The 71,862-nt window shown below is 43.3% G+C and overlaps 3 protein-coding genes across 4 annotated transcripts; 2 read left to right on the top strand and 1 right to left on the bottom strand.

Annotated features, from left to right (window-relative positions):
* Positions 1 to 22,265: 22,265 nt before the first annotated feature.
* LOC128115470 (melanoma antigen preferentially expressed in tumors-like) lies at positions 22,266 to 24,817 on the top strand. The gene is made up of 3 exons (XM_052746188.1): positions 22,266 to 22,558; positions 22,993 to 23,577; positions 24,304 to 24,817. Exons 1-3 carry the CDS (start codon positions 22,266 to 22,268, stop codon positions 24,815 to 24,817), a joined length of 1,392 nt encoding a protein of 463 aa, XP_052602148.1.
* Positions 24,818 to 40,733: 15,916 nt separating this feature from the next.
* On the top strand, positions 40,734 to 42,008 carry LOC128115463 (ADP-ribosylation factor-like protein 2-binding protein). The gene has a single exon (XM_052746174.1). It carries the CDS (start codon positions 40,813 to 40,815, stop codon positions 41,299 to 41,301), a length of 489 nt encoding a protein of 162 aa, XP_052602134.1. The 5' UTR covers positions 40,734 to 40,812; the 3' UTR covers positions 41,302 to 42,008.
* Positions 42,009 to 44,152: 2,144 nt separating this feature from the next.
* Positions 44,153 to 59,001, bottom strand: LOC128115455 (nuclear RNA export factor 2-like). 2 transcript variants are annotated; one of them, XM_052746154.1, is made up of 22 exons: positions 58,959 to 59,001; positions 54,074 to 54,092; positions 52,762 to 52,926; positions 52,406 to 52,556; positions 52,031 to 52,114; positions 51,811 to 51,915; positions 51,646 to 51,726; positions 51,441 to 51,510; positions 51,208 to 51,296; positions 50,998 to 51,105; positions 50,724 to 50,833; positions 49,211 to 49,247; positions 48,742 to 48,810; positions 48,599 to 48,654; positions 48,340 to 48,447; positions 48,144 to 48,202; positions 47,900 to 48,015; positions 47,770 to 47,812; positions 47,117 to 47,192; positions 46,420 to 46,602; positions 44,327 to 44,387; positions 44,153 to 44,197 (listed from the first exon to the last, which is right to left on the bottom strand). In XM_052746154.1, exons 1-22 carry the CDS (start codon positions 58,999 to 59,001, stop codon positions 44,153 to 44,155), a joined length of 1,878 nt encoding a protein of 625 aa, XP_052602114.1. The 2 variants fall into 2 exon arrangements, with proteins under 2 accessions (XP_052602114.1, XP_052602124.1); XM_052746164.1 differs by lacking the exon at positions 54,074 to 54,092 and having other exon boundaries at positions 52,762 to 52,915.
* Between the last annotated feature and the right edge of the window lie 12,861 nt (positions 59,002 to 71,862).

Raw genomic sequence — 71,862 nt, 5'->3', positions numbered from 1 at the left:
CCTGGCTCTGCCTCCCGAGTGCTGGGATTAAAGGCGTGCGCCACCACCGCCCAGCTATAAAAGTATATTTAAAATATAACTATCCTTACTTTAAGATGGCATTCTCGTATACTTAAAGTACTTCAGCAATATTATAAAAGTTTACTTCATAAGAATCACATAAAACTATTGGAATAAACAAAGCTACACAGAGAAACCCTGTCTCGAAAAACCAAAAAAAAAAAAAAAAAAAAAAAAAAAAAAAAAACTATTGGAATAAAAGATGAGGACATGGAAATAAGTTTCATTTGTGCATACTAGCAATGTAAATGGAAATTATAATGGAAAACAACATACAATTTCAAATTTTATAAAATTTTTATGTGTGATTATGAATCTGAGAAAATGTGCACAGTGTCTGTGATTTGGGCATTTCTTTTTTTTAATTAAGAAATTTTCTATTCATTTTACATACCAACCACAGATCTCCTCCTCTCCCTCCTCCAACCCCCCAGCCTTTCTCCCCATTCCAATCCCCATTCCCACCTCCTCCAAGTCAAGGCCTCCCATGGGGAGTCAGCAGAGCCTGATACACTCGATTGAGGCCCCTCCGCCTGCACCAAGTTGTCCCACCATAGGTAGTGGTCTCCAAAATGCCTGTTCATGTCCTAGGGATGGATCCTGATCTCACTGTCAGGGAGCCCCTTAAGCATATCAAGCTACATAACTGTCTTGCCTATGCAGAGGGCCTAGTCCAAACCAGATGCTAGGGAAGTTCCCAGAAATCCACAAGAATGACCCCACCTTAGACTACTAGCTATAGCAGAGAGGGTGCCTAAACTAGCCTACCCCAATAATCAGATTCATGAATACCCTAACTGTCATCATAGAGCCTTCATCCAGTAACTGATAGAAACAGATGCAGAGATCCATAGCCAAGCAGCAGTCCAAGCTCCTGGAGTCCAGTTGAAGAGAAAGAAGAGGGATTCTATGAGCAAGGGGCATCAAAATCATGATGGGGAAACGTACAGAGACAACCAAACCAAACTAGTGGGAACTCATGAACTATATTTCTAAACACAAAATGGAAGACATCACAGACCCAAATCAGAGACACAACATGATGTGTTCAAGGATGATTCAATGTAGGAAAGATGTCAATTGTATCAAAATAATTTTAATGCATTATCTATTAAAATGCTAGCAACTACTTTGTAGGTATAAACAATCTTAATTCTACATTTGTGTGGAAATAAACAAAAAACACTAGATAGCCAAAATATATTTGATTAAAAATAATAAAGTGTAAGAAGTCACTGTATATGGCATAACTTAAACATATACAAGAATCAAGACAATGGCATAGACATGGACATACACATCAATGAAACAACATGTGGAAATGTATCCATATATATCTGTCCAACTGAATTTTGAGAAAAGTGTATATCTATTTGCTAAAGAAAGGATACAAATTTCAACAAATAATAGTAAAACACTTAGATATCCATTGTGTGTGAGAAAAGAAACTCTTTGATCCAAACCTCACAAAGCATACAGAATTTGAATCAAACTAGGCTGGAAATTTAAATGTAAAGGATAAAAGTATAATGTTCTTAATATGTGTACACACACACACACACACACACACACACACACACACACACACATACACAGACCTCCTAGTAGAAAAACTCTGGAATCTAAGCTTAGGCAAAATTGTTCGTCTTGACCTAAGAAATCACTTTGTAAAGAGAGAGTACACCAAACTGGAGTACATGGAAAGTATAATCTTTTTCTTTGTGAACTACTCAGTAAAATAGATGAAAACACAAGCTACAGACTGGGATAATCATTGCAAACCACCCATCCAACAAAAAGTCTGGTATCTAGAATATTAAAACTCTCAAACCTCAACAATAAACAATCAACTCAAGAATAAAATGAACAAAAGATGTTAGTAAAGCTTCAACCAAAGAGGACATACAGATGTCAAACACCACAAAATTTCTCTGACATTATTGGCCATCAGAGTAATGCAAATTAACATATTGGAAGAGAGAGAGATCATCACACCCATATTAGATTAGCAAAAATTAAAATAATAACATCCATAGCAAACATAGAGAAACTAAATTATTCTTACATTAGTAATTGGAATGTAAAATGGTTCAACTACTTTGGAAATGTGGTTTGAAATTTTAAAATAAGAATTCACTAGATCTGCTGGTACATTCCTATCATTTAAGCACCCAGCAAGCTGAGTTTGAGACCAGCCTGGACTACATAGAAATTCTAGCCCCCAAATCCAAAAGTAAGTACAAAAATAAACATGAACTTAGTATATAGACCAAAATACTCAATAACAAACATTTAGATCATAGACTTGAAAGAATAACTTCACATAGTTACTTGTCAACTATTTTTCACAGTAGCTATTTATTGGGTGGATGGTTAAACAACCCATAGTAAGTCATGCTATGGAATGTTTCCAAAAATAAAAAAGTAACAGAGTCTTTCTAGGAAATCAGGTAAATGAAAAATTAATTTTAATGAGTATTTTGAAAGGAGGAAGCTTTAGAAATGAAGGTAGTTTAGTAGCCTCCAGTAGTTAGGAATGGGGAGTTGGGTGTGCTTCTAAAAGGGTGACATGTGAGTGATAATTTTGCTAATGGATTTGTTTAGTTTAGCATCCATTGTGGTTGATACAGGTACCTAAAAATAGGCTAAAACAGCATAGAACTTAACTGTATGAAGGCACATCCAGGTAAAACTGGAAATGTCTAAACTAAGATCAATATCTGTTATTGGTAACTATATTCTTGTTACTATATAATAATTTTGCAATATGTTATTTCTCAAATCATAACAAAATTGGGTGAAGTGCATATTAGATTTCTATGTAATGTTTCATATAGCTGCATGTGGATTTACAATTATTTCAAAATTAAAACAAACATTTTTAAAGACAAGAAAGACATAAGTCCCATTCATCCTGAATCTATGGTGCATTCCCCTTGGGAAGAAACTTCTATTTTATTGTTACAGTCCACGTGAGAAAGTTACATATCACCACAAGGCAAAATAAAAGTACTGTTTAAAGCTGGTAACCTAGAGCAGGCTCCTGCCAGAAGGAACTCTTGGTCCTAAGCAAGGCATGGTAGGGTTTATAAAACCCCAAGCCATAATTGCATCGTGGGAGTTTGGATCCCCATCATCCATGTAAACGCTGGCTGGGCATGACAGCCTGCATGTAGCTCCAGCCTTGAAAGGCAGAGACAGTGGAATCCCTGGAGCAACAAGCTCTGGCTTTCATTGATAGACTCAGCTTCCATGAATAAGTGGGGGGGGGGGATCCTGCTGGACAATGATTTCCCACCTAGACCTCTGGCCTGCACTTGCACACACACAAGTTCATATACATCCACACATATGTAAACCCATACATATTCTAAAACATACATACATGCATGGATACTGTTTACACTTATAAAAATGGAAAAACAACAAATGGGTAGTCTAACCATGTTCACCGTTATTTCATAGGGACTAGTTTTCTAAAAAGTAATCTGTTGACAATTTGCCATTGCTATATTTATTGCAGCAAGGTATAAAGAAAACCATAATGAGGTCACAATAAAATACACAGCACATGATATTGTCCTTGGCAAAAAAAGAAAAGAAGAGATGTCAGATGGCTATTTTCCAAAACTCTTTTGAGGGGCTTAAGAGATGGCTCAGCAGGTAAGAGCACCAGTTGCTCCTCCACAGGACCAGGGTTGGATTCTCACCACCCACTTGCTGACTTATAGGCATTTGTAGCTGCAATCCCAGAGGCTCTATCCCCCTCTTCTGGTCTCCTTGGGTGCTGCATGCATGTGGTACACAGACATACATGCAGGTAGAACACCCGTAAACATATAAGATGCTTAATAAAATTAAACAAGTTATTTTGAGAGCTATGAGAACAAGAAAAATACTATCAAAACCCCCTGTGTTTTATTTTTCAAGGGTGGCTTTGTTGCTCTTTTGAAATGTAATTTTTACTGGAATGCAGTAATTGTACTTAGCGATGGGTTGCACAGAGGCATTTTCATATAAGTATATCATGTAATTTAATCACATTAATTCTTCCAAATTTCCACCTTTCCTCTTGCCCCCTCCAACTTGTTTCCCTGAGACAGTCTCACTTGTACTTGTGCGTACATGCTTTTACATATCTCTATAAAACCAAGGATCCATAAATGACAGAAACACAAGATATTTATCTTATTGAGTTTGACTTATTTAAGATGACTATATCCAGATGTATTAATTTTTTCTACAAATGGGATGATTTTATTATTTTTTATAATTGAATAAATGTCCATTTCTAGGTCTGAACCTGAGGTACATTAAATTTATATCCTCCAGAAATAATTGTACATATAAGTTTCTTGTGAAATCATTCACAATAGTTTATTTATGCAATAAGCCTAGGTGTCCTTAGTTGTTGAATGAAGGAAATCCTAAGTTTTCAAAATTTCCTCTGTTGTTCAGTTTGCATCAAGCAATGGTCCACCTAAAATCACCATTAAACATAGTATCAACTCCCTGACTCTGACTGACCTCAGCAAAGTGAGTCTCTACTCGGACCTTTCTGTTTTCTTTTTTTCTGTTTGGAATTCATTAGGGAAACTAGTGACATTAGATTTGTCTAATGTCTTTTCCTTTGAAGGAGGGAAAGAAGACTAATGATAGTTTTTAAGAAATATTCACTCATTCATTTGTATGTGTGTTTGTGTGGGTAGGTCAGAGGCCAATGTGTGAGAGCAGGTTCTCATTATGTGACTCCTGGGGATGAAATTCAAATCATCAGGCTTAGACTCAAATACCTTTACCCACTAAAGCATCTTGCCAGTTCACCTTCTGGCTTTAAAAATATTTTAAAGGAACTCTTTCTTTCTGGACAATGTAAGCAGTTCAACTATCTTTCATCCAGCAAAAATATAATACCATTTCATATGATTTATATTTATATATTTTCTTCATAATTTTTCTTATAGTTAATATTGACAGGGTCATAGTTTGGTGTCTAGATTGAAGGTGACTATGTGGAAATAAAAAGAAATAATTCTTCAAGAAGTGGGAAACGTGAAGAACCCAGACTTTCTTACTTAGTATTTTAGTAACATGTACCCAATGATAATTATTATAATTAGTAATATTTCGACACTGTCAAATGGTTCTGAATTATCTGAATGCATCCTGTTCTCACAGCCTTATGCGATTTGAAGGTATTTGCATTTCCAATTTAAATATGTGTGATGCAAACTTCACTGCCTGTTGTTTAGGTAAAAGGAAAAACAATCTGTGAAAGAAAATAACAGCAAAACAAGGGCTCTTAGTCTTTCTTCCTTGGAAATACACAATTCGGCCTTTGGCCAAGTGTGCAAACATCGGCAAAGTATGAGAGTAAAGCAAAAATTGCTTGCAGGAAAGACGGGTTTAAAATGGCTCTGTTTGCCGGGCGGTGGTGGCGCACGCCTTTAGTCCCAGCACTCGGGAGGCAGAGCCAGGCAGATCTCTGTGAGTTCGAGGCCAGCCTGGTCTAGAGAGCGAGATCCAACAGGCACCAAAACTACACAGAGAAACGCTGTCTCAAACAAACAAACAAACAAAACAAAATAAGAAAGCGTTATGGTCACATGGGAAATGTCGGGAAGAAAAGTAAGTCATATTTGACAAGGTAGTTAGAGATGTCAATCAAGAACGGTGACCGTATGGAGATGCTTTTCAGGAAAACACAAATGCATGCGAGTCCACCTGGATAGTTAGCGATGGAAGAAGCAAAAGGAGGCATTGGGGCAAGAGAAAAATTCCAAATACCCACTCAATCAAGCACCGAAGTAGGCAATTGGGATGCATTAATGTGCGGTAGGCATAGATTGCTACCCATCTGAATCTTTAGTTTTTTTCCTTAATGAAAGTTGGGCAAAAAAAGATCCAGTAGGATGTGAGTAAACAGTATTGTATTTGATTGGATGGTAGTGTGAAAAAAAATATATACAGAATCAGTATTGTGGGATAAAAGTTGAACAACAAATGATTAGGGCTTTGTCCACTGAGTCCGACAATAAGTACTCTGAAGTAGAGACCTCAACTGGTAGAATCTGTAGCTAGGCAATGGTCATATCTCATTCATAGATTTACATATTCATTTGTTGGTAACTAACCCTATCCCTAACCCTAACCCTTACCCTAATCCCTAATCCCTAATCCCCAATCCCTAATCCCTATCCCTAAAGCAGGTGAAGGGCACATAATCTAAACCTGCTGGTACTGCGCTCAGGTCATTGGTCTCGAGGTACAGTAGGAGTTAGTGGCCTCGAGGTAGAGCATGTAGTGGAAGGGTTCGAGACAAGTCACCTGACCCTGCAAAGCCAATCAGAATACTCCAGTGGTTGCTTTAAATTGGAGAAAGAACCGTTGAGGGGCAGCCGCCACCAAAGACTATGGCGTGCCCACCACCGGGAACTCCTCTCCAGAAATGAGCGGCTGCCACTGCTGAGGGAGTGGAAAATTCAAGAAAACTTTCAGATCCACCCACTTAGGTAAATTCTAGTAGTCTCTTTGAATTAATTAAACTTGTTTGGGGCTAAATGGCCAGGGTAGAGTGATTAATCTGTGATCTGGATGGATCCCTCAGTGGTTCCAACTCGCCTGAGGCGTCAATTTCTTCCGAGGTGGAGGTAGCTTCAAGTATGTGACTAACCATTTCCTACTTTCTCTTTGAAGTTCTACATACATCCTTTCACCCCTCTTCCAAGACTTATATTCTTGAGCCAGGCGTGGTGACTTTTCCGGAGCCATAAGAGGATTTTGAGATCTGCGTCAACTGGGATAGCCAACGCGGTGAGACCTTAACTCAAAAGAACCGTATTCCGTATTTACATCTTAGTTTCATATGCCATTAGTTTTCATGTGCTAGACTTTTAAAACAGCAAGGACTGAATTGTATAGGTATTTGTTTCCATTTCTATTGTAGTCAATATTTTAAAAACCGTTTTTTACACCTGAAGAGCAAATATATGCCCACCTACCCATTGTAACTAAGTGTGATTTCATTTCCTATAATGGGCTCTTTAGGGCAGATGGTTATTTTCAGTGCCACTGTGTATCTGCTCACTAGCTTGAAATTTAGTTATCCCTTCTCTTTCTGCTTCTTGGTACTAGAATTATAGATTACCATTTTAATCTTGATTTTATGAAATGATTTTAGACTTGTAAGGGAGTGTTCACAAAGATTTCCATAGTGTAGACAATAAAAGTGTAAGGTTACCAAAACTAGGACATTAGCATTGCTGATGTGCTGATAAGTTAATTACAGATTTCATTTGTATTTGGTGAGTTATTTCAGTAATATTTTCTTTGTATTCCAGGATGTTATTCCAGATACTTCATTAAATTTGACCAGTATTTCTCCATAGACTCATTTAGATACACAGGTCTTCAATCTTCTCTGGATTCACAACTCTGACACATTTGAAGATTCCTGGTCAGTCATTTTTTTTTCTCAAAATTCTGACAATTTTATTTTGTCTCATTATTTATTTTATATAATGTACACAGTGCAGGGTTTTCATATGACAGTTACACAAAACACTACACACACACACATATATACATATATATAAGTATAAATAAATATATAGGTATATGTAAGTATATGTGTGTATGTACATATATATATCCTTATACACACACACACACACACACACATACACACACACACACACACACACACACACATATATATATATATATATATATGTACATACAGTGTAGGGGACTTATAGAAAAAGGCACTGTAATATTGTCTTCTTAAAATATCCAATAGCATGTGTGACTGTTCTTTTTTTCCCACATTCTACCCAGCATTAGTTATTTGTTTTCTTGATGGGAACCATTGTGACTGGGGGCAGGTAAAATTTCAGTATGCTTCATTCGCTATTTGTTGGTTCCTTTATTTGTTTAATATTTTTATTTCTTTATAGATTGTAGTTATTATTGTTGTCAGGCCCATAGCTGGAAATGATTGTTTCTGTTCTGATATTTGTCTTTTCACTGTTACTTGTTTCCTCTACAGAAGTTTTTTTCAAAGAGCTATTTATTTTTTAGGTAGATGAGTGTTTTGCCTTTATGTATGTAAGTGGACTGTGTGTGTTCTTGGTTCTGTAGAGGCCAGAAAAGGGTATTGGATGTCCTAGAATTGAAGATATTGACTGTTGTTAGTTGCCACATGGGTGCCAGGAGCCGAACCTGGGTCCTCTGCAACAGCAGCAAGTGCTGTTAACCACTGAGCCATCTCTCCAGCCCTCTCTATGGAATATTTTCAATTTATTGTAATCCCACTTGTCAATTCTGACTGTTGTTTCCTGAGATGTTTCCAGAGTCCCCTTTAGAAAGACTGCTACACCTATATCTTAAAATGTTTCCCTCGTGTTTTGTTACAGATTTCAGTGTGTCCCGTCATACATTAGGACCTTCGATCTATTTTGAATTAGTTTTGAGGAGTGAGGGACCGGATGAATGATGATTGATTTAGATTCAGTTAGCCAGTTTTACCCACTCCATTTGTGAAAGCAGTTTTCCTCAGTGTTTGTTTTTTGGCATCTTTAAAAATACATAAGTGGCTGTGGCTGTGGCTGTATGGTTTTATTTCTGAGTCTTCTATACTATTCCAGGGGTCTACATCTCTCTCTTTGCAGGAGCATTCATTTTTGTTGCTAGCTCCATAGTGTAATCTGAGAGCAGGTGTTGTCCCACCCCCAGCATTGCTGTGGCTACTTATGGTCTGCTGTTCTTGCCCCTGCATTTTAGGACTTTGGTTTCCTTTGAGCTAAATATAATTGGGATTTTGCAAGGCATTGCACTGCATCTGTGTGTAACTTTCAGTAACATGGTCATTTTGCTAATCTATGTGAGTAGGAAGCTTTTTGCTCTTCTAGTGTCTCTTTCCATTTCTTCAATGATTTAATGTTTGATTGTTGAAGTACTTCACTCCATCCATTAGGTTTGTGCCCAGGTATTGCAAATTTTTGAAAACATTGTGCATGGGATTGTGTTTCTGATTTATTCCTCAGTATCAGGGTTTGGGGTCACTATGGACTGCACAGTATTTATGCTGCTGTGCAGCCTCCTTCCTTGGTGGAAGTGTTAAGCACATATTAGTGTTTGTGTTTGAGTGTTTGTATTCTTGTAACCATATGAGCATATCACTTGCCCATAGAGATTATTTAAGTTCTTCTTTTTTGTTTGTTTTTAACTTTTATTAATTCTTTGTGGATTTCATATTATGCATTCTAATCATACTTATCTACTAGTCCCCTTGTATCTGCTCTCTGCAATCAAAATCAAATTTAGAAGAAAAACCAAAAACAAAACAGAGCAAAGAAACAAAACAAAACAAAATGTAAATAAATGAGAGAAAAATTTCATTGTGGAAGCTGTAGTGTGGCCTGTTGAGTCACACAGTTTATTTAGCCTTTAGTCCATTCATCTTTACTTTGAAGTGTTCATTGCTATGAGCCATTAGCCTGGTTCAAGACCTCTGGCCTCTGCTACACCACTGATACTGGGCCCTCACTGGGCTTCCTCTTGGATATCCATCCTGTTGTCCTGTGCCATGGAGATCCTACTGTTTTGGATCTGTAGGTTTGTCCCCCACACATGCTCCAGCAGTTCATAGATGAGGTGGATGTTGGCGTGGGCTAACTCATAGTCCTGGTTCTGGGCCTGGGGGTAGTAGCTGGGTTGGTCAGCCCGCCAGCTTTCCCTCATTGACACTACCAGCGAGTTCTCCAGCACTGCCTAGGTTAGCTCACCCAATGCAGCCTGAAGCAAGGAGAGGGGCCAGTTTTCCTGCTCTTATGTTCTCAAATCCAGGACACCCAAACTCATATCATCAGGGCCAGTTCTACTGTTTTGCCCAGGCAAGGTGCAGGGCCTGCTCTCCCGATTGCTGTAGAGGGCATAGGAGGGAGGGCAGGGTCAGTTCTCCTGCTCTCACACCTTCAGGGCTGGCTCACCTGTGTCCCAGACAACAGGGTCAGTTCTAGTGTGCTGCCCAGACAGGGAGCAGAGCCCACTCTCTCGTGCACTGCAGCTGGTGAGGGTCAGGGCTAGCTCTCCCAGTCTTGTGACCCCAGGGCCCATTCTCTCACCTGCCACAGGTGGTAATGGGTGAGAGGGGAGGGCATCTTTCCCTCATCAATGCCACCACATGGCAGACAAGGAGGGATGGGGTGAGCTCTCCTTCTCTCACTCCCCTCAGGGTCAGTTCATCTGCGTCCCTGACCACAGGGTCCACTCTAGTATACTATCCAGGTGAAGTGCACACCTGTGGTGAGGGATGGGGCCATTTTTCCTGAGTGCAGGGGGCCAACGCTTGCTAAGGTATCCAGTGAGGGCCAGGCCCAGCTATCTAAGGGCCGGTGGAGTGTAGGGCTGGCTCAGCATGTCATGGTTCCAATGATCCCTTCTGCTAACACAGGCCATGGACATCATCACAGACCCCAGCTGCAGCAGGACCAAGGACCCAGACATGGCCCTAGGCAGTGGCCCAGGCCTAGACATCTCCATGGCTTGAGGTGGCAGCACCAGCCACCCAGATCAGTAAGGCCCAGGAAGCAGCATGGTCCTCAGGGAACAACATGGTCTGAGGTGGTTGACCAGACCCCAGCCATCTACTTGGCCCTCAATGGTAACAGGAGCCGCAGGCATCAACCCAGACCATGGCTGTTGTAGGGACAAGGACCCAGACAATGCCTTTGGCAGCAACCCCAGCATGGGCGACACTATGGTCCTGGGTGCCAGCACAGGTCACTCAGATCAGGATGTCCCTGGTGGCAGCATGGCCCTCAGACACCCTTATGACCACAGGTTGTGGTCCAGACCCCAGGCCTCTAGGTGGTCTTTGGTGGTAACATGGGCCATGGACATCAGTACAGACCCAGACATGTTCCTTGGCAGGAGCCCGGGACACAGATGTCACCATGGTCCCAGGTGGCAATGCAGGTTACTTGAACCAGCATGGCCCCAGTGGCAGAGTGGCCCTTGGACATCAACATGGCCCCAGGTGGTGGCCCAGAACACAGGGCCCTGCACAGCCTCCAGAGGCAACAGGAGCCACAGACATCAACACAACCTCCCCCCCTCGACTGCTGCAGGGCCCCAGACCAAGACCTGGCCCTTGGTCATAGCCCAGGCCTGGACTCGGGTGGCCAATTTGCCATTCATATCAGCCCATTTTTCACCACTTTCACCTCTCCAGATCTACCTCCCTCTCCAGCCCACCAACCATTCTGTCTCTCCCTCTATTCCACCTCCCCACCCTGTACTCTTTCATCACAATGGTGCCCAATCACCCAGCGCCAGGGCTCTTGGTTGGGTCACAGGTGGCCCTTGGTTGAGTATTGTCCACCCCAGTCACAAGGCATGGAACGAAGCTGTTGCCTTTCCTCTTTCCTGTTCCCAGGCCTAGAAACCTCAGGAGTGTTTGGTAAGATGCCTCCTGATTGACTTGTTAGTTGGGCTGTTGGTTGATGCTGACTTCCTCAGACCAAAAACTCTGAGAGGGTGCCATCTGTTTCCTCTGCCTATTCAGGTCTGGAGTTAACTTCTTCTTTTACATTATCCCACTTATTTCCTTCTTTTGTATTGTTGCTGTGGGCAAATCCTTCAAGCAGCGTATTGAAAAGGGTTTTAGAGAGCAGATCCCATTGTCTTATTCCTTGACTTTAGATAAAATGGTTTCTGGTCCTCACAGTTTAGTATAATGTTAGCTACAGGTTTGTTATGGAGAACCATTTTATGTTGAGGTGTGCTCTTAGAATCTTCAGGGCTTTTGTCGTTAACCGGTCTTTAGCTTTTTCAAGGTCTTTTCTGTGTGTTTTTCCAGTTTTAGGATGTGCCCTGCTTAAGCAAGCACACTTTTCTGCATATTTTAGATCATCCTCTGATCTCTGCTCTGAATGTATTTATGTGCTGTATAGTCTTTATTGATTTGTGTAATGTGAACTACCCCATGTCCCTGATAGGAACCCAACTTGATCATGATGTTTTTAATGTGGACTGGTGAGCAGGCTGCATGACCTAAGTTAGGTCTTCTCTGAGTTTTGCCTTCACTATTTATTTTATGTTGCTTCAATCTTTCTTCCAGTTTTAATGTTCTTTAGGTTAACTGATATTGATACACTGGTGAACCTTTCTATACTGCTTTTTGTTTGTATTTTTTATTTTTAGTTCTAATAATTCTATTTTTTGTCTGTTTTCAAACTCATAGTTTCTTTCTGTGTTCTCATGTATGTTTTTGGTTTGCATCTCCATGTCCTTAGTTGGATTCCTTCACCTGCTACTTTGTATCTTTTTTGAAATTTCTGAATATCTTTTCATGTGGAGTTTGAATTCTTAGCCCAGCCTTTCAACCACTTCATCACCTTTAGTTTTATCATTTGAGGGGTTATGATCATTTTTCCTGCTTTTTATATTACTTGTGCTTCTGTGGTCTGATTTCTTCAACACTTACTATTGGTTTCTCTTCAAGTTTTATTTGGAGATGCTAGTGAGCAGCCTACTGTTCAGAGAGGACAAAAATAACTACTATAACAGCTGTAACACCAATATAGACCATGCCCATAAAAAGACATAAAATTATTAACTCCAACTGCCCAGCCCAAACGAGAAAAGAACAGGAATCAAAAACAGTGTGCAGTGAACTATGAGGTTAAAACTGAATGGGGGTCCATGTGGTTATAGTAAATGAACTAAATGAACTGAGTAGGGTGGGAGGAACCTAAGAAGAAGCAATGCTGAATGAAAGAAAGTGGAGGAGGAAAAAGGGGAAGCATGTGAGGAAGAGGAGGGGAAAGAGGAAGAGACAATGATAGGAGTGCATAATTACAAATGTGTGAACCCAGCTAGGTAAATGTAAGAAAAGGATAAAACCTAGAAGGTTTGAAAATGCTGTAAAGTAGCAATGATACAGAAGCATAGTGGAAAGAAAAGGAGGGAACACAATGGGCAAAACCAAAACTTTTTAAATGTCCAAGTCTTAGAGATGCTTATTTCTAGGTCCACTAATATTGGAGCTTGCCAGTTGGACTTGGTGGGGAACTAAAATTGGACTATCTTTCTTAAAATTGTTTATTTTTAATGTGTATGTGTGTGTGTGTGTGTGTGTGTGTGTGTGTGTGTGTGTGTGTGTGTGTGTGTCATTGCATGAGTTTATATGAAACACAAGTGTGCTGGAGCCCGTGGAAGTTGGAACTGAAGTTACAAATGGTTGTGAGCTGCCAAGTAGGTTCTGCGAGCCAAACCTGGTCAGGTTTTTCATGAGAGCAATAATTTTCTTAACTGCTGAGCCATCATCTCTCCAGCTCAGAATTTGGATTCTCTTACCCTTGATAAACTTTAGGCTTGTACTGAAGCCCCTACTAGTCAAACTTCAGTTGTCTAATGTAGCTGTCTTTCATTTAGGAACCTCCCTTCTTTGTGTCCCAGGATTCTCTGAGACACAAATTGTTTTGATATCTCTGCGAAGACTGGGTTCTTCCTCGCTCCAGAGACTCTCCAGTTTATGAATGCTGAGTGTGCTAATATCCATGTCAGGGTGTATGTTATGAGTGTCTTTTAAGACTAGGGGAAGGAAATAGAGCACTGAGATTTGTGCTGGAATTTGGGTCTTAGTGCATTCATTTCTCACTCAACAGTAGACCATCTGTGAGAGGGAGGAGGCTGCTGCACCCTGAGGCCTTCGTGGACCTGCAACTCAGGATTCTCCATTTCACCAGCGTTGAACCACACAGAAGGTAAGTGGCTGCAGATGTAGAACTGCTCCCCAACCTCAATCATGGGATCACCAATGTCCTCAGTCATCACCAGGTGGTGGTGATTGCTCATGAACACACAAGTGATAGGACCTCAGAGCAGTGGGCCCTTCATTTCCAGAGGATCTACTGTCTACATTTTTTTTGTTTGTTTTGTTTTTGGTTTTTTTTTTTTTTTGAGACAGGGTTTCTCTGTGTAGCTTTGCGCCTTTCCTGGGACTCACTTGGTAGCCCAGGCTGGCCTCGAACTCACAGAGATCCGCCTGGCTCTGCCTCCCGAGTGCTGGGATTAAAGGTGTGTGCCACCACCGCCCGGCTACTGTCTACATTTTATAGTGTGTCCTTGTCTGTCATTCACCCAGCCCATCACTGCCTTCGACAGGTGTCTCCCACAAAGCTGGTCTGGCAGACTCTCTCTAGTCCTTCTCATTTACCAGAGTAACTTCGTCTTAAATAGTTGGCCTCTCTCGAAATTACACCTGGATGGACAAACCTTTGGGATACTAGGGGGAAAAAATCAGATTTTTTCTTCATGATCATTTATCACACATGTGGATCAGTTGTTGTTGTTTTTGTTCTTTTTGGGGGGTCCCGCCACCTAGCTCCCAAATAAATCACACATATATAAATGCTCAGCCTTAGCTTGGCTTATTTCTAGCCAGCTTCCCTTAAATTAGCCCATCTACCTTTTGCCTCTGGGCTTTTCCTTTTCTATTCCTGTATACCTTTCTTTGTTTCTTACTCTGTAGCTTGCTATGTAGCTGGGTGGCTGTCCCCTGGGTATTCCTCCTTCTCTGGCAGCTACTTCTTTCCTCCCAGATTTCTCCTTGTATTTATACTCTCTACCTGCCAGCCCTGCCTATTTCTCTCTCCTCTCTCACTATTGGCTCTTAAGCTCTTTATTAGATCACCAAGTTTTAGGCAGGCACAGTAACACAGCTTCACAGAGCTAAACAAATGCAGCATAAACAAAAGTAGCACACCTTAAAGTAATATTCTGCAACAATCAGTGTCATCCCAGATTTACCAACTCAATTTAAGGATTGTGAAAATGGTAAGCATGTTCTTTCCACAAAAATCCCAGTCTCAGGGATGAACAGGCTCAATGGTTAAAATATGCTCTTTCATAGGACCTGAGTTCAATTCTAGTACCTACATGGTGGCTTACAACTGTCAGTAACTCTAGTTCCAGGGGATCCAACACCTTCTTCTGGTTTCCACAGGTATTCAGATACATGTGTGATGAGCAGTCATACATGCAGGCAAAACACCCACACAGAAAATAAAATTAGAATAAAATAAAATAGAAATATTAGTCTCTTTACTAGGGGTCTCCTCTTTTACATTTTGGATGAGCCTTTTCCCTTCACCAGTCCTGACAGGAAGCTGATGTTGTTTTGTGGTACTAGCTGCTTTGGGCTGCATGGCCTTTCTGTTTCTCCATACTGCATCTTTGGTGATTTCTGATGCTTCAGTGCTCCTTTCATCCTGTCTTTTAAATAGAGTCCATCCTTTCTTTTTTTTTTAATAATTTATTTATTTTTATTTACTTTTCTTTATTTATTTGTTTTGCCTGCATGTATGTCTGTGTGAGGGTGTCAGATCTTGGAGTTACAGACAGTTGTTAGCTGCCATGTGGGTGCTGGGAATTGAACCTGGGTCATCCGGAAGAGCAGTCAGTGCTCTTAACCACTGAGCCATCTCTCCAGCCCGAGTCCATCCTTTCTTATCATGACTCTTTCTTTTTATGTGTTGTCTGTTTGGGTATTTCCTTATATATTTAGATTCAGGGTCAGATATAGCCCAGGCTGGCCTCAAACTCCCTATGTGGTCAACAATGACCTTGAACTCCTGATCCTTTGTCACCACCTCCCAGATGTTGGGATCATATGCGGACATGGCCGCCCTGTCTAACTTTTATACTGGCTCTTCAGTTTAGGATTTGACATGGAGCCAGTTTATAGTCTGTCAGCTTCACTCTGACTTTCCTGTCTTCTAATGATTAGATTGAAATTATGCATTTTTGGCAAAAAATTACCTGTTTTTCTGTCCTCTCATTCATCCTACTTATGCAGGAGGGATGCCTTCCATAATATTTTGAGTGGGCAAGTGTATGATACCTGACACTGAACAGATAAAATATATAGAAGTTTACTAGTTACACATGCAGCCTAAGACTGGTGGATTTCACATGGTAAGAAAACCCACAAAGTGGAAGGAAATCAGCAAGCAATTGTTGTGTCGACAATCTTAATAATAACAAGGCAACAAAATAACCTGGCTAATACAAAGATGATTTGCCTGCTTGAACAATCTTGTGGGTTTGTGGGAAATTGAAATGTGATACTCAGGCATACAGAGTGTTGCAGTCCACATGCTAAGGAAAGAGGCTACTTTAGCTAGGGATCATCTTTCCGTGGGAAAACAGTAAGGAGGACAACTCGTTGTTCTGCAGAAGTCCACTTGGTTTTTCCTCCTGATGGCAAAGCATGCACACCTTTGGTATTTCATTTTAAATCTCATACCACATTACCACAAAAGCAATTTTTTTTCCTGTCTTGCTTCCTATCAGGGTAGTGACATTGCATACATATGTTGCATTACTGATAATGCTCACTTTAATCTCATCATTAAATGTAAACATTTATGTTGCTCCAGTGCAAGGCTACTGTTACCTCCTTTTGAAATAGCCTGGTGAAGGAAACAGTTTAGGATATAAAATAGCCTTTATCTTCTCAGACTCTGACTTACTATATTTAGAACTTTTCTAGGGACCTAGCCTGGAACAAATGTTACCTAATGCTGATCTTCATATTTCCTCATTCTTATGATATATATTGATTGGAATTCCTTTAAAGGAGGAGCTATCTTTTCTTCACCCCATTCATTTATTTGTTTAATTTATTTATATTATTATTTGGTTATGAGTAATGAATATATCTTACATTATAATCATATTAAAATATAGTTTTGTGCCTTAAACTGTTCTAGCCTTGCTCATTGGGTTTGCCTTTTAGTTAGTTTTATACTCACATTTCTTTCTTACATGCATTTTCTGTCTCTATAAAATTTTCAAGGGCATCTTATACATTTCATCACCACTATCTTAGATTAAGTGCACTTTCTCAAGGAGTCTTTTTTTCACTTTAAGAATGATATTTACAAACTAATGCCTTTGTGTATGTTCATTTTTAAGTGGGTTTCACTTCTGCTAGGTCCTGTGAGTAGACAGAGGTGGGATGTATATTGTGTTTACTTAACCATGTTTATATCAACATGTTTATGTATTTCTTCACTTAACTGTATGTGTTGATAGGACTCAAATCCATGAGATTCCAGTCTATTCTAGCCTTATCTGTAAGTTACTTTTTCTGATCTACTTTGTATCATCTTTGATATATTTACTTATTTTTTCATTCCTAGTCAGTATGTACAGGGTAGTTTCACAATTACTAACCAATATCTCTGTTAGAAATGACTTATTAGGCCGGGCAGCAGTGACACATGGGAGGCAGAGCCAGGCGGATCTCTGTGAGTTCGAGGCCAGCCTGGTCTACAGAGTGGGATCAAGGACAGGCACCAAAACTGCACAGAGAAACCCTGTCTCAAAAAAAAAACCACCCCAAAAATGACTTAACAGATGTCTTTGTACAGTTCTTTCAGTCTTCACCTTGAAGAAAAAAGTTAACTCAGTGCTTTGCAAAGTTTCCTCACAAACCGTTTTCTTAGTCATTCCTCTATTGTGGTTATGTTTATTTACTATACAGTCAGTTTAGGAACTGGGAAGATGCTCACTTGGTGAAGTACTTGCCACACAAGGATGAGGGGTTCTAAGCTTAGGTAATGTAACATTTAGGCATGGCTGTGAACATCTATACTCCCTGTGCTGTGGGAAGTGAGGGGAAGACAGAGACAAGTGGAATCCCTGTACTCATTGGTCAGTCATCCTGGCCAAATCAATGAGTTTCAGTCTCAGTGAGAAACCTTATAGCCAAATGCAGGGAGGAATGAGACGGGGAGACAACTGATGCCGATGGCTGTCTTTGCACCCATGTACCCATGCACACATGCACCCATGCACACATGCACCCATGCACCCATGCACACACATACACATGTAGGCATCCCCCAAAGTATAGTTAAGTTGTTAATGCTTCAGTCACCTCCATATTCTGTTTTTTTTAAATAGTTTTACTTGTTCCTTGCTGTCAACAGTGCACTGGTTCCAGAAATCTGTCAGTGCGTTTTCACTGAAATTCTGTGTAAGTTCATGATCTTTGTATCCTAAGGTATAGTATTGGCATATAAGGTACTGTGTTCCTCATTATACATTAATTCATCTATAAATTGCTTACTGTTTCCAATTCAATGTAAATGCTATGTGAATTATTGTGCTATATTACTTAGGGAATGGAGGCAAGAAGACATCTTGCACATATCCACTCCAGAGAGGTTTTTCAGAGTATTTTTTTTCTATCAGTGGTGGGTGGAATCTGTTAGTCCAGGACTAAAGATACAAAAGGGTAACTGTGTGTTTTGGCTACATGAAAATTGCTATTATTCCAAACACCCGAGTTATATAAAACTGTGTACTGGGGGAAGTGCCACTCCTCCCTCCTGCCTTCTACCCTGTCCTGATTTCCCATTTCGTCCCTGCTCTCCTCCTGTAGGGATAACTGCTGCATTCAGCTACGGACTCCTCTCTCCTGTACTTTGCAAAAGGAGAAATTACATGTTTTGTTATATAGTAAGGTAACAAGATAAACCATCCTTCTATTTTTTTCACATAACAGCATTTGTAGGAATGACACCGTGCCATTTCATAGAGATTTTCGTTACCCTTTTTCACATTTGTATCAGACACATTTGTATGAGCATACTGTCTTTTTATTTAGATAGTCACCTAGGTCTGTTTTAAATTGTGTTTAATATTTTGACATTTTTAATGCTCCTATGAATATCTCTGGGCAGATGGATTTTTGTATTTATGGAAATAGATCTTCATAGGCCCTGCAGTAGGATTATTGAGTCAAATTTAAGATCATACGTAGTTTTGTTAGACAGTTTAAAATTTTGTCCCAGAATCATTTTCCTAGTTTTCACTTCCACTAGCAATGCGTGAGAATGGCCGCTTCTCACAGTCCCATTAACACAATGTGCTGCTTTTACTTTAAACATTTTGCCTGTAGGTGACCTGACACTAAATGATAAGCACACAATTGTTTTTATATACACATGCCTAATGGCCATTAAAATGGAGCTTTTTAGCATTTGTGTACTATACTTTTACGTTATTTTGCATGAATTACTAATTCACATCTTTTCCTAATTTTTATACCAAATTTCTGGTCCATTGTCTTTCAGTTTTAGATATCTGTAGATAATTAGCACATTCCAGTTGTCTCTGAAATTTTTCCAGCTGCCTTTTGATTTAATTGTGACTTTCATACTTTGAAATACTTTCATTTTTATGTGACCAAATTACTTCTTTCTTTCTTTGCCTCTAGAATTTGAGTGATATTTAGAACATCCTTTCCTCTGGTGAAGTTAAAGAAGAGCTGCCATATTTTCTTCAAGAAGCTGTGTGGTTTAAGTTCTTTTAAAATTACTTTTATGTTTATGAGTGTTTTACCTGAATGTATGTATGTGCATCACGTGTTTGACTGGTGCCCTTGCAAGCCAGAAGAGGATGTTGGAGTCTTTGGAACTGGAGTTATACAGGCAGTTGTAAACATCCATGTAGGTGCCAGGAACTGAACTCATTCCTCCAGATGAGCAGCACATACTCTTAACTGTTGCTAAGACGGTTCTCTAGTCCTTGGTTTAACTTTTTGCTTAGACCGTTAACCTATGTTATTATGTATGTAAATGGCACATTTTATAGATCTATTTTAGAGTTTATTCTAATTGTCTCATACTCCCCTTTGCTCCAGCGATGTTGCAGGCCACCTTTATTAAGCACTAATTTCCACTGGTGTTGACTTGTATTTCTAGGTTGTTTAGGCTAATCCATTGGGATGTCTATTCTTGTAGTTTTTTTTTTTATTTCACTTTATGTGTTTGGGTATTTTGCCTGCATGCACATCTGTGCACCTGTGCATATCTGGTTCCCATGGATGTCATAAAGGGTCTTGTATCCCCTGAAACTAAAGTCACAGATGGTTGTGAGCTACCATGTGGATGCTGGGAATCAAACCTGGGTCTGAAAGAGCAGTCAATTCTTACTTGACTGCTGAACCATATCTCCAGCTCTTATTTCTTTTTTTTAAAGATTTATTTATTTACTTAATGTACACTGGTGTTTTGCTGGTATATATTTTGTGTGAGGGTGTTGGATCCCCTAGAACTGGAGTTACAGACAGTTGTGAGCTGCCTTGTGGGTGCTGGGAATTGAACCCGGGTCCTCTGGAAGAGCAGCCAGTGCTCCAAGTTTTTTAATTCAATTAAATGTTTGCAGATATTTTTGCAATTGAATTAAATGTCTATATCAGGGAAAACAGACATAATTTTGATACGAGGCTTGTCAGGGAAAATAAAATCACAGCAGCAGCATTGCTTTGGCACTCTTAAAATGGGACCTAGAACCGTTGTTAAACCAGACTTCAGGCACTATTAATACTTTGAACTATACTGTCTGAATATTTACATATTCACTCAAGAACAGGCTGACCTTAGCTACTAGCATGAACTTCAACTTTTAAAACAAATTTCACTAGTGTTTGTAACAGTTTGTGATATCATCACCCTTGCTTCCTGAGTCTGCCCAGTCCCTTTCCTACAAGCAAGTTTGACTTTTACTTCAGACAAGTGAATCACAGTTCTTGACAAAAGGGGTGCAGTTAAATTCTCTTGCCCCTTACACTGTAAAAGGAGCCCAATGTTTAGAACCTTGGAACATAGTTTTCAGGATTACTTGAATGTTGTCTCCTGGGATTGCAATCCTAAGAAGTCTCAAGTTGATGTAATTCTTCTTTGCCTTTGACCAGGGTGAATTTTACCTCAGTTGGCAAGTTATTCTATCCAAGGACAGTGACTGAGTGGCAAGTTATTCTATCCAAGGACAGTGACTGAGTGGCAAGTTATTCTATCCAAGGACAGTGACTGAGTGGCAAGTTATTCTGTCCAAGGACAGTGTCTGAATGTGTACAGGTTCATAGTAAAGTGCCCTAGACTAGGTATGTGATAAGAAACAGAATTTTTGTTTTTTGATGGTCTTAATGGTTTGGCTTGTAATTTTACTCATTTGTATGATATTGCATTGTTTTATATAATATCTATTTTTATCATTCTATGTTCTGGCACTTAGTGCCATCTAGTTCATTTTGCCATTTTTTTATGGTAGAGAGAAAGGTTATGAACACTCTGATTTTGTTTCTTATATATTACAAGAGTCTTATTTCCTGCTTTTGTTTCTTTTATCACCATTACCAAAGTTCCCGGCAATGCTTCTCCCATCTCTCAGCTTTTATTCTTCCCCATAAGCTCTATGGTTCAAACACTGACGTTTCAGATCATTCACATCTGTTACTTAATGCCATTCATTTAGTTGGTAACATATATTGATCACACATCTGAATGGGAGTCATTGTGGTATTTCCACAACTGTTTCTAGCTTACTTTTATCAGATACAACTATGTTTTTTCACCCTCAATCCTCAACTATGGCACTCTTTCCAGACCCAAGGAATCACTGTTCTGTTTTCAGTTTGACTGCTTTTTGATTTTGAAATATGGGGGAAAACATTAAGGATTTAAATTGGACTTTTTAATGGAGTGTCCCTTCTCTAAATGGTAGCTGCTTCCTTTAACATTGGGACATATATATATTTTTTTTATTTTAGGCTTATTTCAGACCTAATTTTTCTGTCTGAGGTTTTATGTCAAGTTCAAGACCCTAATTATATTTCTTCATTTCTATCTCTTGCAAGTTTTTGTCCGTCTGCTTCACTACACAAAATGTGTGGTAATGAAGTTGGACTGGCTGCAATTTCAATCTTTTTCTCTTTAATAATTGTCATTTTGATGTTTTGTTATTTTCTGTTTCCAAGATAATGATGATTATATCAATATTATGTATATTTAAAATTTCATTCATAATGCTTTGTATCTTTTGAGGGGAAATACGGGGTATCAGGTAGATAGATAACTAACTTTATCTTCTATTAACCATTTATTTCTAATGCTAGTCTTTCATGTACACACATACACGTTTGTATACACACATATTTGTACACTCATAACAATCAGTTTCTAATCTATGCCTACAGTAGAGGTCTCTAGATATGGTTATCAGTCTCATAAAAATTATTCTGTGACTAATATATTTTCTACATTGCTCACATTCATTTTAAAAAAGAGTCTGAGGGTGTCTTCTCAGGACTTCTAAGTATCTCTCATCCTGATGCAGGTTTATTTATGATGATGGATGAAAGGGACCCATCTACGCTGTTGGACCTTGCTATACAGAGTCTACTGAGCAATGAACCTGTTGCAATTCATTCCCTCGGGGAGATCCCCAAAGAGCTTTTTGTTCCATTGTTCTCTGCTGCCTTCATGGGAGGATATAGGAAGACACTGACAGAAATGGTGAAGGTTTGGCCCTTTGCCTGTCTCCACATTGGAACATTGAGTGTACAGGAACCTCAACGGGAACTCCTAAAAGCCATGGTTGAGAGTCTTCAGTTCCTACCTGTCCAGAACTCGGCTGCTAGGTAAGACCTTGTATAGTAAAGACATGGTAAGACAGAGTAGATTATTTCACAGCCTGCTACTCTTCCAAAGGTAGTAACTAGTGAATGTTGAAGATTTATGTGTGAAGCAGTTGGTCCAAAACTTGGTAACACACTAAAGGCCGATATATTCAATGTTCATTATGAAATTTATGTTATTGAGGGTATCATTGATGGATTTACATAACAGGTATTATTACACAGAAGAAAGACACCAACTTTAAGATTGGAGAGGATTTAAGGAGAATAAAAGATGGGGAAACTAATTAAAGGATGTTGAATTTTCATGATATAGAACTTGTTAGTGTTTGGCATAAAGAATACAGACCAAGTCCCTACATGCCATTGTTGACCCTGTGGGTTTACATTAAAATTTGCATATCTCTTAGATGTTTTATCTCCTCTTCCCCCTACAGGAGCCCTAAACTGAGGATCCTGGATGTAAGGCAGGGTGTTGACTGCAGGACAACATGCCCTGAATTTGGAATCAGATCGCCTACTTGTTTTCATGGCTGTACTCACTCTGTACGCTCTATTCTGAAGTTAGAAAGCCAGTGCAGTGTTGTCAATTCAAAGCCTAAGAGTCAATCCTCAAGGCAGTCTATGGAAATACTAGTGGACCTATCCCTCGATGGCACCTTGAGAGAAAGGGAATTTTTTGCTTTGCTTCTGAATAAAGTTGAACAGAGTTCAGGGTCATTACACCTCTGCTGTCGAGATTTGCAAATTGATAAATTTTCTTATGCCAGAAACACTCTGAAGTTTTTAGATCTGACATGCATTCATAACCTGGCAGTTGATCAGGCTTCACTGAGTGAAGTTACCACCATTTTGGCTCACATGATCTATCTGGACAGCCTTAGTCTGTCTAAAATCACTTTTAGGTCTTTGCATGGGAAAGTCTTCCAAATGTTTCTCAACTGTCTTAGGCAGATGAACTGCCTGAAAGAGTTCAACTTGTCTTCCGTCAGCCTCACAGATCATCTGGCCAGCCTACTCAGGTGAGGGCTTGGGATTTGTACCTGGGTTCCTGAACTGCCAGCCTGTTAAGATAGGGGAGAAATCATCCCTGGGAATTCCTGAGATCCTTAAAACCCTTTATGCCTTTTATCTCTGCCCTCCAGAGAATTTAAAAGTAGCCATACAAAAAAAGTCTCTCTCATAGTCTGAGGAGAAAAACAGGATAAAAAAAACCTTAGTCAGCTGAGCAAGTGCAGCCACTGTGCTCATTCCGGAAGTATAAAATTGAAAAGAACAATGCAGTCCTCCTCTGGTCATCGAGAGATGAAGAGGAGGAATTGAGAGAAAGACTTCAGGTTGGGCACAGGTGCACATAGCCATCTACCCATAGACAGTAATGTCAGAGCATTAGGAAAATCTCCAAGGTTCAGGCCGTGACTGTAGAGGCTGTCACTTGTGGACTGGCCACAGGGAGCTTCCAATTGGTTGCTCCTCTGCCTTTGATTATATTGTAATTACTAAGTAGAAAATATTTTCCACTAAATCTTTGGCACAAATCTCTATATTAATATACTGTGAAAATTCTCAAGGATATAAATTCTATCTGAAAATATAAAAGTAACTTTTCTGGGTCACAAATCTATTGAGTGAATTCAAGCCCATATTGTTAGCTGCTGCAATGTATGTGTGCAAAACAGCTTATTCTAGATTCTTCGGACTATTTTCCCTCATCTGAGAGTCATTCTATCTTTGTTTTCTCTCCACAGAGCCTTACCACCTGATTTGGACTTCTTGTATCTGCCATTCTGTGAAATTTCTTACAGAGATCTCAAATTTCTGTCCCAGAGCTCTCAGGCCACCCACCTCAAGCTGTTGAATCTTAGTAACAATGCAATGTTTTGGGATGATAGTGGGCCTTTTCAGATTCTTTTGCAGAAACTCTCAGACACCTTGCAGCATTTGGCTATAAATCATTGCCATTTAACAGATGCTACACTCTCTGCTATCCTTCCAGCCCTAAGTAAGTGTTCCCATCTCCGTGTGATTAGCTTTGTCTCTAACCCCATTTCGATGCCTATGCTTATGAGAATCCTTCATTACTTAACACCTTTGATGGAGTTGAAATACGTGATTTACCCTATCCCTGTACATTGTTATGAACAATGGCGTTTTCATGGTAGCTTAGACCGACAGAAGCTTGCTGATGTCCAAGCACAACTGAAGGCAATGCTACAGGCAGCAAAGCGGAGTGACATGAACTGGATCACTTATTCTCAGTAAAGTCAACTAAGTTTCTACCATAATATGTGACCTGTTAAACATTCAATGTTCACTTCTGGAGCTCCTGGAATCATGTGTAAGATCCTTATGTTACAGAAAACTATAGTTAGGAAATACGGACATGTAACTAATAGCTGTGAAGCAGTAACTCCAAGACAAAAATAGACAACTTTGAGAGTGCCTGTGTCTCTTTTTGTTGTTCTTGATCTTACTTCATCTTCCTGACTTAAGTGCTGGGTATATGATATGCCATGACTACATCATGGTACACTGTATGTTTCATTCACTTGTGGATAGCTAACACAAACACCATTGCAACTTTTCCTGGATTTGTTTGGAGAGGGAGAGGTGTCCTTGAAGACAAAGCTTTTGCCCTCCCACCAAGTTACTTTAGATTTCTCATATTTAAGACTTCCTTGGGCAATTTATGAGAAGCCATCTGGAATTAACAGTGAGGAAAATACTTTATACCCATAACACATTGATACATTCAGCTACATTGTTACCTCCTTTCCTAGGTTTCAGACTACTGAGGCAGTTTTTCTTTGTTTCATATATCAAATATCTATTTGGGGTATTATTCTACATACTAAAAATTTAAATGCAGATAAGATAAATTTCCTATATGAAACCATTCAGAATCCAAATGTGTATATATTTTATTTGTCCTTACAAATCACTACTTAGTTACCCTTTTGGACCCCCAATTTTGCTTTTCTTGTTCTTGTTATACACTTTGTTCAATACAAAGTAAACATCACATTGTTAGATATCTATTCAACAGTCCATGGCTTAACTATTACCTCCTTAAAGAGTTTGTTGTCTCATGTCCATTAGTCTGCTTGTTAACATGCAATATACTGTGGTGGTATAAATAAAGTTGCCTGGGGTCAGAGCTATTAGAGCCATAGCAAGTGCATGGCAGTGGTGGTGTACGCCTTTAAGGATCTGGAGGGCAGTACATACAGGCAGTGACGAGGCAGTCACATGATTGGGTTTACAACCAATCAGAAGCCAGAACAAGGAGACTAGAGAGACAGACACACAGGAAGTAGGGCTCTCTTTCGGAGAGCTCTCTTGGCTGAGGAGGATCCCTGAATCAGGAAGGGTGAGGCTCTTGGCTCTGACCTCTTGACTTTCTTCTCTGAATCAGCTCTGTGTTCTTGTCCGATAAAACCGTTGGTTACATCTACACTGAATTACATCTACATTTGGCGCCCAACGTGACAAGAATCCGTTAAAAACCGTTTAACTGCTGAGCTGGATTCACACCTCAGACACTAGGTGGCTGTTTTGAAATTCCCTCGGATTTGTACTGTTCAACGAGGACTTGGTTATCCAATATTTTAAAGGAAACTATTTAAAAGAGAAATTTTTTTCCACATTTAAAAAAAAAAAAGAATGGGTTTTCTGTGTTCATTGGAAGAAAATTGGGCTTTGTTTGCAATTTTAGACAGTCTAACAATGGAACAGCTATATGAGAAGATTAATGTTGATAGAATTATGCATTTTATTACTATATTTATTCTTATTTTACTATTTAAGAAGATAGTCAATTTAAGTGCCAGGGTGACAGCTTTAGAAAAACTTGATACACCTGTAAAAACTCAGACAGAAGAAACTAACAGTGAAGTTGCTTCAAGATTGGATCATAGGGTTACAGAAAGAAAGCCTGTTTTCACACAGTCACCCTTAGTTTGTCCAGTAACCGTACAGCAGTTGCCTGATCAAATGACTACACAAAATATTTGGGCTCCAATCGAAATGTTGGATTTACGAAGGTTTAAGGAGGCAATAGTATCTTATGGCATGCATTCCCCATATGTAAAGCAAATGTTAAACTCTTGGTCAACATATAATAGGATTGTACCACAGGATTGGCGGGAGCTGGCACAAGCTGTTCTGGAACCCAGTCAAAGGCTTCAGTGGCTAACTTGGTTCAAGGATGAAGCTAAAAACATAGAAAAACAGTGGAGGGATAAAGGAATACAAGTCTGCCAGGATCAGCTTATTGGAGAAGGTCAATATGCTTCAGCACCAGCACAATGTTTATATGATGTCCAAATCCTAATTTTATGTCGAACAGCAGCCTTGAATGCATGGGACAGAGTTGAGGAACCAGGAAAAAAAACTGAGTCATTTACAAAGGTTGTACAAGGCCCAAAAGAATCTTTCACAGATTTTTTACAAAGACTGGCTTCAGCAGTAAAGAGAATGGTCCCAGATTCAGAAGCTGGTAAGATAATAATTGAAACTTTGGCCTGTGAGAATGCGAATGCAGCATGCAAAACAATAATCAGGCCGTTAAAGGCAAGATCTGCACCTTTGGAAGATTGGATTAGAGACACAGTTAATGTTGAAGCTCATGAGCATGATGATACATGGGTAGGAGAAGCAATTTCAAAAGGTTTGAGGAATGTTAGATGTTTTGGATGTGGAAAGCAAGGACATTTGAGAAGGGACTGTAAACAGGTCATTCCTAGAAACAATGTTTCCTCAAGGAACAATGGCAACAGAAGGCCCCTTCCTTCTGGAGTATGCAGAAGGTGTGGTAAGGGAAAACACTGGACCAACGAATGTAGATCAACAAGGGACAGACAGGGTAATCCTTTGCCTCAGTCTTCGGGAAACTCCCAGAGGGGCCTCAGGCCCCAATAGCAAATCCAGTTCAAACCTTTCCTGCAGTCGTAGAGGAAACCCCTACTCAGAGCAATTAAATAGCCAAATGCCTATTGGAATAAGTCATGCTGGTCAGGATGATGAAACAGAGAGAATAGAAAATTCAGGAGAAAACATAAAGAAAATTTTTTGGCAAACTTCTATTAATGAACAAAGACCAAAATTATCGATAAAAATAAATGGTGTTTTGTTGTCTGGTCTGGTAGACACAGGTGCGGACGTTACCATAATTGCACCAGAATTTTGGCATCCAACTTGGCCTCTTCAGGAGGTAAACGTTCAACTGTTAGGTATTGGGACATTATCTCAGGTGAAACAGAGTGCAAGATGGCTCAAATGTATAGGTCCAGAAGGAACAGAGAGGAAAATTGAAACCATATGTAGCTAACATAGCTATGAACCTGTGGGGTCGAGATTTGTTGCAACAATGGAATACTCAGATTAACATCCCTCCAATCTCAGAAACAAATCATAAACTAGCACATGTTTCTGAGAGAAATATTAGAAGGCTATATTCTGAATGGTCACCAACCACCCATGTTATACAAGAACAGGGCACAACAACCGATGATCTTCCAAAAACATCAACAGCTCTACCTTTAAAATGGTTGACAGACAAGCCTGTATGGGTCCAGCAATGGCCTTTAACAACAGAGAAACTTCAGGCTTTAGAAGAGCTGGTAGAAGAACAGTTAAATGCTCAGCATATTGAGGAATCAACCAGCCCTTGGAATTCTCCTGTATTTGTTATTAAAAAGAAATCTGGTAAATGGAGAATGGTAACAGACCTTAGAGCAATTAACAAAGTAATTCAGCCAATGGGCTCTCTACAATCTGGAATTCCTTTGCCTACTCTGTTACCAAAAGGATGGCCTCTCATAGTTATTGATTTAAAAGACTGTTTCTTTTCAATACCCTTACAAGAAAAAGACAGAGAAAGATTTGCTTTCACAGTGCCTACTTATAATAATTCTCAACCGGTTAAAAGATTTCAATGGAGGGTCCTCCCACAGGGAATGTTGAATAGCCCAACTCTGTGCCAATATTTTGTACAACAGCCATTGGCAGTGATACATAAAAAATTTCCTAAATCTATAATTTATCATTATATGGATGATATTTTACTAGCTTACTCAAATGCAGATACTTTAGAAAGAATGTTTGAAGAAGTAAAGAAAATTTTGCCTTGCTGGGGATTACAAATTGCTCCTGAAAAGATACAAAGAGGAGATTCTATTAATTATTTAGGATATAAAATAGAGCTACAAAAAATTAGACCCCAAAAGGTGCAAATTAGGAGAGATAGACTACAGACTCTTAATGACTTTCAAAGATTATTTGGAGATATTTCTCATCTAAGAACTATTGTTGGGGTAAAAAATGATGAACTGCATAATTTGTTCAAAACCTTAGAAGGTGACAAGGACTTAAATAGTTCAAGAGAATTATCACCTGAAGCTGAGAAAGAATTGGCCTTGGTAGAAAAGAAAGTACATGAAGGGCACGTGGATCGTATTGATCCAAAGCTGGATTGCATTTTGGTTATTTTACCTTCTAGGCATTCTCCTACAGGAATATTAATGCAGAGGGAAGATATTATATTAGAATGGATATTTTTACCAAATAAACCAAATAAAAAATTAAAAACTTATGTGGAAAAAATCTCTGACTTGATTTGGAAAGGAAAATTGAGACTTCGTCAATTAGCAGGAATAGACCCAGCAGAAATTGTCGTACCTTTAACTAAGGAGGATATTGAAAAATTATGGACAGAAAGTGAACCTTGGCAAAGGGCTTGCAGTAATTTTTTGGGAGAAATTAACAGCAAATATCCCAAAAGCGATAGAATTGATCTTATAAAGAGAGCTGATTGAATCTTGCCTCGAATTGTACGGGAAAAACCCATATCTGGAGTTCGTACATTTTATACAGATGCCAACAAACAAGGAAAGGCAGGTTACAAATCAGAAAATTTAAGTAAAGTGGTTCAAAGTCCTTATAATTCAGTTCAAAAATCAGAATTGTATGCTATTCTGTTGGTATTAATGGATTTTTCAGAACCTCTCAACATAGTAACTGACTCTCAGTATGCTGAAAGAGTAGTATTACATATCGAGACTGCAGAAATTATCCCTGATGCTTCAGAATTAACTTCACTATTTATTCAATTACAAGATACAATCAGGAAAAGGAGTCATCCTTTATATATAACTCACATTCGATCCCATACTGGTCTGCCAGGCCCTCTAGCACAAGGCAATGATGAGATTGATAAATTATTGATAGGAAATGTGCTGGAGGCCTCAGAATTTCATAAAAAACATCATGTCAATAGTAAAGGTTTAAAAAAGGATTTTTCCATAACCTGGCAGCAAGCCAAAGAAATAGTAAAGAAATGTCCTACTTGTTCCTTCTACAATCAAACGCCATTACCAGCAGGATGTAACCCAAAAGGTACTCAAAGGAATGAAATCTGGCAGATGGACGTGTTTCACTTTGCAGAATTTGGAAAACTGAAATATGTACACCACACTATCGATACTTATTCAGGATTTCAGTGGGCAACTGCTTTGAGTTCTGAAAAAGCTGATTCTGTAATTACTCATTTGCTAGAAGTTATGGCCATCATGTGTATACCTGCACAAATCAAAACTGATAATGCTCCATCATATGTCTCCGTTAAAATGATACAGTTTTTTGCTTATTACAATATAAAGCATATTACAGGCATACCACATAATCCTACAGGTCAAGCAGTTATAGAAAGATCAAACAGAACTGTAAAGGATATGCTAAATAAACAGAAAGGGGTAACAAAAAACCCCCAGAAACAGACTGCATAATGCTCTATTAACTTTGAATTTTCTTAATGCCAATGAGAAAGGAACAACAGCTGCAGAGAGACATTGGATAATAGAAAAAACTACAGAATTAAATCAGCCTATATACTTTAAGGATGTGCTGACCTCAGAATGGAAACCAGGGTATGTGTTACGTTGGGGACGAGGTTTTGCTTTTGTTTCTACAGGAGAAGATAAGTCGTGGGTACCATCAAAATTGATAAAGGTTCAATTTGAACAAGAGAAACCTCTTAATTAGAGGAGGTGATAGTTCATCAACCAACATGAACATCCAATTTAAACTAACTTATACCAGTAACACATGTCTTTTCATTTAATCAGATAATAACTTGCCAAAAAGGAACATCCCCAAAATTAGTCTTGGGGAAAGGTTTTTGTTTTTGTCTTTTAGGAGAATGAAGGTTAAGGAATCTGAAGAACACTGGACAGATGAGACAACTGATCAGCTTTGAACTACAAGGTGCTCAGAGTAATTTTGAGATGACTAGCTGAGATGATCCAGTCTCAAAGACTACTTGAATAAGGACTTGAGATAAACCCTGAACTTTGGCATTATATACAGACTGGATAATGAAGGATATGGTTACCTTTCCTAGAATTTGACAATTAACCTAAAATTTTTCTTTCAGGATAAAGATAACTTCGCCCATACCCAGCAGGAAGCAATTTTAAGAATACGACGCCCACATTCCCAAAGAGGTGGTGTGGGACAGGTGGTTTTTTGGTCTTTTTAATGGGTTTTGGGTCTGGGATAATTTTCATTGTTTAGGGGGTTGGTTACAAGTTGTTGTCAAGGGTTAGGAAAAAGGCTAAGCAAAGGAGATTAGATTTAAGGTTCTTATTTAAAAAAAAGAAAGAAGAAGAAAAAGACAATTACTAGTTTTAAGTATTTTACATTGGATTGGATTGTTTTATATTGTATACAAGTTATATATATTGGAATTGATATTGTTAGAAAATGCTATATGTATATTTCTAATTGTACTTATACCGTTCATTTAACAATGCAATTTTCTGATCCTTGAATGTTATTATTACCAACTATTAGGATATAAAGAAATGAAAGTTAGTAGTTAGACATTACAATAAAACTTGTAGTCATATTAGATATGTTTTAAAAATTGAGCAGATATATTTTAGACAGGTCATCTTCAAACCCTTCAGAGATCTACAGAATATGGCATTTGACAGAGGGATGTGGAGGAGAACGGGATGCTGAGATGAAGCCATATATACACAGCCAAGAAGAATGGACTAGAAATTATTTGGACATTTGTTGCTTGTATACATTGTGTATAGTTATTGTACTTTTGTATGTAGTTTTTCTTTTGTTAGTTATAACCTTTTTCTTTTTTTTCCTTTTTATTAACTTAGAAAAGGGGAAATGTGGTGGTATAAATAAAGTTGCCTGGGGTCAGAGCTATTAGAGCCATAGCAAGTGCGTGGCAGTGGTGGTGTACGCCTTTAAGGACCTGGAGGGCGGTACATACAGGCAGTGACGAGGCAGTCACATGATTGGGTTTACAATCAATCAGAAGCCAGAGCAAGGAGACTAGAGAGACAGACACACAGGAAGTAGGGCTCTCTTTCGGAGAGCTCTCTTGGCTGAGGAGGATCCCTGAATCAGGAAGGGTGAGGCTCTTGGCTCTGACCTCTTAGCTTTCTTCTCTGAATCGGCTCTGTGTTTCTTGTCTGATAAAACCGTTGGTTACATCTACACTGAATTACATCTACAATATACCTCTTGCAGGCTGCAAGAATATATCATAGAGATTCAGCTGTGTATTAAAGCTATACTTTGACTGGCCAAGGGTCTATCAAGAGGCAAGCCGTTTATTATAAATATTTGGTGCTATCCAGCCTTTAATATTCCATCTGTCTTCTACTATGAAATTCTTGCATGCCCAAAAATTTTCATACCCACCGAACTTCTAGGTTACTAATGCCCCAGCTGAGCCTAGGAGACAAGCTGGCTGGAGACTCATAGCTTTTCTTCTTGTGCAAATGAAGCTCAGGCCATGCCCCTGACCTGAGGCCTAGTGGTTCTCCAGAGCAACTGACAGAGAACAAAAGAGGTTTTTACATATCAAGGTGAGAGGAAGAATAATATTCCTGAGGAGGCAGAGAACCACATGCCCAGGGAAAGAAAGGGCAGGCATTTTCTGTAGAAATGCACAGAATGACATGGCGAAAGAGAAGAGAGCAAGACAGAGGTTCCATAGAGGGTAAGCAGATCTCAGGTAGAGTTTTCTGAGTGCTAGGAGTAGTGAGTAGCAGAGATGTTGAAAGAGGATACAGAGGACGAAGATGAGGCTGGGAGCATAGGAGTTTAGTTGTTAGCAGGACTATGAGCTAGGGAGCTGGATGGCTGGATGAACTGAAGCTATGGAGACATGATTTCTTCCCAGAGGAATAAAGTAGACTAGTAAAGAGCTTGGTGCATCTAGAGATATTCCTGCCTTAAATGACTGTCACAGCTAGAGCTGTATTGATAGAATTTTGTCTCAGAGGAATAAAGTTAACAGACATAAAAAGATAGTGTACATAGATTTTTTTTCCCTCAGATACCCCACGCCGGATGTAGCTAAACTTCTGGGCCCCTGGGTCCTCCATATATACCTAAGACAATTGACTTGTAAGGAGGAAAAGTTTGTTTCTTACTTGCGCTGCTTTCATTTTGTGGTTGGTTAGTCCCATCACTTTGGGACTTGGGCAAGGTAGGTAAGCATAGTAGAGAGTCTGTGGTACAGAGATATGGTTTCACCACATGAGGGCCAAAAAGCAGAGAAAAAAATGTGATACCAGTATACCAGTCAAGAGCACAAGTACAATGAGTTATTTCCCTGAATAGGCCCACTACAAAGCTTCTACTACATCCCAAAGTGCCATTAGTGGGGACCGAAATTTATCACCTGAACTTTTAAAGGAACATTTAGGAGCCCATCCATAATACTTTCTATGCTTCCTCTAATTGATTTCTTTTCTACCCATTGCTGTCAATGCATCAGATACATTTTCTATGCAGGATAGTCCATCCCCTATGTATTCACTGTTACTGCTTTCCCATAATTGCTGCCTTATCAGCTGTGCTACATTCTTACCATATGTGGTAAGGATTTCTAGACATCCAAGACTTAGTAAGAAACAAATAACATAAAATCAGTATTTAGTAGTTTAATGATGTTATCATTATGTTGAAATCATAACACAATGCATTCCAAAGACGTAGTAAAAAGTGCATAAGCTTAATATTTGTTCCCATCACATGTTGAAGTGCCAACACCACTGCATTTCAATGACATAGTAAGAAAAACAGTTGAAAATTAGTAATAGTTGCTGCATAGTGCTTTCTTGTTGAAATACTTTAGACCGCATCTTAAAGACAGAGAAAAAGCCGGGCAGTGGTGGCGCACGACTTTAATCCCAGCACTCAGGAGGCAGAGCCAGGCAGAACTCTGTGCGTTTGAGGCCAGCCTGGGCTACCAAGTGAGTTCCAGGAAAGGCGTAAAGCTACACAGAGAAACCCTGTCTTGAAAAACCAAAAAAAAAAAAAAAAAAAAAAAAACCAGAGGAAAAAAGTTAAAACAATAAATACCAGCTTCATATTATCTTTGTATTGTAGACTGACTTGGTAAAACAGTTAAATTAATTTTAACTATTTTTTGTTGTTAGTTAAATTAATGGAATTTTGTTGTTAATACTTACATTATACTTTTAATGTAGAAGAATATAAGAGATCTAGTAAGTCATTTAAATTTGCTTTTACTGGTTTGAGTTTTGTTGATTACAGATTACATTTCCAAATTAGGAAGAATGACATGTTCAAATGACATATAATTCACATGTTATATTTCCTTTGTGATATAATACTTCAAATACTTAAAAGACAAGTGAAAAGTTAGTGACTTATTCATACTTTTCATATTGATTGTATTATGATACTATGACGCACAAAAGAGCTACAAAAATGTCCATATAATGAGCAATTGCTTTCTATTGCTTCTGTGTTAATATTTCTTTATTTTGGTATTTGCTCCTCTGTTCCTTAACACTTCTTTTGGTTTATACTTTTCTTGATATTACTCTTACTATACTGTCTGCAGACACTGTGCTCCCATTCTGATCAATGTAACAGCAGGATGATATTAGGGAGTGAGCAATTAGAGCAAGATTCAAATATTTCCTTTTACGCTATAGTTCTGTCTCTGTCACCAAATCCTGGGATGAAAATGAGAACACACAATAAACAGATAATTAGGAATACCATTCTTGTACTGACAATGTGAATTATCAATTCCTTTTGCAAGAAGGTGGCTTTCAATTCTTTGCTTCTAGAAAATTTGAAAAATTACCTAAGTGACTTTTAAAATAAGGAACAATTAAAAGAAATTGTTAAAGATACCATATCCCAAGAATTGACTGCTAATTTACAACCAAATCCCTCTATTATCATTTGTTGGGGCAATAAACACAAATTACCAGAGTATTTCTCCCCATACAAAAGGACTTATTTTTTAAGCATGTGTTATTAACCTGAAACAGATGTAATTCCTCTATTAGAGTAATAGTCTTAAGGATAAAGAAACTTCAGAGTAAAAAGTTTGACTGTCACTTACCTAAGCTGTACTGATTGGAAAGAATTGTATTTTCTATCATGTTAAGGAGAACACACACACACACACACACATACACACACACACACACACACACACACACACACACACATGGCTTGTTTAAGATGGAAACTTAGAATGGAGAAATGTCCTGCTCACCAATAACAGGCCAATACAAATGCTATAAAAGTTAGAAGTTTGCTAACAGGAGAGGTGTGGATATGCAATAACAGACACTGTCTGTTGTAAAGACATGCAGGGTGGACTCAAATGGGAGGATGTAGCAGGACCACTCAATGGAGAAAGCTTTTAGGCTGGGTATGATGTCACACACCTGTAATTCTGACAAGAGGATTTGGAGTCTGAAGTCATTTCATCATGGTCCTAATATTGCAAATTTTTGCTACATGAAACCTCACAGGGAGGATAAGAACTCAAAACTATTCTACCAAATAAACAATGCTGAATGATGCATTTTTTAATCTAATGAACTTTTATTATATTTTGTTTTTTTATCTTATGGCTTATTTTTGTTACTTTAAATTTTTTAACATTTTAATTTTTATTTATTCTTTCAAAATAAATTTCACACGTGTATAATGTATCTTGAACATAGTCATGCCTCACTTTCCCCTTGAACTCCCCCCAGGACTCCATCAAATCTCCCTTCCAACTTCTGGTCCTCCTATAATTATTTATTTTGATCCATTGAGTTCAGTTAATTCTGCATATACACACATGGCTGTGGGGTCATCCACTAGGGCATGAGGAACCTCCTAGTTTCGAAGAAAATTGACTTGGCTTTCCTTAACAGCCATTGACTTTAAGTAACTCAAGAACACCTCCCCTCTCTATGCTTGAACATTTAACTGGCTTGGTCTTGTGGAGGTCTTGTAGAGGTAGGGTGCAAGGGTTCATGCAACAGGGGTTCATGTGTGCAGCAGCCACGTCATGAGCGGAGGACAACATTTCACCACTCTCCCCCGTCCTTCAGCTCTTACATTTTTTTTCTAGCTCTAGTCCATGATGTTCCCTGAGCCGCTGGGGTGCAGTTTGATGTGGATAGCTCATCTATGGCTGAACACTTACAGTCAATTATTATCATCAGTGAGATTTTTAAGACATGGGTTACCATGTCTTCTGGGAAGAGCACTATTTACCAATGTGGGGTACTTCTATTCAAACGCCATAAAACCCATAATCTTAAACTAGCTTACAAGTTAGTTTCTTTATATATCCTTTGTGTTGGTTAACTCACCCTTTACTAACCCTCATTTTCCTCCCTCCCTGTCTCCATCTCCCTCTTGAGTTTTTAGCTCCCTGTATGCTCCTTCTGTTCTATCGTATCATACATTATTTACTTTTTAACTTATTATATTTGTTTTGTTTTACCTGGTGTATCAGTTTGTTTTCTATTGCTGTGATTAAAACATCATGACCAAAAAGCAACTTGGGGAGGAAAGGGTTATTTGGCTTACAAGTTCTAATCACAGTCCATCACTGAGGGAAGTCAGGGCAGGAACTCAAGGCAGGAAACTGGATGCCTACCAGTTTGCTCTTTATGGCTTGCTCAGCTTTCTTATGCAACTCAGGACCACATACCCAGGGGTGGACTGATTCCTTCCACATTAATCATTAATCAAAGAAGTGTCCCACAGGCTTGCCTACTGGCCAATCTGATGGAGGCATTTTCTCAATCAAGCTTTCCTATTTCCAGATGACACTAGATATGTCAAGTTGACAAAACCTAACCAGCACAATTGACCCTTTGTTAACTTAGCACACAAATACAGCACTATTAAACCATAACTCCCCTCTTTTTTATACTCAAGATATTATGTTAATATCACAATTTATAGCAGTGTAATTTTAAAAGTCCTGTAGTCTTAAAAAAAACTCAAACACAGCTAGGTAGCAGTGGTGTTTGCCTTTAATTCCAGCACTTGGGAGGCAGAGGCAGAGGCAGATGGATCTCTGTAAGTTCAAGGCCAGCCTGGTTTACAGAGTGAGTCCCAGGTTTCTGTTGCTGTGATGAAACACCATGACCAAAAAGTAAGTTGGAAAGAAAAGAGGTTAATTTATGCTTCAGCATTGTTGTTCATTAGTGAAGGAAGTCAGGACAGGAACTCACACAGGGCAGGATCCTGGAGGCAGGAACTGATGCAGAGGCCATGGAGGGGTGCTGCTTACTGGCTTGTTTCCTATGGCTTGCTCATTCTGTTTTCTTATAGAACCTAGGAGCAGCAGCCCGGTGATGGCACTACCCACCATGGGATGGGTGTCCCCCACTGATCACCGAGAAAATGCTTTATAGCTGGATTTCATGGAGGCATTTCCTCGACTGTGGCTCCTTCCTTTCTGATGACTCTAGCTTGTGTCAAGTTGACACACAAAACCAGCCAGTACAACCTGTCTTGAAAAACCAAAAATAAAAAAATTCAAACACATTAAAAGTTCATTCTCTTTCAAATAGCTAACCACATGTTTTCAAAAGTCTGGTCTCTCTACTGTAAAACTTTATAAAACAAAAAATAAGTTGCATGCATATTCTAAAAGAGAAGGATATAGGCACAGTTACAATCAAATTAAAGCAAATTTAAATTCCAACAGTGTAAACAATTCAGTGTCCAGTGTCTGGAATTAACTCGCAATCTTTGGGTTCTAAAAGTCCTAGGAAGTTCCATTTCTCTCACCCACAGCACATACAGCATATCTCATGGGTTCAGGCTGGCTCCACTCCACAGCTGCTCCTGTCCTTGGTGGACATGCCACAGCCCTGGCATCTCCAATGTCCCAGGGTCTCCATTACAACTGAGGCTATACTTTCACCTATAATAGCCTCTCCTGACCTCTCTTCAGTGACTCAAATCTGGCCACATGGTGCTAAGTCTTAGCTTCTCAAACATAACCCCTTCACTATTGGGGTATCCATTGCAACTGAGGCTGCACCATTGTAGGATTTTAGCAGAGTCGCTGTATCTGGGGCAGACATTAGAATGAATTGTTTTTTAGAAGTACTTTGACCTTGAAGAATCATTGTGGAAAACAGTAAAAGATCTTTGTGGAAAACAATGGTTGTTTTCCATGATTTATAGAATTGTTTTACTGAAGGGGTATTACACTCTTCTCATGTTTTGGTCACAAGACACCTCTGGCACACCTGAGGCTCTTTGATTATTGTGTATTGCAAACAATACACAGTAAAGGACTAAGGTCGAGGTTGGGGATTGAGCTCAGTGGTGGAGTGCTTACCTAGCAAGCACAAGGCCCTGGGTTCCATCCTCAGCTCCGGGTGGGGGATAAAAAAGACAAAATAACAAAAAGGACTAAAGTCATGAGGGTATGTGATGCTTTCCTTTAGAGAGGCATATAGATTGAATTAGAGACCATGGTATGAGGAAATACTTTACCCCAAAAAACAATCAATAAATCTGCCTTTGTGCGGCTGTTCGGGGTTCAGTGCACTGGAGAGGCTGGACCTTCCTGCTGCCACATAGGCCTTAACATTTCATCTTGGAGTGCCTTCTGTCTTCCACTGGCCCACACTACACAGAACACCCCGACAGAGCACCTTCACCAATGGCCTCTACTGACCTCTTAAAATGCCATGCTCTTCATGACCCCTTCAATCTTGTAACTTTCATGTCACCAAAACTAATACTACGTGGGAGACTCTAATACATTACCAAGTTTGACTTCCAGCTTGAGATGCAGCTTTGGACCCCCACTGGCTCACAGCTTCTATGGGCTGACACTGAGAAAATACTCTCAGAATAGTTCGCCCCAATAATGCTCGTCTCTTCTTATTCACAGCTGATTTTTCATCTCCAGATAACCAGTATATATTGTCCCAGTAAAGAAAAATATTCACTTCAATGATACTTGTCTCTTGTTAATGACAGCTGAGTCTGTGTCCCAAGCTGACTGGAAACTACAGAATGTTAATACAAAGTATCACAGGATTAAAGTCTTTGAGAGACTATCAAGTTTCCCTCTGAAATGTCACAAACCAGGACTCCATTGACTGAATTGCTCTCAGGAGTCTTATCTTTCAAGCTTCCAAACATTCCCATTAATCTCTGAGCACTAATGGATCTTCCAGCCCAAGTTCTAAACACTTCCACAATCCTGCCCAAAATACCATGGGCAGGTTTGTCCCAGCAATAGCACAATCTCTGGCACAAATTTATGTATTTGTTTGTTTTTTATCTGTGTGGGTATAACATCATGACCAAAGAAACTTGAGGAGGAAAGGGTTATTTGTCTTACAAATTCCAATGACAGTCCATCAATGGAAATTCAGGACAGGAACTCAAAGTAGGAACCTAGAGGTAGGAGCCTGGAGACAGGAACTGAAGCAGGGGTTACAGATGAATGCTGCTTAGTGGTTTGCTCTCCATTGCTTGTTCAGTCTGCTCTCTTATATAATCCAGGGCTACTTTGCTAGCAGTGACACTGTCCCCAGTGGGGTTGTCCCTTTTATTTCAATCTTTAATCAAGAAAATGTCCCACAGGCTTACCTACGGTCTAATCTGATGGTAGTTCCTCTTCCAACTTGACTCTAGCTGTCTCAAGTCGATAAAAACACAGCCAGCATACTTGGTTGCATCTTCCCTTGGTCCCATTTTACCTATTACCGTCATTCTACTATCCACTCAAAGCCTTCTGCTCCCAGTATTCGCCCTCTCCACTTTTATTTCATCTATATTCTATTGTCTGTGTCATTAACTGCACCACCCTTGCCAAGGACCAATCTCTATTTTGTTGGTTTCCACATGTAATCTCTGTATACACAAATAATTTCAAGATAAGTCCCATAAATGAGAAAGAATATGAGTTCTTTGCCATTTGGGGCTTGAGTAACCACACTTAGTATAGTTTTTTCCAGTTACATCCATTTACGTACAAATTTCAGTTCACTTACCTTTAGGGCTTAGGAAATTTCATTATCTGTCCATCAGTTAATAGACACCCAGGTTTATTCATTTTCCTAGCTATTGCAAATAGAGTAGCAATGAACATGGATGTGCAAGTACCTCCATAGTAAGATATAAAGGTCTTTGAGTGCATACCTAAGAGTGGGCATACCTAGTTCATATGGTAGATGTATTTCCAGGTTTTTGAAAGACCTCCAAACTGATTTCCATAGCGGCTTCATTAGTACACACTCCCAGAAACAGTGTGAGGTGGTTTGAATAAAAAGTCCCCCATAGGCCCATATATTTGAATGCATAGTTATCAGAGAGAAGCACTATTTGAGAAGGATTAAAAGGTGTGACTTTGTTGGAGGAAGTGTGGCACTGGGGGTGAACTTTGAGGTTCTAAAATCTCCCACGAGGCCCAGTGTTATTCTCTGTGCATTGACCAATATGTAGCTCTCAGCTACTGCTCCGGTGTCTGCCTGTATGTCACCATGCTTCCTCTTTGCCATGGTGATAAAGGATGAAACTTCTACAGCTGTAAGCAAGCCTCAATTAAATGCTTTATTTTATAAGATTTGCCTTGCTCATGGTGTTCCTCATCACAATAGAACAGTGACAAGACAGAAGTGGTACCAGGGACTAAGGTATTGTTGTGGTCTGCCTGACCATGATGTTTGTTGGAGGAATATGAAAGACTTTGGGACTTTTGATTAGAAAGATAGTTGGGGGGCTGGCGCAGGGCCCAGCCGGGAGCCTCAGCCCCGGCCTCGCGCGATCGTCGGGCGGGGCACAGGCGCGGCCTCCTGTGGGCCCTTGATGCGGTTGAGGCGGTGCGGACCACGGCGGAGCCCGCCCGGCGGCGGGTGCGGTAGGAGGCGGCGGGGCCGCGGGCCCGGGCTGGTGACTGTGGCGCCCTTAGGATGGACGCCCTAGAAGAAGAGAGCTTCGCGCTGTCCTTCTCCTCCACCTCTGATGCAGAATTTGATGCTGTGGTTGGGTGTTTAGAGGACATTATTATGGATGACGAGTTCCAGTTACTGCAGAGGAACTTCCTGGACAAGTACTACCAGGAGTTTGAAGACACAGAAGAGAATAAACTCACCTACACCCCCATTTTTAATGAATATATTTCCCTGGTAGAGAAGTACATTGAAGAGCAGCTGCTGGAACGTATCCCAGGCTTCAACATGGCGGCTTTCACAACGACACTGCAGCACCATAAGGATGAAGTGGCTGGTGACATCTTTGACATGCTGCTCACATTCACGGATTTTCTGGCTTTCAAGGAGATGTTCCTGTACTACAGAGCAGAAAAGGAAGGCCGAGGACTGGATTTAAGCAGCGGCTTGGTAACTTCTCTGTGCAAGTCCTCTTCTACACCAGCTTCCCAGAACAACCTGCGGCACTAGGTCCCACCTTCAGACATGAGTGTGATCACTATGAGGTCACCTGCCCAGCCGGCTCAGAGAAACATGGGCTGCTGATGACAGATGCATCTTCATTCATGTGAAGTTTTGATGAGTCCTGGAAAACATGACCGACGCTCCTGGCCCTTGTCCAGAAACACCATGTAGTCAGTAACCTCCATGTTCATCCCTCCCGTCCCAATACAGGCACCTCCCCCAGGTGCTTCAGAGTGACTCCTGGAGCAGGCCCCCTGTGGCCACCTGACCTGGGGGCCTCCCCAAGCAGTGTGCTAGTGTAGTGTGTCATCAGTGTGGACAACACACCCTCATGAGCCCTTCATCCCGGCAGACTTTACATGAGTCCTTGTGCACCTGTTTTTACGTGGGTCAGTATCAGTTCTCAGCCTCAATGGGGTTTTTGTTTGGGAGTGTTTATCTAGGGAGTTCCTGGGGCCAGCTGTCCTGATTTCTGAGTCTTCTGTGACTACAGCTTGCCTGGCTGTAGGAATCAATGAGAGATGTCCTCTACCCCAGTGAAAAGGAACTCCCGTCTTACATCAGCATCCTTTCCACACAGTTCTGCTGCTCTTGCTGCAGGCCCATCGTTCCTCTAAGTCTCTAAGCATTCTTTTCAAGAAACATTTTTATAGATGAAAACTCAGGCTAACCTAGTGAGTATGATCTTGGAAAGCCCACAATCAACCACTTCAAAGATCAAAGTATTATATGCTGTGTGCTTCTTAGTTGTGAGTGCTGTGCGTGCAAATCTGCTTTCCGATTAGTGCACCAGTACAAACAGGATGTATGCTAGAAACAGGCTGCAACCCTGTCACAAGTGTGCTAGGTGTGCTTGTGCATGCTTGTCTGCAGCCCTGTCACAAGTATGCTAGGTGTGCTTGTGCGTGCTTGTCTGCAGTCCATTGTGCAGGCCAGTGAGCTGGGTTTGCTGTTGGGAGAGTAGGTTGTCTGCAATTTGTTCCCGTAACAGTCTCTCCTGCCAGGGTGATGCTCCCCTGATCCAGCTCCGCCTCGGGGAGGGGCAATACAGTTTTTCAGTCACCTGTTATCTTTGGTGGACTGTCACCAACCAGAAAGCATGTGTGTCACATCTCTAGAAAGAAGAAAACGGTTCAATTCCTAATGTATACTTTTTACTTTAACTTTTATAGTAAAAATAAGAATCCACGCTGACTTCCCATGTGACCATTCTGATTTTACAGGATACAAGCTAAGCACTGTGTTTTTTCTGTAGCAATGTGTCATTTAGTGCTTTTGTAAAATGAGTAAAATTTGAGGTGTTTGGCAAGAATCAAAAAAAAAAAAAAGAAAGATAGTTGGATACTTAAAGCAAGGTTTACTGGGCCATCTTAGTAGGAGCATGGAAAACAGTACTGAGAGTGATTTGAACTGTGGGGGCCCAGCTCAAGATATTAGTAAGCAGCATAGGGACCATTCTTGTGACATTTTGGCAAAGAATGTGGCTGTCTTTTGACCTTGTCCTAAAACTCTGTCTATGGGTTTTCTTGTGATGTCCTTGATCCCCCTGGCTGGCACAATTCTTCCTCCCTCTCTTCAGCAGGATTCCCCAAGTTCAGCCTAATGCTTGGCTGTGGGTCTCTGCATCTGTTTCCATCAGTTACTGGATGAAGGCTCTCTGATGACAATTGGGGTAGTCACCAATCCATAGGTATAGTAGAATATCATTAGGCATTATTACATTGACCTTTTTTCTCTAGTCATGTTTGATTCTATCCTAGGTTTCTGGGACATCAAGCCTGTGGGTCCTGGTGCTCCAGGCAGTGTGAGGGGTGGGCTCGCTCTAGAGGCATGGGTCTCAGGCTGGACCAGTCATTGGCTGGCCACTCTCACAATCTCTATGACATCCTAACCCCAGCACATCCCACAGGTAGGACAGACTGTAGGTCAAAGGTTATGCAGCTGGGTTGAAGTCCCAATCCCTCCACTGGAAGTCTTGACTGGTCACAGGAGATGGCCAGTTCAGGCTACATAGTATCCACTATTGCTGGGAATCTTAGCGGGGGTCGTCCTTGCAGATTCCTGAGAGTTTCCCTTGCATCAGGTTTCTCTCTGACCCTGAAATGACTCCCCCCCTTTTCCAGTCATCTCTGTCAATATTTGCCCCACTTCTTGCACAGCAACTTCCAGAATGGGAGGAGGCAGGAAGACAGATGGAAGCATGGGGAGAACTGTGAAAAAAAGGCCCACTTATCACATGTACAAATCATGAAACAGATCATGGCTCAAACCGTGAAAGCATTCCAAATGGCCAGAAAGGAGAAGTAAAATGTGTGACTTCTCACCACTTCACTTCTTTCACAGGCCCACCAGCCAGGAGGCACCCCTTGGGAAGTCATGATTGTACCAGGGCACATAGACGCTTCTGCAGGCCTCCAGGTAGAGTTCTCTGGCAGAGTCCATGATCCCCAAAGGCTAATCACTTGAAGTAGCATGTGCCTTTTGCCATGAGGATTTATTCACTAAGTGCCCAAGGAAGTGAGCCTCGTGGATCTGCTTGTGGACATCCAGGGATGAATGTGGTGAAAGTGAGGGTATGGGGGCTCTTCAGTCCTGGCCTCTCTGGCTCATGGCTGCCACAGGCAAAGAATCCAGGAGACAATGTGCAAAGTAACTCTTTATTATGGAAAGGAACAGGCATCACTGGGGGAAATACACAGAGCAATTGACCCCTGGGGTGGCTGTGTTACCCGGCCTACATGTTTAACTTTGGCTGTGTGGTCAGCCAGGCTTACAGCTGGAGTCACGGGCAAGGCTTCAGAAACAAGGAAAGAAAGGAGAGTGTATACAAGAGGAAGGTGACATCCAGGGGCTCCTTTTAAGTCATCTGTCCGAAGAATTCCCTTGGGATCTTGCTCTGGGTCTGGAGCAATTGAGATGAGATGTCAGAAGAGCCCAGTGCACTGAGTTCAGTCCCCTGGTCACCTAGACTCCATCTTGCTTAAGGCTCCAGAGACATCCACCTGCTACCCAGTTGATTCCCAGACCTCACCTGCAGCATAGTGAAGACCTCAGCAGCTCTGGCATAGTCCCACTTGTTGTCCTCAAGGCACCTGAGGTGGGAGAAGGACAGGCGACCTCTGTTACCACCACAGGACATGTGCACTGGCCACAAATGCCATCACTTAACCTATGGTACTCATTTGCTGGGACATGTGCGCCAGATGTAGCACCCTAGTAATAGTGGAGAAAGACCTGGTAGAACCCACAACATCTGTCACCATTCGTGCTCAGAAGAATTCAAAGCAGAAACACAAGGGTATGCCTAAGAATAGTGAAGCTTCATACCAACACCCCATACCCCAACTAATGGAGAAGCTCAAGAAAAATAAGAAGTGGAAATTCAAAAGCAAATTCTCCCCCCATAATATGGTGCATCTTGGGGTATTTACCATTTCAAGTGCACATCTCTCAGTCATTTTCTAGTACATTCACAAGACCCTGCAACAATGCCAACTAATTCCCAAACAGCTCTGTTGCTGCGAAAGAAAACTCAACTACTGGGACTCAGTCACTACTCTCCCATGTGTTCCAGAACCTGCAAGTTCTATTGTGCTTTCAATCTCTGCCAATTTCCCCCACCTACATAGTTTTAATAAATGCCCTTTAAAGATAAAACGCAGGGCTTTAGGTGATTGGCTTCATTCACTTAGCCCAGTATTTCCAAGTTTCAACCATGTCAGAACATACATCAGGGCCATATTCACTTTCATGATTGAACGATATCCCACTGTGATATGTACCATATTTCTTTATCCATCCATCTTCAAGGAGACAGTGGGGTTGTTTTGCCCACTCTAAATAACACTGCTCTAAGCATACAAGTTTTGGATGAAGTATGTTTTTGCTGCTTGTAGTCTGTACTCGGGCCATGTGGCAACTCCATGTGTAACATTTTGAGTATGTAGTATGACAGATCCTATACCCCCTGGTACCTATCTCCCTCTCTCTGTCTCTCTGTTTATCTCTCCCTCCTCCCTAGTGTGAGTTAGTAATCTCCTAAGCATCTCTCCATCCAATAAGGTGACACTCAAGATGACCTATGACAGCTTGATTTACATGTCTCACATGACTAATAGTGATGAGAAAAAACTGTATGTGCTTGCTGGCCATGTGCACATCTTCTTTGGAGAAACAGATATCTCTTCAAATCCTTCCCCAAATCTCAGTTGTGTTGTTCACCTTTTCTGTTATTGTTTAGTGAGGGTTCTTCCTATATTCTTATCAGCTGTGTGACATGCATGACTTTCTCTCATTCTGTCAGGCCTTTGCACTTCCCTGGCAGTAACTGGTGATGCACTGATTTGGGATGGAGTCCAATTCGCCAGCTTTTCCTTGACTGACTGGGCTTTTGGTGTCACAGACAATACTTGGCAACCTAATTCAATGCCATGGAGATTTATACCTATGCTTTGTTCCTTGGGAACTATAGTTGGAAAAACACTTAATTTTGGATCCCCTCTCCACACATGGCCAGTGTTGTGCACAGGGTGTGCAGGTGTGTGTTGGGGGTCAAAATTTACTGTTTTTGGAAGTGAACATTCAATTCTCTCAGTGCTGTGTGGAAGTCATAGGACCGTGTGGGGTGTGGTCCTGACACTTGAATAGCAATCGACTTATCCACCAACTCTTTTCCCATGCCCTCTTTTTTTTTTTTTTTTTTTTTTTTTACGTTTGTGCCAAAGTGCTTTATTCTTTTGGAAGCTGTTCTAAATGGGCTTACTTTTCTAAATTCACCCTTTGGGTATTTGTTACAAGTACACAGGAATACAATTGATTTCTGAATATCAATCTTACATCTTGCAGCCATGCTCAACAGTTCTAGGGGTTTAATATAATGGATTTCCCAAGTAGAGTGGGATGCCATTTGAGAAATGGACTATCTTTAAAAATTCTTTACATACCCTATTACAAAATGATGGTACTTTTTCAGTGTGCTCCTATCTTATTTTTTGTTTCAGGGACATTAATAAAATATAGACACTTCATTTTTTCATATGTTGTCTAAGATTCTATTGTTCACTCTTAAGTGCTTCCAACCCCAGCCCTTAGCCCATCCTGTCCACATTTATAGCAGGCACTCACTTCTGAGACCACTCGAGTTTCATCCCCGACTGGGTGGAGAAAGCCTGCACCATTCTTTGCTGCTCTTGAGAGAGGACGAACTTGAAGCCAGAGCATGATGTGGACGAGGGTATGGCAAAGGAATCCGGGATCTCATCAGGGCTTGGATGCCTCACAAAAAGTTGGTCATTCACAATGCACAGGCTGGAGGAAAATCAGTCCCTGAGACAACTGGACAGGTGGACAAAATCCTTCCACTGCTCCAGACAGGATCCTCTTTAACCACTGAGACCCAGCAACTGGAATCTTCCCATGTGCCTGTGTGATCTGCCTAGTCAAATCCCTGGCTACTGCCCGGAGACCACTCCCACCTCCTCTGAAAGATTGTCTACCAGCTTCATTGGATTTGGAGATTTAATCCCCATGCAGTGAGTCTACACAATAGAAAAAGAACCTGGTTCCCCTCATTTCATTTTCAGCAGGAGAATCAGGGTCTCCTGAGAGATCAGTTACTTAGGTCAAGGTGACAGTGGCTCTTAGGGTCAGAAAGAAAACTGGTATTCCAACCCTGCTCTTAACTGCTAGGCTTCACTGATCCTTTGATCTACCTCTAGGCCTTCCAATATCGTGAGACTACCCTCAGAGATTGGTACCACTGCACTTTCTCCCTTCTGGCCCCAACCTGGGGTGGGAGTTCCACCTACAAAGCAGCACTTACTTTGAACTCCTCCTGTCAAGGATAGCAATGAAGGTACGCATGAAGGCACGGATGCATCCCTGCGAGCTGCCTTCCACTTCTAGGACAAGACACAACAAAGCAGCCTTGGAGTTCTACATGTTTTGCACCCTCAAAGGACATTACCCAGTCAGGATCTTATGGTGAAAGTGCCCAGGACCAGTCAACTATTGGCTTGGAGTCAGGGCTCTGTGCTGGGAATGGGGGAGGGGGTGGGCAACAAGGGGAAATGATCCGCTCCCATTGATGGGGCCCCTACCACATGCTGAACCAAGGGAAACATCCCTTCCAATGTTCACTTGGTCTGTTTCATATTAAGGGGGGAGAGGGAGTTTAATTAGCTCTACCTGCAAATGTAGACATACAGAGGTTAAGCAACTGGGTAAAAAAGATCTGGAATGAGAGCCACAAATCCCACAGCTCCCATGACCTCTCTCACCCAGGAGCTGTGGGAGAGACAGGCACAGCCTTCTGTCGGACATGATGGTCTGTGGGCAGGGTGTTATGGGTAGACGAGCATAAGGAGGATAGGAAGGAAAGGAACCCAGTTGGGAGAGTTGGGGGAGTTCTCAGGGGTACATATCCAGGGCAGGAAGTAGGAAAGGGTCTGGAGAGGGCATTCTACAGACACTCACCTTCCTTGAACACCCCTTTGACAGAAAAACAGAGCATAGTTTCCTGAAAAGGAAGAAGGCACAGGCTCAGGGTACTGCCAAATTTTCTAACCACATAGGGACCTGCACCAAGGCAGAAGCTGGTGCTCACCGTCTGGAAACACATGTCCACCTGGAAAGAGCTGGAGGCATGCAAGGTTTTGGGTAATGCCCTGATAAAGTCCACAATGTCTTCTTTTGTGTACTTCAGCAACTGCCTCTGAACATCTATGGGGGGGATTGAAGAAGTCAAATCAGAGATTTGCTTATTACACCCTGGTCCATGGTCTCGATGATTACCTCCTTCACACACTCAGTTCCTGTACTCTACCAGGTCTTCCTCATCACACACTTACGGAACTCCTTGGGATTCTTCATGTTCACTTCATCCTTGAAGTACCCACACGTGCCATTCCTAGGAGAAAAGAGGAACAAGAGGTGGGGGTCCAGACAGTGCAGATGCTTCCTGGGGGTCAGTCCTGTCTACCTGGTGGTGGGAGTGAGAGACGGAATCACCCTTCTCCAGAACAGAGAATAAGCTGCGATACTCACAGATTTGGATCACTGGGGTCAAAGGGAACGGTCAGTGAGAAGCAGGCCTGGTCATGGTAAACACTGAGGAGTCCCTGGCGTTCTCCATAGTCGTAGATCCAGTAATACCTATGGGGTGTGGAGGTGGGTGGAACGGGCTATTTTTTTGGGGGGGGCTGGGCACCAAACGTGACCTGAGGCCTGTGAGCAGACCTGTGCAAAGGTGGCCCAGCCTAGCCAACTCCTTCCCTTCCATCTTCAAGGTCCCATGTGCACTTACTCCCGCAGGAATTGCTGTACTTGAGTCTTTACGGCCTCAGAACCCTTAAAGCTGTCCTAAAACACAAAGCCATTTCAGATGCTGTGTCTACTAAAAGCATCACTTGGCAACAGCATAAATCACTCTTGGTCCTTCTTCCTCACCTTGCAGGGCTTCATTAATTGCGGCTCTTCAGTGTTCCTTACACTTGAAAGTGGTAACTTCCTGCCATCCTGAGAAGACAAGGAGAAGGGTGGGAATGCACACCAGGGAGCTAGCACTGGATGTCCATGGGGACGAAGAAACCCAAAGGGGAACCTTGACTCGGAGGCCAGGCGTAAAGTGGTCAGGAAATCCTTGGGCTATGAGATCACAGCGGGTACTGTATTATGGGGTACTGCAAATCTCTACCATATGTGCTTTGTAGGAGTGATTCTGTGTGGTGGTGGGTGCTTTCTTTCTGTGTATAATTATGGGACAATATTCAGATTAGGATTTCTGGAATCCATGCCATTGAAAATGGATGACTGTCCCAGGCAAACACCTTATCTAGGTAAGAAACAAAGGGGCTGGGACTAAAAGTGGAAGTCAGTTGGGTGAGGAAGAGGAGCAATGGTGATGGCAGGAACATACCAAGCGAGACAACTCCGGGAAAAATTTCAGGACAGCGCTGTTCAAAAAGAAAGGGCCATAGGAGTTATTGACAGTTCAGGACTGGGCAGGATTTCTCCCCTGCCTCCACCCCTCCTTTGATTCTCCCTATAGTTCTCTTCCAGCCCCTTCCCTGCTGCCCAACCCCTAGGTAGCTCCCACCCACACTGCACTGGCCTCTTTCCTTCTCCAGGGCCACAAGGAGCCACAATGGGAGCCCAGTTTTCAGGGATTCCTGTGTCTCCCTGCCTCCCTTCCCTGTCTCAGAAAGGTTCATAGAAGGCCTTTAAAGGATCAGGACTGGATCTCAGGGCCTTGCCACTTCGAAAGGCCTCTAGGATTCTCTGGATGCTGAGAGATGAAGATAGGGGAGGCAGGAGTCGGGATGCAGGAAGGAGGCTGTTGGTGGGGGATGGTAGCTGGTGACAGAAAGGGAGCTGGGAGAGCAAGGAAGATATTAGAGAGCCATGGGAGAGGAAAGGCAAAGAAGACCGAGGAAACAAAGCAAAGGGAATGAGAGATGATGCTCTGTCTAGCTTGATGTAGTGGGCCTGTGTAACAGAGGGGAAAGGGGCTCCCCTGCTGCCTCCATTTCCTTCACTTGTGCCAGGCTAGCCCAGGGATCCAAAGCAGGAATGAAAGCATGCACCCCACCGAGTCAGGCATGGAGGCCCATACTATTTCCTTAGTGACCTGGGGACTAAGGGCCTCCTTGAAGGCAGAAACCATTTTCCAGAGGCTGAAGAAGTGATGGGTGAGTCCCCACCTCAGCATGGGATGGAGGGGCTATGGGCTTATCTAAGGAATCAACTTGCCTGTCTCAGGCTACCCAAGGCTTAGATGCTAGGTAGGATGATGAGCAAGGTAGGTTGTTGGTCCATTGGTATAGGCAGGGAAGGAAGGAGGGGTGGAGGCATGACGAGGCTAGACTTTCTCTCTCCTCAACCTCTGCTGCACTCCGCCTTCCCTTCCTGCTACAGGAGCCTTCAGCTCCCCAGTCATGGCCCACTCCTGGATCCCTGATCCAGAGAGCCCAGGTTTCCCCCCAAAAAAGACAGAGATCCCAGCAGTAGATCAGAGGAAGCGATGTCCACATCAGCATCACCTAGGACCTCAGCCCTCAGCCTGGGGCAGGACAACCTCTAGGGCAGCCTGGGACAGAAGAGGGGACCGTTCAGGAACAAGATCTGGAGGCTCCTCTCAGGACCAGGGAGGAGGCCTGGTGCTGTCGAGATGAGGAAAGGCAGGGCCTGCTGGAGGAGGCCGAAAACTCACACAAGGGAAACAGGGCCCACCATAGAGGAGGGGGGGGGCGTGCAGGAGACCTGGAGCAAAGGAGGCCTGTGAGCACAACCAAGTACAGAGAGAGGGGAGAGGGCGGGCCCTATGGTCCTCCCAGAGGACCAGGCCTGCCTCCTCCCACAGAGAGTCTTTCAGGGTACCAGGAGGCAATGGCATCCATGAAAAGGAAGAGGTGTCCGCAGGCGTGAAGTACCTTACATAGGCAGAATGGTCTGGGAAGGTGCTGCACAAGGGGTTCCCTTCTAGCCACAGCTCTTTCAGCTTCAGCCCTTTCATCTTCTCCAACTCCCACACTGTTCTTAGCTGAGAAAAATGGGAGAGGACTGTTAAAGGCGTCCCAGGCAGAGGCAGCCATCTGCAGTTCAGGACCCATGTCTTCCTGCTCCCACTCATGGGTCACTTTATCCGTCTAATGTCAGTACAGTCTGCAGTACCATCTGTCTTCAACCCCAACCTCATCTGCTCACCTCATTGTCAGAGAGGTCCAGGATCTTGACTTGGGGTGCCTTCTCTACCACATCATACAGGCTATCTAACCGGAACAGTTTGTTGTTGCTCAAGTTCAAGGACAACAGCTTTAGGGAGCAAGAGTCAGAGTGATCTTTACCGTCAGGAGCCTCGGAGACACATCCGCCCTGAACCTTATCCTTTCTGGCCCTTCACCCAAACATCAATACCTCAGGGAAATTCTCTTGGATGACCTGAAGGGTGGCACTCATGCAGCTTCTTCGGTTCAGAATCATTTCTATGTTGTGATCCAACAAGGCTTCAGGAGGAGGAGAGAGTGGAATCAGAAGGTGGAGAGGGGTCCCTCTGAACCAGCCCCAGCACAGACCCCTCCACAGGCTACCACATGTATGTCTTCTTCCTAGGCAGACCCGTGACCTACAGTTATTGCCATCAGTCATACCTGGGTCAAAGCGGAGCTTTTGAAGGTCCAGAGCATGCTGGGAAACATTATATCTTTTCCTCAGGGCCCGCTGCAGAGACAGATGGAGAGGGTGCTCTATGGCTCTGTGGTGTTGTAGGTCATGGTGTTGGGAACTTCAGGGACTGAGGGGAAGAAGGGCTGGGTTTGGGGAGTGAACACACACACTGCCTTCCAACTGCTTTACCTTCAGCTGCTCCAATTTTTCTCCTGTGAACCTATTTTGCACAGAGTAGGGTACTTCTGAGGGATTGACAAAAACAGGTATCTGTAGGAAGGAGACACAGAGTGAGTACTGGGAACTCACTCTAATCCCAAAGGGCTAGGTATAGAGAATGCCTCCAGAACACACCTTCTGACCGTCTTCATCACACATCTTGTAGCTGACATCCTTCAAGGCATGGGCAACGCTAGCACCCTGGACAAAGAACTGGATCCGGTACTTGTCACAGTGGAACTTTGGAGAGGGGAAAGAAGTGAAAGTGTTAAGAGGCCATTGCTGAGCCCTGCTGAGCCTGGCCTCCTGCTCAATCCCCCAAGCCATCCTCGCTGGCTTCACCCTCCTCGCTTACATCCACTGCGGTGAAGGGTACGCTGCAGAGGCTGTGGACTGATTTCATTAGCTGTGTCTTGTCAGACTTTCTGCCACACAGAATCTAAATTTACAAACAAGGAACAAGACAGAAGAGAGACACCATAGAACCTCAGAGGAGAGCAGACATACTCCAGATGTTCTTTCCTGACCTTCTAGCTAGCTCCAGAGCACTTCCATGGGACCTATGACATGGCACCTTGTTTTGTGCCAAACCCGGATCTCCTAGACCCACACCCTGTCCACACAGTCGTCACTCTTCTCCCTCCAGGTAACCGATTTGTCTTGCTCTCTGTGATTATCCTTATGTTGGGTTGCAGAATAGTCTAAATGCAGCGGTCCCCAAGACACTCACCGTGACCTTGAACCAGCTCTCCAGTGTTTCATCTTCTGTGTGCTGCCTCGATTCTCTCTTCTGAGGTTTGCCATCTCTCCACACTGTGATGTGGATTTTGTCCTCCATGTGCTGGTCCTCTCTACTCTTACGTCGCACAGCATAAGGTGTGCTATGAACGGATTAGGGAGTGCTGACAAATGCTAAGAAATTCTTGCATGGACCCTCATTCCCCTCACTGGAAGCAAGGGCACAATTAGGATTGCTCAGCCACCATCCCACATCTATGGAGCACTGGACCTCCAGTTTCTCAGGGGGTGGAAGAGTCCACAGTTCCGGGGGCTGCTACCCACTAAACAGGCAGCCCGCTCACTTACTGCCTTACTGAGTGGTCCCAGAGAACTTCTCTCATCTCCACATCTCCACCATCAGCCCGGGATTTTGAAGTCAGGGACATGTGCCCAGTGTGCTCATAATGACCTTTCCTTTTGCTAGTATAACCCGGGGAAGAAACCCGGTCTCTCTTTCTTCCTAGAACACGGCTTTCACCACCATTGTGTTCTGAAATGGGAAAGGATGAAAGTTAGAAAATACATCAGTGGTGCACTTACCACATGCTGCACCATGGGGGGTGGCACCATGGAAGGGCCAGAAAAGCAACAGTTTCCCCCAAAGGACTAATCACAAACACCCAGTGGGCAAATTCCTGTCACACTCACAGTAGACAGCTTGCAAGAAGAAGGGACCCTTTGGACCCTTTTAAACCCAGTAGAGCAGGATTTGTGATGAACAGGAGTGTACTTGGCCCATGGTATAGACCAGACACAAATCACATACGAGGAAGCTGAACTAACCTGGCCCCATTCAGGGATTCTCTAATTTAACAGCACACAAAGGTTTGGGAGCCTCGCCCTCTCACTGCAATAACCCAGTCACTCACTGAACTGACTCTGCCATAGTTAACAAGCTTTACACTCCCTTGTTGGTGATGTACAAGCTTCACAGCTGTGGAGACTGAAGCAGTAGCCTGTTACACTGCCTGCCCTCCGATAGTCTCAGCCTTCAGTACTTTGAAACACAGGACACTAACTTTCCTAAACCCACACTTGCCTTAAAGGTTCTGAAACACAAACTGGAATGCTAAGAGTCAGACACAATTTCCAGTTGTACTGTGATCTTGCTGTTAGGGATTCTTAGTCTGAGTCCATTACAGTCACAGAAATGACAGTTTGTGATTGCACATCTCTTCAGTGCTGAGGCCTGCTCCACTAGCTAGAAGGTTCTCCATCTTCACAAAGCCTTCAAGGCAACTGAGAATTAAGCCAATGTGTGCCTGTTTTTCACCAGAGCGTTCTATTTATGCCATTAAGATCCCATTCCTGTATCAAGGTTCTCAGTTCTGGCTCCCTGCTGACTTTCTGTCCAGCAAATCTATTGTGTGTTGTGTTGAAGGACTCAACTCTCACCACGGGTTGGCTATTTTCCCCTTACTATCCATCAGCATTTGTTTCGAGTACTCTGGAGTTCTGTTATTGGCCTCACACACATTTGGAATGCTTGAGGATTCTGTTTGGGTGGTCAGGAGGTAGGAAGGCCTCACCTCGCCTCTCATGGGCAACAAGAGCTGCTTTGTTGGGCAATGCAGCTTGTGTCTGTAAAGTCTTTTTGTTGTGTGCCCTCCCTGTTCACACCCAGGAGTAAGTAGTTCCTGCTATCCCATTCCCTCTCCAACCCAAACCCTTCCACCAAGCTCTTTTCCCATACATCTGATTCACTAGGGGGTGGCAGACTTGGAATACTTTCTGTTTTATGGTATCTTTTGAAACAATGGTAGCCTCCCTTTTGTGCCCCCAAGGCACACTCAACACAGGCATTTTGTATTAACAACTACCCCAAACCCATGTGCCAGCAGAAGGTGATGCTGGTGTCTTTCAGAGCAGTCTTCTCATGCACCCCAAAGTTAAAGGTTCCCTTTGATCCCAAGCTGTAGAGTTTGCTCATTAGTTATTCCCCATTGCCTCAGGACACCTGTATGGATAAAAATGAGCTCACTCGGAGTCAACTCCTAACAAACTGATGAGGGCCACAGCTCAGATGAACTCCACTGGGGAACCCAGCATGCTCACCATGCACCCACTATCAGGACCTTCCCATCACACACTGCAGTGCTCTCCCTGTGTCTGAGCTGGCACCAGAAATGAATCTAAAGGTGAACGGATTCCTTGGGGTAGGCACTCAGCTTACTGGGCCCCAAACACTGGAGGACAATAGCCTGCTCTCTGTTCCACAGGCTACATCTAACTGCTAAGGAAATTCTCCTGGCTCCACCTTCAAAATGCCACCAGAGCCTACCTCCTCTTACCTTTGCCATGGGTGTTACCCTGGCCAGGCCTCCCAAACTGTTTTCTGGGCTACCCCAAGGCTATCTTTGCATTTTCCCACGCTGCCGCAGCCTCTGTCTCCCACATAGCAGTACGAGTGCTTTGCCTTTGTTGTAAGGCAAATATCAAATCTTGCCGATCCCTCTCCTCCAAGTCTTGCCACTGGGTTCTGAACTTTGATGCCCACCACGTTAAAGATCTGTGAGTCTATGACAGAATTAGCAACAGCAGCTGAAAACCACTTGAGATGTGGCATTAGGTGAATATTTGCAAACCAAATCCTTTTCATGGAAGTTCAAAGGGCAAAAGAAAACATCGGATTCTCAGGTTGTAGATGAGGCAGGGGCAGGAGGTGGGCAAAGTTTAGACAAAAGGCACACTCTCCTGTTCCTGGGAACCTGAAATTACACACCTCACCTGTGACTTCAGAAAGAGTTGAGAACTGTGGTGGACTGAAGGAAGCAGCAGAACCCACATAAAAATCCAGAAGTTCTGGATGTATAGCACCCACAAATGCAGTAAGATGATTCCAAACCACTGTGTGGAACCCAGGACAACGTCAAAAACACTTCTGTGAGGCATGGGTACAGTTGAGCTTTTTAATGGCCACAGCTCTAGATACCATCTTCAGCAAGGCTCTCTATTGTGAATCACAGAACACTGAGAGTACTGAGTGAGCAGCTGCAGAGCAATTCTATGGAGAGGGACACTGAAGACAAAAACACATTAGTGCCCATCCACATCCTGAATGCTCTGGTTACATCGCCATCCCTGGCCACCAGAATCAAAGTGATAGACAGCAAGAACATAAAAAGCATTTAGGTGCCAGAGAGACAGTTCAGTGGTTAGGAGCACTTGCTTCTCTTACAGAGAGCCTGGGTTCAGTTCCTAGACTGGGTTCAGTTCAGCCTGCTTAGAGCCACCTGTAAAGTCCAGCTCCAGGGATTCTGGCGCCCTCTTCTGGCCCTGATGCCAACTGCAAGCACATGCTATGCACACAGGCGTGCAACAAAATACGAATTAAAAAAAAACACTATTAGACACATTAGCTAGTCCACTTACCCTCAGACTTTGCTATGTGTTAGCTGTTCCTCCAACACAAAAGGAACAGTGAGCCTCTTTCAGGATACCACAACTGTTCCTAAGCTCCTACCTGTGTCATTCTGGAATTGTGTCTATAGTACTGCTTAGCTGCTGAAGACAAGCACCTCTGCCATAGTAGCAGGAGAATACAGAGATAAGAGAACCAACATTTGTGCTGTGGCAACATCTACTGCTTGGTATGGGGCATACTGAAGACTTTTCACCTCCTCAAAGAAGTCCCATGAGATTTGTACCCAAGGGCCCCTTTTGGATCATGAATATTCAGCTCCAGGATGCTGGGTGATTATCCCAGAAGGGCTCATCCTCCAAAATGGTGGATTCAGAGCTTTGTATGCCACTGATTGCTCTACCAAGCCCCCTCCCCACCTCACATCAAGCCATCCTGTAGTGGCTGAACTCTTTCTCCATGGCTGGTGGAAGTTCTCATTTCCTGGACAGACTTCCTGCAGCAGAGAAAAGACACAGTTTTGTGCCACTCACACCTGTTGAGGTGGGAATCCAGTGTCTTGAAACAGGTGAAGGAGAGCTGCCTTGGTGGACTCTTTTGAACTGTAAGGTGCATGGATGCATGGATGCATACAAGGTGCATAAGATCCCCCGTGCACCACACTTAGTTTAGTGCATTAAGGTCAGCACTACATCAAGCAGCCAGCTTCCAATGAGTCACCCTTGCCTCTTTTCTAACTTTAAAGCCATCTATTATTTCACTATTAAGCGTCACACATGATGACAGAGGAGTTGCTCTCAGAGCCTGTTGTCAGCTTACAGAAATTCATTTGTTTTTCCAATTTGTAGAGAGCAATCTTATTCACTGTAGCTCCATCTTGGATTGCTAATTTATTGTCTGTCTTCTTTCCTGGCTCATTCCGGACAACCATTCTTTCCTCCTCCTCTTCTTCAGGTCTTGTGTCCAACTACACTAGTGACTTCCTGCGTGTACGTGCTTCGTTCTTTGAGCATGCCTTTTCTGCTCTGCATTATCTACTGTGGCTCTTGAGTTGCTGTCATTCTCAGCCAAGAATCAAGATCAAGGGTCACAGGCTTTCAAGGGTTCAGTCTGCAATTGGTCTGAAAACTCCCTCCCCCCTTATATACACCGGTCCAGTCAACACATTCAAATAACCAGGATGTATCTCCTCATACAACCTCACACTTTCAGTCGTTTCAGTGACTGCCAGCACAAGAGCCACTTTACTCCAAAAGTGGTCTTCCAGTGCCCTCTGGTTGTAGCCACCCATGTTGCCAGGATAATTTTTAGCATCACTGTTTTTCTAACACTGACACCCAGGACTTTTTGTTTCTCAAAGGAAAAGATCCACTGAGAGACTTTTTTTTCTGTTTCACAGGGTGTTTTTCTAGTAAGGTCTATATTGGAATGCAATGACTCACAGGGCCAACAAAACAATTACATTCCTCATGCGAGCCCCAAGGTCTATTCCCTCATTTGGCCACTGAATCCTTCCTGAGACAAAACATCAAGTCCAACAATCAAAATTCATTATTTGAGTAACATGTCCAAGCAGGACTTGCCAACTCACCCTAGAACAGTCTCCCCCCTTTTCTCCTTAAAAATCCAGTCCTGCAAAAACACCTGCTTGCTGGTTTCTTGTTGTTGCTGCTGCTGCTGCTGTCTGCCTTTGCAGCCCCTGACTCCTTACTTTCTCCTCCAGATTAATAAATCTTTTTTGTGCTGAGAACCTGGTATTGGGTGTGTCCTGTCTAACTCCAGGAGGGCTGTCCTCCCTTATAATGGCAACTCATGCATCCAACACACTCGCTTGTTCACAAAGGTCTCTTGGCTTGTCAGTGACCTCGTTTGTGACAGATGTCTTGGTGATTATTTATGTCAAGGCTTCTGGTGTCAGATGAATAAGTGTGTGAGATGGGGTGGACATGTCTTCACTCCATAAAAGTACACTCACTTCACTGAAGAGAACTGCAGGAGCAGCAAGTGATGGACCAGGGATTATAAAAGACAATGACCAGTCTGGACTCAAATCATGGCAGTGACATCTAGGGCCTCCACGACTTTTGGCAAATCCTTAATCTCTTTGGGCTGGTCAGTCCTACTGCTGGCCCAGTGTTTCCATTAGCCCCTATTTGTGGCACGAACTCTGTACCACAGACCTTTTCTCTCTGCGAGGGCTTCAGCAGGGCCTTACAGCATCCTTCTCTAAACTGCAGTGAGTGGGGTGGGTGCTATTTATGATGGTGTACTGTAAGATCCTCTGGGGTTTTCTTTGCCAGCGACACAATGAATGATCCTGGTCTGGATGGTGCCTACTCCATTAGTTTGGGTCCCTATTTCATTTCAGTAAGAATCCTTCAGGCCCGGACAGCCATGATCATGTGAAAGGTATGCACAGGCTCGAGAACTTACAGGAACAGTGAAAAATGAGCCCCTAGGACTTGAGGGCTGCTTTGAACACTGTTCCTCAGACTCAGAACCCTCTGTACATGGAAAGAACTCCATCTCTGGATTTTTCCCGAGGCTGACTGGGGGAACTTAGCCGGACAAGTCATGGCAATGCTTGCTCTTGAAGAGGGGCAGCCTTTCAATAATAAGATAGTACGGAAAAGCCACGAGTTATTTGGAGTCGGTGAGAGGCACTGCCTGGGACATCAGTGGTACCCTGCTTTCCATGGTGGGATGGTGGGTACTTCATTTGCTCAAGGAGAAGACCCTTTGGGACAGTTTACAAATAATACCATGAATTTTCACCCAACTATTCTAGAATTACGCTTATAACTGGAATTATCTGTGAAGAAGGAAAAACTGAAAATGATTCAAGTGGGGGAAATCACTGACTGAGGAGAGAAGATAAAATATCAAATGAGTGATTTCATGACAAGAAGAAAAATCCCAGTACTAAACACATATCCCATTGTCCTTAGTAAATAGCAGTCTAGGATTAAAGGGGTAGAAGACTAAACTCCTCCCAACTCGTAATACATTCAGGAAACATTGACTCACCATGGGATCTTCGTAAAGGAAACCATTCCCAGGAAACTTGGGGAGACCCGAGAGCTCCAGGTTGCAGTGAGCATACTACCTAAGCACAAACACAGCCTTCTGGAAGTGTCCTTACCTGTGTACCTGATGGTCCCCTGCTTCCTTTCAGTGGAGCCCATCTTTCTTGTCTCTAGGCCTTTGTGGTCTCAGAGGAAGCTTAGAAATGGAGAAGTGGGAGGAAAATGGATTACTTCAGCTCTCGGACACACAAAATATGGCAATATTCTTCAGGCACCAGGAAGGCACGTTTTTCACCCCCAGGCATGAAGGCACCGCGTTGCCGCTTACTCAGCTTTACTTCTTCACTACCTCCATCACGATGGACCCAAGGCATACTTAAGATTTCACCTGTATGTCCTTTACACTACCACTTTCTGTCTGAAGGATGGAAAGGGAGCTTGCAACAGGGAATCCAAGGAGCAATCCTTTGTAAAGACGATGGAAATCTCAGTGTGTTGCTCGCCTAAGGAGAGCTTGAGTACAAAAGGGTGGATGAACCTCTGCCAACTGCCCCTTTGAAAACTAAAGTTTCAATTTAAGGAACAAAGTATCTACTTTGTCCCCATGTTGACAAGCTCATTGAAATCTCAAACTTTATAAAGTCCCACCTCTCCTTTGCTTCACCCTCCCTTGCCTTCTCCGGTCACTTCCTTATTCCGGATCACTGCTCATCCCAGCTGGGGATGCTGGGCCAGCAAAAAAGCCAGGGCACAGCAGCAACGGGGAGAGAGGCTGCGGGGGAGCAGAAGACCTCTTCCTCTGCCCGCAATGAACTCTGTGAGAACTGGAGAGTAGGAAGCCTCGGGTATCCTTAAGAGTAACAAGGTCAGAAGAGTGGCAGGGGACGGGCATCTCGCTGCAGAAGAGGCAGAAAATCCAGCCAGGCAATGGCCACAGTTGGGGAGACAAGGAAGGGAAGGGTGTTCCTACCCTGATTCAGGAGTCCTGCCCTGCAGAGCTGAGTACCAGTCTTGAAACCCTCAGTGCTGGCGCTCATTCTCAATCTCCCTCTCTAGCTCCATCCCTTTGCCTAGTTGTGCCTGACTGCCCACAGGACCTCTTCTGATACCAGGGTCAGAATAAGACTCCACAAACCCTTTGTTCTGGGTCAGGTTTTTAAAAGTTTCCCCACCATCGGAACATCCTCCCACCACCTCTACGGAAAGCCCTCTCCTTGGACTCCCTGTGCTGTGTAGCATCTACTTGGTTACCCTTAAAGCCCTCCCCTGAGTAAATAAATCCCAGGGAGCAGCTGGCGGACCTCCCACCAGATAAGTGCTCTTGGACAGTCAGCCTACAGTACCTTAATGCTTCCTGGACATATAGGGCGTCTAAGCCACAGGCTGACTAAGCCTTGTCCTTAGCGAGGGCAAGAGCAAGGACAAGGGCAAGGGCAAGAGCAAGAACTCAGAAGGCCTGCCGTGGGTGGAGTCCACAGAATGTACAGGCAGGGCCTAGCTTAATTGCCGACGCTAAGAGGAGGGGGCAGAGTCATGTGACCACCCGAACCCAATGAGCAGCCTTGGGGAGGGTGTTGGGCACACTCAGTCCTGGTTCTGAGGTCTGAGCATCTGTGTGGGAGGACTTGAGCATGCGCCCACATGCAGCTTACCACATGACCATGTGAACAGCAGCCACTGGGTAGCTGAGGCAGTCCTGTGACTGCAAGTCTTATGCCTCATGATGGGTCCACGTACAAATTTGAGCTGCTCCTAATCTGACCTAGGCTACTGATATGGTGCCTAGCAGGGAGGGTAGAGGCAACGAACCTGGAATTCCATCCACAGAAATGAAAATTGAAAAAAAAAAGAAAAGACAAGAACTTAACAAAAATTTAAGGTACTCATGTTCCCAACAGACACCGTAGATGTAGGTCAGCCACAGAAGTTTATTTTCTCCCTGATGGCAACATCCCTGTAAGCTACAGCCATAGCATCCCATAGTATTCAGATGCCTGGGAAGGCTGTATCAGGTCTTAGATAGAATTCTCTCATTTTTCCCTCATACCTAGGAAAATAGCACTTAATACATTCCAGTCAGGGACCTAGGTCTACACCAACATTTCTTTGTAGGATGCACACATGCAGGGGTCAGAGGACATCAATGGATGTCCTGCTCAATTACTCCTGACTTCTATCATGGCTTCTAGTGAGTCAAACTCAGGTGGTCATGTCATAGCAGCAAGTGTTCTTATCCTCTGAGCCACCTTCCCAGCTCTGGGGCCTATTCCTGAAGGAGGGAGGAAACAGTAGCAGAGACCCTCACACCCAAGCAGGATGCAGCCAGCTAGCTCGATGTGAGGTTCACAGCCTTCTGAGAGCTTCTGGCCACAGCTGCAGTTTGCCTGTTCCAGCAAAACTCGGGCTTTTCTGTTGACCATTGCAGTAAGTTCTTAAGATGAAGTCAGGTGAGGAGAGAGTCAAACTTGACTCAGAACTGAGAGTCACGCAGTCCTTTCCCTCCATCTGGACAACTGGAGCAGAGCAGGCTCCCTTTCTGCCTCCATACAGTGGGAGTTTGGACTACAGAGCCCCTGGGAGGGGCAGTGAGGTGCAGACCTAGGAGGAATTCAGTGAAGACCCCTGCAGGTGCAGCCCTCTGGGCAGAAATCTGGGTAAGATGTAGTCTGCAGGAGATGGGAAGGACAGACCGCCTGAAAAGCTAAGACCTGGAGAGCTTTGGGGCGCAAGGCCTTCCATAAGGCATCCCTGGCTGCATAAACAGTATCTACTGCATCTCACACAGTGCCAGCCTTGCGTGGGCTGTCCATGGTTGGAAAGGTGGGGAGACTTGATTGATGCTTTTGGAGGGTGAGTCTGAGTCAGTTTCAGTGCCCTCTTGGGGGAGCACAGGCTGGTGAGTCACATTTCTTTGTACAGAGATGGCAGAGAGGCAGGGGGCGGGAATGGGGAGGCGCAGAAGAAATGCTAAGGCCCAGGACTTCCCATTTGCTTGTCTACCCATATTCCACATGGTTTCCATGGCCACATGAATCCCAGGCAGTCCAATGCAGTGACTTTTTTTTTTTTTTTTGCCTAGGCCACAGGTGGACAGGGATAGAAGCCAGCAGGTTCCTGTCACTCAAAGCCTGTAGCTCATGCTTCTGTGTATTTTGTGAATATCTGCTTCACTGTGAGACCAGCAATGTCTTCACACATAAATAATCCCAGAGAAAAGCTGTCCTGCTGACTCAGCCACTGGGAACAGTGGCCTTATCTTCTCAGCCCGGGGTCCATCACAATAGAGTCACATGTCCTCATAGCTCAGGGACTTTATCCCTGCTCCCAACACCACAGCTACTGCATCCCCTCTCCCTATTCCTTTCATGAACAGTAATGGGAGCCATTTGTATTGAGGTGACTCCAAATTTCCAGAGATGTAGGGGGCCTTGAGGCATCCCACATGAACAAAGGAGCAGTGGGGGAAATGCTCCTCCACCAATCCCATCTGCTAGACTGCACTCTAACCTCAATTCCCTAGACTCTGTGGCCCCACAAGATTACAAGCTCAACCTCCCTCAGCCAGAGGGCTCCCCTCTAGGCCTTTCAGATGAAAGCATTCTCCAAGTACCCTCTCCCTGTCCCAGCCTCTCCCTCCCCTCTGAACTCCTGCCTGCCCCTCCAGCCCCTCATTGCACTGCCCAAGCATCTTCCTGAGGAACTCCTCAATACAAAAGAGAGGCGTGTATAGTTTCCAGCCTTGGGATCCACCCAGACTATACCATGCTCAAGCTGGAATCTGGCTCTGATTATCCCCAGCCATGTACCTAGATGTCCCCAGATGTGCATCTGGATATTCCCAGCTGTCCATCTGGACATTCCCAGTTGTGTATCTGGATATTCCTGGCCATGTACCTGGATATTCCCAGTTTTCTATCTGGATATTCCCAGGTTGTATCATGTATGAATAAAATGGGGTACCTGGCTGAGTATTCCTCATCCCACTGCTACCCTGATCAAGGGATCTATCTGCATGAGGACAGAAGGACAAGGACAAGCCCTGAACAGAGATCATGAGGGCAGGAGACATATCCTGCTGCTGCACAGTGTCAGGCAGGGTGTTTTCCTAAACACTTCCTAAGGGAAGCCTCCCTTGTAGTGGTAAGAAGCAGAGGAAGGGGAGGAAAGATGGCTATTGAACAACCCTCCCAGACAATCTGATGCCATCTTCAGGAGTCCAGCTTGGACTGCTCTCCGAAAAAGATCACAGCCTGGCTTGGTGAGTGTTGATGTTCTCTTTTTGGAAGAAGGGGTTGGGGAGGGTTAGGGGACCCTCACCTAAGTATTCAACCACTCCTCCCAACAAGTTGCATGCATTCTTGCCCTAATTTCAGTGTCCTCTGGATCTCTTGACAGGCCTAGAGTATATAGCTGGGGAAGGATGAGAGGAGAGGACTCCACTATACAGACTTGTCGGGGAGTCTTCATGCATACTGGGTATAGACCTTCCAGTGTGGCTGCTTTAAAGTCACTCATGCTCCTGGATGTAACCCCTCAGCCTCTGTTCTGTAAGTGAGACTAATAAACTCCTTGGTTCCCCAGAGTGAACTTTGGTGGAATCACACCTTAGTTTGTCATTGGGACTGTGGGAGGAGGGGTTAGATGTTGTTTATATCACTCCAAGGGGAGGAATCTTGGCAAAAATGGCTCAGGACACAGAGATGGCACACAACTCAGAACACTCAGTACAACACACATTATTCAACACATATAGAACATATACCTCTCAACATCCATATTACAACCCACAGCATATACCATTAAATATAGACACAGAAAATATTGATACCACACATACATCATACAACAGAGCACACACCATTCTATGCACACATATTGTATACATTGCTCAACAAATAGCATTCTCACAACACACAACACAATTGATAACATGTGTGTTCATACACACAATGCACTTCATACACAAATATGACAAACACAACACAGATACATATGATGGACACACAACAAAATCCATTTAACACAGAACACACATATGTAGGCAGAGCTCTTGGTGTGGAGACAGTGGTGGTGGGTAGACCACCTCCAGAGGATGCTTTACCCGAGGAGGCTGCAGATATTAGCTGTTGCCCACGCTCTCTTACATCAATTACAGACAAGCAAGCAGAGTGCAGGATTTCTCCAGACACAACACAATATTATCCCAGGGGAGTTCCTAGAAAGAGAACAGACGGTCTGGCAGAAGGATAAATGTGAAGGAGGAATAAATATGCATTTGGATGTGGATGAGTGGGAAATGGGTAGAAAGATGGATTAATGTGTGGATAGATGGGTGAGTGGGGAGATATGTGGATAGTTTGATGAATGGGTAAGTGAGTGTATGGTTTAAGGAAGGAGTGAGTGTATGGGTAGGCAGGTTGGCTGGGACATGAAAGATAAGTGTTTTGTGAGTAAGGAGATGCTTGATAATGAGTCCATCAAAGGCCTAAACTGGGGCAAACATACATTTGCCCATCATAACACAGTGTGAACAATGAACAGGGACCAGTTTATGAAGCCTGGGTTGTGATGGCCAGCTGTCAGAGCACACCCTGCTAGAGACAGACAGGAGGAAGTAGAAAGACAGAGTGGATGAAACTCACTTGCTCATTTTCATGCATGTAGTTATGTGTGTGTGTCAGAGTTTGTATATGATTCTGACTGTGTCTGTATATCAATGTGTTGGAATGGAGGCTGGTTTATTGTCTTGTGGGTGTTTCTATGCCTGTAGGGAAGTTCATTTGTTTGCCTGTGTGGATGTCATTGTGAGAGTGTTTGGCTATATGTCTGTGCATCTGCATGTATCTGTGTATTTTTCCCCACCACATTTCATGTGTAGGACTTCTTGCTTTATTTCCTCCTTAGTCCCTGCCAGTGATGGACTACTTAATGTTTATTAATTACCTCCAGGGACAAAGGTTGGGAGAGCTCTGAGTTTTACACCTGATGATTCCCAGAGAACATATCCACATTGATAGATTTTGAAATGCATTATAACTAACCAGTGTTGGTGACGGTTAGGTGTATACAGACAGCTTGCTAGAGCTAGCTCCAGGGCACCTCAGCCTGGGTTTGATTCCTTACTTGACAAAGCTCCCATGATCTCATTCTACCTTAGTTACCTGATTCAGAGGAGCTACCTGGGTGGCCTGTGGGTTGCTGTCCTGTGGTGGGTTGAATGAGAATGGCCTCAAAGGGTCATGTACTTGAGTGCTTGGTCCCCAGTTGATGGACTGTCCCCTACAAAGGATTAGGGGGTGTGGCCTTGTTTAGGGAAGTGTGTCACTGGGGGTGAACTTGAGGTTTCTAAAGCCAATGCCATTCCCAGTCTCCCTCTCTGTCTGCTGCTTGTGGATAAGATGGACTCTCCCAGCTTCTACTCCAGCCCCATACCTGTCTGCTTGACGCCATGCTCCTCACCATGATGGGCATGGACTCAGCCCCTAAACTATAAACAAGTCTCCAATTAACTGCTTTCTTTTATAAATGTTTGCCTTGCTTAGGGTGTCTCCTCACAGCAAAAGAAAAGTAACTAAGACACTTGCCCCTGCCTGTGTAGTCAAGACTTGCCTAGAGAATTCTTCCTAGCCCTTCTGACTAACTGAACGGCAAAATTCTGAGGGGGGGAATCAAAGGGCAAGGCAAGACTCTGCATGCAGTTAAATGGCCTGGGGCTCCCCAAGGTTTGTGCTGGACCCAGGTCCAGGAAGTGACTCTGCCCTTTGGACATGGTGACCAGGTGTCTTAGTTTCTTTTCCCGTCGCTGTGATAATACACCCTGACGAAAGCAGCTTAAAGCAGAAAGGGTTATTTTCGGCTCGGCATTCCAGGTTACAGTTCATCACAGTGGGGGAATGACAGTTGCAGGAACTTTGGGAGTTAGTCACTTCACTTCCTTAATCAGGAGCAGGGAGCAATGAGTATAGCCACTGCTCAGTTCCATTTCTTCAGGTATACGAACCAGGATCCCCTGTCTAAGGGAATGCTACTGCCTACAATTGAGATGATTCTTCCCACATCAATGAATGTAATCAAGATAATACCCCATTGACATTCAGGGCTCATTTCCCAGGTGATTCAAGAATCTGTCAAGGTGACAGAATTAGCACTACCCAGAACACCAAGCAATCTCCACCCTCCATGCCACCTCCAGGAAGCCCTCCTGGCTGAACCAGCCCCTCACAGAAAACAGTACAATTGCCCCGAAGATTTCCATTCAATATGAAATATATGGGCTCAGCAGACCCAGCAACGGTGACAAAATTCATTCATCCATTCTAAAAACTGAATCTTTTCTTCCCCTCTGTGTCCATGATTATGCTAGAAGCCGAGAACCCAGGGACAGTGGTATAGCTTGGCTTAACTGGACGTTTCCTAAATGCACCCCCGACTCTACAAACACTGGTTCCTTCAGAATACTATGCCCTGAACTCTGCTTGGGCCCTGCTAGTAGATATGGTCACATAGGCACATGCTAGTACTTCTAATTAGTTAGAGATTTTTATTGCTGTGAAGACACATCATGACCTAGGCAACTCTTACAAAGAAAATATTTAATTGAGGGGATGACTTACAGTTTCAGAGGGTCATGAAGGGGAGCATAACAGCATGCAGGCAGACGTGGTGCTGTTGCTGAGAGTGCTATGTCTCGCAGGCAACAGGAAGTTGACTGACTGAGAAAAAAAGTCCTCAAACCCTGCCCCCGTAGTGACACACTTCCTCCAACAAGGCCACACCTCCTAACAGTGCCACTCCCTTTGGGGGTCATTTTTTTCCAACCACCACAACACCCCTCCCAGCAAGAGCTGAGTTTTTTATCCCCCACAGTCCAAATCAAGTGGGCCCAAGCTCCCCTGTATCTCCTTGGTCAGTGAGTGCACTAGTCCTACAGGGAATTCTATCTAATGAGGAGAGCCTTTGCAGTACCCATTCATCTCCCTCTGACTCTCTTGCCCTCTCACACACAGGGACACAGAGCAGGGATCTCGGGCCCTCTTCCTTGTTCTCTTATCAGATCTCTGCTTTCAGCAGGGAGGCAGAAATGGCCAGGCCTGAGGCATATGGGCCTAGGACGTGGTGGCCCCAGGGACTACCCCGAGTAATGTAATGAGATTGACTTCACATCATATGTCTAGCATGGTCAGAGTGCACTGGCCTTCCCCTCCCAGGGAGTATCTCACCACCTGTACATGCTTCGCTGCAGGCTCTGCTCTGACCAGTCTCCTAAAGCCAGCTCCATGGCATCTCCCCTATCCAACACTAGTGCCCTAGGTAGCCACCCTATCCTGAGGAGGCATGGTCTCAAAATAGCTCTTCATAGGGCCTTCATGGCTCCCTGCTGTCTTCAGGACAATGTCCAGAACACTAAATTTCTATCCTGGGCCTACTCTGCCTCTCTTCTGACTGCCCAGACCTGTCACCCCCTCCCAGGCAAGCTCTAGAACTGCAGGGAGCTTCCTGTCCCTTGGAATGTCAGACTGGCCGTCTTCACTCATCAGTTCATCCCTCAGTAAAATCATTTTCAGTCTCGTTTCTTTTCCTTTATCCCTCCCATATTATGTACCCTTAGCATGCAGGAAGTGTTAAAGTAGCAGACAGCAGCCTCTGCGAACAGGCAGAGTGTCCAGTGACAGAGACACCCAGACAAAAGGAGAAAAAGGGCAGGCCATATACAGACAAGGGATGGCGAGGGGCAGAGGGGTGGAACAGGCCATTCTGGCTGGTTGCTAGTGGTTCCAGGGGACAGCTCTTGTCGGTTCAACAGCAGAACCAAAGGGACTCGACAGAGAAGGTTGTGAGCCAGGCAGCAAGTACAAAGGCCCAGAGCAGCACTTTAGTGCAAGGCCTCAGAAGAGTCAGTGTAGCTAATGAGGGAGGGAGGTGGTGCTGCAGAAGTCATGCTCAGAACATGACAGGCTGCCTGGCAACAGCCTTGCGGACAGATTGAGAGAACTCAGGCATTTCAGGAAGTGACTAGTGGTGCCTGGCACAGAATAATTCCTCCATGCGTATACTTGCGAAGATGCCACGCACTGCCCCTCCAAACTTCAAACAGCAAACAGTTATCAAATCCTACTGAAACTTTCCTCACAAGCCCACTTTACAGACAAAGAGCTGAAGCACAGGGAGGTGAAGTAACCTGCTCAGGACACCATACAGGTCAAAGGTGACTGGTTCTAGTTCTACCTGTCACCCCAGCACCACCCATAACTGTATTCCCCATGAACAGTGACTTTCTTCTACAGCAGGGACTTGGTTTGGTACTGGGTGAGAGCACAGCATCCCCAAATGCTCAGACACTTGCCAGGACATGGCTGGGCAGAGGAGTCAAACGTGTCCTTATAAACTTCGATGTTGTAGGACTCACCTACCTATCCAGGCACTCACCCGTTCCTTATCCATACCCAGCCATTCACACATTAACTCACTCACTCACTCGTCATTCAATAAATGCACTGTAGGCAGACTTATTACTTGAGCTTAGCCAAAGATGCTGGAAAGTATCACTCATGTCCTCAGGGAGGAGTCTTCAGACAAAGACAACTGGGAGAGAATCACAAGGCTGGCCTAACTCAAAGGAGGCATCTCTTCTGGACATGGCTCCCAGGGTACTCCACTCCTGGGTGGGGTGACCCCTCTACTTTTCAGGCCACTGATTCCATTCCTCTCTCAGGTGTCTCTGGGATACTACAGACCCTGTAATCACCCCTTTTTCCATGCTTCCAAAGGGAAGATGGGGCTGGATGACACGACCTCACAAATTCATGTACACTGATGTCATGAATCCAACTGGTGTGCCTGCCTCACCTAGAACCTGAGGCTCTTCCGGACACTGTACCCCAGAGGCCTCCATACAGGCAGGAACCATTTGGAGTACCTGTAGCCCCACAGGAAGATAAGAACAGTCAAGTAGACTGGGGCCAAGTTCATCTGAGCAACAGAGTTCCAGACACTGTATGTATGAGAAGGTCAAAGGGAACTCCACCTCACTGAGTTTGTAGACATGTCAGGGGCCTGCCCAAATGTGCCAGTGGTAATGGTAATAAGGCAATGTCTGGAGTGGTCACTGGACCCAATGATGCTTGGCACTTCTATCCTAGGAGTCTCTTGGCTTTGTATAATTCTGGAAGATCTGTGTGGTTCACACACCATACCCATGGTGGATAGACCTAGAGTCCCATTTAAATGGACTTCAAGATCCATGTATCTAGGGAACTAAGAGCTCCTGACTTCTGCCCAGGAAGGGCAATGGAGAATGGGAGGCCCAGAAGTAAGTGATTGACAATATGGACGTAGAGGGTAGCTGGGGGGGGGGGGTGTGCAGCAAGGCTGGACGCTGAGCAATCTGTCTCATAACCTAGGAATGCTCAGACTGCTCTCCAAACAAGGGTGCAGAGCAGAGGGTATGGCTTGATGCTGGGCATAAATCCACCGGAGATCCCTTAATCCCATCAATTCCCACAGACCATTTTTTTGCATTCCTCAGACATGACCTGATGGCCTAGACCTCCAACCAGAAAGAAGTTGAAAACATGGAGTTAGGACCTCATTTTGAACTTCTGAGTCCTGATCACACCCGAGAATCTAGGTTTGTGTACTCGAGATGCACACATCATTCTTCAATGTAGCCAGTGAGCCAGAGACTTGACAGAACATACTGCCTGGCACCAGCAGCTGTTTTACGAGTCTTTTGTCCACAAAGAAGAGCAGCTTCCAAAGTACAGCCCAGGTACATGGCGCCTGGTTACTGTGGGTGAAGAATAGGGCAAGTGCTGGAAAGGAATCTCAGAGTTCGCATGTGGGGCAGAATCTGCAAATTGCACTGTCCCCGCAGAGCCTCAGTGAAGACTCTTCTTGGCATGGTCCAAACATGTCATCCTGATTCATATGCTGCAACTTCTTTCAATGCTCTGATCACTTCCAGTGACACCTCCTACATGGAGGTCCAAGTCTTTTGATCACAGACATCAGAGATGAAGTGGCAAATAGAAAAACTCACACACACACACACACACACACACACACACACACACACACACACACACACACCATGGTTCTGTTGCCATGCATCAGATAGAATTTGAGATGGAAATTCAAGCTCATTGAGTAGTGGTTCCCCAGGACTGAAAGTCCCATTTGCTTCCCAGAGTTGTTCGAGAGTCACTTGAGATAAAAGATCACCTGGTCAAAAGGAAACTCAGACCAACTAAGAGCATCTTCAGGACTGGGAAGATATGCCAGTCTTCTGAGAAGGAGGCACTAAGGCCTGCACCAGCCCCACCAGCTGCCAGCGGGTACCATTCACCTTACTCCATGTATTTTTAATGTTTTAAATTTTTTAAATTTTATGCATATGGGTGTTTGGCCATGGGTTTCAGACTGGGTTTACAGTGTCACACATACAATTCCTCCTGTGAAGTGGTTCACAAATCATTTATACCACAGGCCCTAAGGCTCAGGGAATACTGGGGAGGGAGGGGAGAGAATGTCAGAGATGTGAAACCATCTTCAGGTCATCACACAGCCGTTTGGAACATGATCTCCCAGTAGCTGTGGTTGCCTGCACTGGACCTGCACAATGCTAGCCCAGGCTACAGCAAATCACAGATTGAGGAAGGGCTCAGGGAGGCTCTACCCTTCACTGGTGAACTTCGGCCAACTGACAGATTCTGGTAATGGGCAGTCATTGACTTGAGCTGTGTGTCAGAAAGTGAGCCCACCAGGTATTAATGGATAGCTCCAATACCCACGACACAAACTGTCCTGATCAAAATTAGAGAGTTTGTCCCAAAGCAATACAAAAGTGCACGAATGTGTGAAAGAGACCTGTAAGGACGAAGGGGGAGTAAAAGAGTTGTGGGGATAAGAGAGGGTGGGATTGAAAGCAAATAGAATGTACTGTAAACCTGGATGAAACTGTCAAAGAACAAATTTAACCACTAAAAGTTTGGATTTAAAAATTCTAGAATGAGAGCTAGAAGAGTTGTTTGAATCCCATTTGAGCATCAACTTCCTGGAGAGGACCTCTGCCACAGAAGGCTTAGTCTGCAAAGGGCCTGGGAAAGAACCACAGATGCCCAGGCTACACACATATCCCAGCCACCTCCTTAGAGCTTGCCTGCAACCCAGTCATCGGACTTCTGCAGAACATCTGGAGCGCAGCCTTTTAGTCTCCATGACCCAGAGCCTCCAAAGCCCTGCAAATAGCCCCATAGCTGTCACTGAGGATCTGCAGGCCCAGTCTCAGCAAACAGTTCCACAGGGGACATCTGTATGCTTTCCCCAGTTTGCCTGGACAATAGTCACAAAAGCTGCTCAATGCTCAGCAAAGAAACTCCCATTTCAAAGGAACAGGAACTCACAGCATTTACTGAAGACCCATGTGCCAGAGACTGAGCAAACACTGGCTCCTTTCCCTTGGAGAGGCATTCCAATTTCCTGGGGGACAGTTAGGGAGCAAGTGGGCAGCAGCTACCTCCCTTACCTGCATTCTGATCAGAGGTGCGGCTGTAGCTGCCACAGGCCCTCCAGTTTAGGGCTTGCTCTTCAGGGAGGAAGGAGATGGCAACAGACCATCAAAGGCAGGCAGGATGCAGCCAGGGATCTCCTAGGACCTCACTCCAAAACAGTGGCCTTCTAGAAAACTCTTTTAACAGAGAAAAACTCTTGAATGGAGACAGTCAAGAGCTTTGAACAAGTGAAACATCATTCTACCTTCTGAACACATCCAAAGGGAATGAAGTGCAAATGGTCCACAAAAAACACACACTTTCAGCATGTCATTTCACTTGCAATGGAGTTTTAAGGACGAGTTTCTTGCACTTCTGGTTTGGAGAAACCAAGAATGCACTAGAAACCCTGCCGCAGAAGATCAGAGGGTGCTGCTGCTGTGGGTACATGCTGGACATAAATTACATTGATTCTGATATGAGAACCAAGCCTGGGGCATGAGAATGGTATACAGACTAAGGAGGGCATCTT

This window comes from Peromyscus californicus, unplaced genomic scaffold (genome assembly GCF_007827085.1).
Source record: "Peromyscus californicus insignis strain IS unplaced genomic scaffold, ASM782708v3 Scaffold_10__1_contigs__length_136768540, whole genome shotgun sequence".
NCBI lineage: Eukaryota > Metazoa > Chordata > Mammalia > Rodentia > Cricetidae > Peromyscus > Peromyscus californicus.
Note: the sequence above shows the minus strand (reverse complement) of the source record. Positions and strands in the feature narration are given on the sequence as shown.

Coding starts and splice junctions, on each gene's coding strand:
- LOC128115455 (XM_052746154.1), bottom strand. CDS start 59,001: ATGGGCTCCACTGAAAGGAAGCAGGGGACCATCAGGTACACAG. Junction 52,557..52,761: donor TGGGACCACTCAGTAAGGCA/GTAAGTGAGCGG, acceptor ATCCGTTCATAG/CACACCTTATGCTGTGCGAC. Junction 51,297..51,440: donor AAAGCTCCGCTTTGACCCAG/GTATGACTGATG, acceptor CTCCTCCTGAAG/CCTTGTTGGATCACAACATA.
- LOC128115463 (XM_052746174.1), top strand. CDS start 40,813: ATGGACGCCCTAGAAGAAGAGAGCTTCGCGCTGTCCTTCTCCTCCACC.
- LOC128115470 (XM_052746188.1), top strand. CDS start 22,266: ATGATGGATGAAAGGGACCCATCTACGCTGTTGGACCTTGCTATACAG. Junction 22,559..22,992: donor GTCCAGAACTCGGCTGCTAG/GTAAGACCTTGT, acceptor TTCCCCCTACAG/GAGCCCTAAACTGAGGATCC. Junction 23,578..24,303: donor CATCTGGCCAGCCTACTCAG/GTGAGGGCTTGG, acceptor TTCTCTCCACAG/AGCCTTACCACCTGATTTGG.